At 39.5% G+C, this 72,089-nt stretch overlaps 1 protein-coding gene and 1 pseudogene across 2 annotated transcripts; both read left to right on the plus strand.

Annotated features, from left to right (window-relative positions):
* Positions 1-8,579: 8,579 nt before the first annotated feature.
* LOC143847878 (uncharacterized) lies at positions 8,580-20,256 on the plus strand. Its single transcript, XM_077356671.1, has 6 exons — positions 8,580-9,259; positions 9,302-11,661; positions 11,758-11,966; positions 13,587-13,752; positions 13,846-14,408; positions 20,245-20,256. The coding sequence occupies exons 1-6, from the start codon at positions 8,580-8,582 to the stop codon at positions 20,254-20,256; spliced, it is 3,990 nt and encodes a 1,329-aa protein (XP_077212786.1).
* An 8,064-nt stretch (positions 20,257-28,320) lies between these two features.
* LOC143847880 (purine permease 3 pseudogene) lies at positions 28,321-36,735 on the plus strand (annotated as a pseudogene). The gene is made up of 2 exons (XR_013235253.1): positions 28,321-29,190; positions 36,313-36,735. The product of XR_013235253.1 is annotated as a purine permease 3 pseudogene (transcript).
* The last annotated feature ends 35,354 nt before the right edge of the window (positions 36,736-72,089 follow it).

The following is a 72,089-nucleotide window of genomic DNA, read 5'->3' on the forward strand; positions in this document are numbered from 1 at the left end:
AATCCGGTCATTTCTCTGGTCAGCCATACTCTTTCTTCTTCCCTTCACCTAAACCTCCATCTCTGTCATCTTTTTTCCCCTATTTTTCTCCTCAAACCCTAACTCACCTTCCTCTTCTCCGGTAATATCCGATCTGAAACTAGCCAATTTTCAGCCGGAATAATCATCATTCATTTCGGATTGCCTGCTACATTCTTACCTCAATGTTATTTCAATGATTTTCTATACATCTCTTGTTCAAACCCTATTTTCTAACACTAAAACCCTAACTCCGATCATTCTCCGATCTAATCCAAATACCGACGACTGCATCCATGGCCGACGAATTGGAGCTCCGGTTAGAGCCATTACCTCATAGATCTGTGTTTAAACTGTTTCAAACCCTAAACCCTAGATCCTCACTCTAAAAAAATTCTAGATCTACCTTCTGAAATCCTAGAAAAATCCTAACTCTTCTTTGTTTGGTGGCTTATCGGAATCCGGTCATTTTCCGATCATCTTTGGTTTTGTCTTCTATTTTCGGCCATCACAAGTTCAGCCACCTCCATTGCATTATTTTTATTTTTTATGGTTGTATAACATAGCAGAGAAAGGGGAAATTTGCAGAGATCAATTGCTTCAGCTCCCCTTGAATCTGCCCATTTCTATATTCTCCGGTGGCCCATCTGAATCCGGTGGATTGTCTTAGATTCCAGGCGTTTCTTCAAACTTCAGCCGGTGGAAATCTCAGTCTAATCATTTCAAGCGAGCTATAAGGTTATTCTCGATTTATTTTTTCTTAAAATAAAAAAAGGGGAATTAAATTTTTTTTTTTTTTTTTTTTTTTCTTTCTTCTTCTCTTTCTTCTTCTTAAATATTGTTTGATTATGTTAATTTGTGATGATCTGTTCCAGATGTTCATTTGATAGAGTACTGATGTGGTTTTGTTTAAAATCAATAGAAATTTTAAATGACTTGAGATAGTTTTTGTTTTGATTGTTATTTGACAGTGTAGAGCTCCATTTCTGCTTAAAATCTGTCATAATCTTGCTAAGATCTGTAGTTGCTTGACTATTTGATTATCATTTGAAAGCATAACAGTTGTGTTTTAGTAGATTTTTTTTTTATAGCTTGGAGTGATTTTTATTAGAAGTAATTCAAAGCTTTCACAAGGATTTTGTTAAGAGGGTTAAAATGAGAGTGTACAGGTGCGAATTTTAATGGGAGAATACAGGAAATACATGTTAACACTCTCATTCTTGGTGAGCACATTTCTAGTATGATTGTCATGTGTGTCTTGTTGATTGGTTCAAATGAGTTTTTATCATTTAAAAAATACTGAGCATACACCTCAGATGACGATTATCATTGCTTTATTTTTCTTTTTGATTCTCTTGATGTTTATGTAGCCGTATGCCATTAATTATACTAATCCAATGTATTTCTTTAAATCACATGTTTGTTCATGTCTAAACCGTGATTGCTATGTGACTCTGTTCAATTTGTTTACATATTAATTGGGTAGCTAAGAGAGTCATTTGAAGATCATGAAAATTTTAGTGAGTTTCTATTCATAGGTTACGTTGGTTAAAACAATATCTTAAAATTCTCTGTGTTGCAATAAGACTGGCAGTGATATATTTCTTCTTATGGACTATACTTTTAAGTTTAGATTTGAAGTGGAGTATGTCAAAAGGGGTATAAATTTTAGATGTTAAGTGAAAATATTATAACCTTGGGTAATGATCACATCTCCTGGTGATTATTGGTAGTAGATTTACCCGTTTTGACGATTGTACTTCTAAACCTTTTCTTTCATTGTTTATTATTATTATTATTATTATTATTTTTTGCTTCATGTATGATTTATATTTTATTTTTGTTATATGATAAGTAGTCAATAGTTCTTATATTTTGGAGCTTTCTGTATGTTTATTATGAAAGGCATACATGTAAATAGCAGGGCATAGAAGCATATTATATTTTGTATATCTTAAGTAGACAAGAGGCCAGCCAAGTTAAAGTATTTATAAGGTGTTGGATGTTGCTTTTTTTTTTTACTCTTAGGAGACTTATCTCAATCTCATTAAAAGTTTTTTATTCCTTATCTTTAAAAGGCTTGCTAAGTTTTATTAGATGTCCCACTTTATCCACCTTCTAAGCTAAAAGACTAACTTCATCTATTGGATGTCTTGTATCTTATCATCGCAAGGGCGATGAAAGAGTTATCTAGAGCCTTCTTTTAGGAGACAAGCTGTGTCTCAGAAAAATCAAACCCCTTTTGGAGATAGGCTTTGTCTCATCGGCCCCGCTATTTGCACAAATCTGCTTATATTTTACTCTCACAGTTTTTACATTTGAATCTGCACAAGTTGATGCCCTGTTATGTATTAAAATTTATACAAATTGAAAATATCATTTAATGTGTTTCTATAATCTGTTGGAAATTTAATACTTATCTTTCATACTAAGCTTTGAGTTAGGAATTTGAAGATGGTGATAAATGAATTGTTCAGGTGAGATTATCTTGAAAGCTTATTATACTTGTCTCCTATTTATTTAAATAAATTGTTAATAGGAAGAAGGAGATCAAATGACTACTCTGTTCGATATTATCGACATGAGTACTGTCTGATCTCAAGGCGGGATTAGAAATATTATCATGTGTATTTGATATCAGATGATTACTTTAGCATCATCTGATTTCATTGGAGTCCCCGTATTGGGGTTTGTGGTTGGTTTTGAAGTGTTTGATATTGTTTTTACTTTATTAGGCTATCCAGCGGCTGGTCTGGACTAATTAATGTTGTTTATCATTTTATAATTGTTTTAGATCGTGTATTGTTTTATTGAGAATTCTTCTTTGCTTAGCACTTGATTTATTTTTATAAGAATAGAATGGAATTTGTGATTATCTGGTAGACTTTTCTTCTCTCTTTGATAGACTAACACAGTCTTTTAGATTTTTGTTAAATTCTTTAGATACTAGAATCCCCTTTCATTGCAAGGGCGATGAAGGCGCTAGCCCAAGCCCATCTCTAGGGGACTTGCACAGTCCGAATAGCATTCTATTTTCTCAAAAGACTTGCCTAGTCTTTTAGATCCAAATCTTTGAAGACAGGCGTTGTCTCATTAATGAATCAACTTGAGTTAACCTCTAGAAGACTACCTCTAGTCTCACAGGTCTTAAACCCTCCTTTTGTGCGTCGTTTGGTTTTGGGAGAACACCCTACCCGGCTTGGCAACATACCCCTTACCCTTATGGGTATTGGGTTGCACATTTGTTGCACCCTAGGGCTAGGTAGCTGTCCGGCCCGGCTGGGTGTTTTACCTTTGCCAAATATGCACAAGGTCTCTTTTTCCTTGTTAGTATTCTTCTCTATCCTACCTCTGTGTCTAATAGACTTACCTAGTCTCATTTTCTTGCTAAACCTCCTCTTTGTGCATCATTTGGTTTTGGGAGAACATCCTACTCGGCTTGGCATCATACCCCTTACCCTTATGGGTATTGGGTTGCACATTTGTTGCACCCTAGGGCTAGGTAGCTGTCCGGCCCGGCTGGATGTTTTACCTTTGCCAAATATGCACAAGGTCTTTCCTTATTACTTGTTGAGCTTTATCTTAGTTTGATTAGTCCACTAGCACAGGAATCCGTCCTTAGTCTAGAGAGTCAATCCTCTTGTTCAGGAATCAAATTCTATCATCATAGGGGTTAGGATTCTATTCTACCTCTCATCGTATCATGTTTTTATCCACTCTTGCAAGGTATAGGATGCTGTCCAACCCTTGCAGAGCTGTGTTTCTGTTCTTTTTCCCCGCAAAGCATAGGATGCTGTCCAACCTTTGCGGGATATCAGGAGTCTGTTCTCCCCTTATGATGATAGGATTTGTTCCCCTTGAGTCAAAAATACTTAAAAAACAACAAAAACATCTAAAAAAACCAAAAAAAATCTCAAAAATCTTGAGTCATTAGGAGTAGTTAGGAAATCTGTTTCGAACTACGTTGGCTTGATCCCTTTCAACAGGGTACGTAGTGCAGCTTGGGATCCATATCCCAAGTCCAGCCAAATCTTTAAAAATAAGCATTTTAAATCTTTCAAAATTACAAAAATCTTTCAAAATATTGTTTTCTTCGAAAGGATCTTCCTCTAGAGTTAGGAGCTTGTCCTAGTTAGAGAGTTTTTGAGTCGGGAGTTGCTCCCTCGTTCATCTGTTTGTTTGTTGTGTGTTTTATTTGTTTGTGTTAGAGTTAGGAGTGAGTCCTACCTAGGAGTTCTACGCCTCCGTCCGGTCAGTTGGCGATCCACATCGCCAATTGATGACTAGGTCTAAGATGCGATAGATCCTACTGTTTTCTTCAGGATATACAGCCTAGCTACACATAGATTATAGGAACCACCTGCATTAGCTTAGGGCTAACCTGCATTTAGTTAGGGCATATAGGGTGTCCTAAAATCTACAATCCATTGGAATTTAAATAATCACACAAGAAGCTTTAAGAATTAGTCCGGTCTTTTAGATCGAGTCTAGGATAGAGGTCTAGATGTCTTAGGCATCATAGCTTAGAATAGGTGCGAAGAACTACGTTGCCTTGATTCTCGTGGAGGCGGGGATACGTAGGCTTCTTTGGATGAACATCAGATCATCTAAAGACTCGGGCCTAGGTATAGATTAGAGTCTTAGGGTTGTTTGGTATCGAGTCATTTTCTATGTTTTGCAATGTTTTCTTACTTTATTGCGCAGACCTTATACTTTTTTTTGGTGTGTCATGCATGTGTTTGTTCACCAGAACTTAGACACCCATTAGGCATGTCACTTATAACCTAGTTTTGCTTAGGCGACACTTATTTCATTTCTTTTTATGTGTGATTATAATTCATCTCCGAGACATGCATGATTAGATAGACGTCTTCTCGGAGATATTGATTCTCATTTCATATGACTTTTGCTCAAAACTCTTCAAAATCATTAAATAAATGGCATAAGAGACCAGGTGTTTACACTTGGGCGGATGAGGTGCTCTTTAGACCTTCCAAATTCGTAACCAGGCACGAACCCTCTTTTTATAATCTCTGGTTATCCGTTGCAACAGAGCATAGTATGGGATCCAGGGCCCATTTGCCTTTTTCCTTGGATGGCGACTCTTCTTTGTTTAAGGTACGCCTCGAATCTGGGCTAGTCCCCGAATCGAGAGGTATCTCACCTTTTATATCGCCACTCATACTGTGAGAGGCATTTCTTCTTTCGAGAGTTCCTTGGTAGAGCTCTCCATTCACGTGGATGATCCATAGAGACCAGTGTGGGGCCCGTCCCCCGCCCCTCTCTCGGATCGGGGTCCACAGGCTGGCGACTCTGCTGGGGAGTTCTTGGAACATTGCCTAACTCTGTTAAAATGCCATTTGTTATTAATTTTGAAGAATTTTGAGCTAAAATCATTATAAATTGGAATTCAATCGCTTAGAATCCAGGGGCACCAAATAGGTGTTTAAAACAAGGGATTCACACACTGCACAGCATACATCATTTTGTTCTTTATTTTCTTTTATTGATTTTATTATAATTGGCTCCACGGGATAGAAACAATGCGTGCCACATGGGATGTCATTACCCTGTTGGTGCTGTTGTATCTATTTCCAAGCTATGCGCTCGTGCTGCACCCGTAAACACTCGGTGCACTTGTGTTTACAGCAGCCGATGAGCAATGAAGCATACTATGTATAGCACACGGTGCACTTGTGTTATACATACTAAGTATGGATCATATGCATAGTACCTGATTGAGTCCGGAGCTCTACTTTCCTTTTACATATATTATGTACATGAGTATATTTGCTACCCTAGTAAAAACCCAATTAGGACTTGCTTGTACCTATATATGTATTTTGTTCATATAGGAGCGAACATGTGTTACTTACACATGTTGGAACCTAGATTTATGAACCTTGTCCTGTGTATAGATTATTGTAACTCACCTTATGTGGTTACAATGCGGTCATAGTACACTCACATGTCTGTCTTGAGTCAAGTATCTTGACTCTGTTTGGATATATTTAGGGCTGGTGCCCCTGGTTAGGATATATATGTGTATCTATATATATGTATATTTTGATTGTTAGATTAGGGTTCTCCTCTCTCCCTTTAGTTAGGGATCCTTATTCATTTCAGTGGGTTATCTCCACTTATTATCCAGTCTCAGATCTAGTCTATGACTCTTATTTGTCCATTATCATCGTCATGATCTGTTATTTGATCTTTCGGTTATTGGATTAAACCCCGTGTCACATCGTTTTTAGCTATGGTCGAGTTTTCACCATGTTATCTTTTTCTAGTGACACTGTCATTTTGAGGTGTTGGTATTCTTTTCAAGAGTGCTGCACTACTGTTTCTTTTTACCCATATACCCTTTGTAGCACCGTTATGCTGTCAAATTTTACCTAGAACCTTTTGTGGATAGAGTTAGATAACCATGAGCTTATCTTATCATTGCCTCATGAGTTTACTTTACCCTGACCTCCCGGTATAGCCGTTATGCTGCCGGATTTTATCCAAATCATTTTGAGCATGACTGCTAGTCCTTAGAGTCGGTTTGCATTGTTTCGATTCCCATTTTCAGTATCAGTTAGCTTAAAAGTTCACTCTTAATGGGAATCTCTGATTTGATCAATTGCGTTCGCGTTCTTTCGTCAGTGACCCATACATGTCATTGTTGGTCATAATCTATTTTATTATCCTTTTTTGGAGGATAACCATTCTTGTGTTGTATCATAGATTCAATTTGTGCATATATTTGTTGTCTACTTGTTTCGTTTTGAGATCTGGCCGATGGCTTCTTTGTTATCCTCATGACCATGATCTATCATCTTGATCTCCTTGATCGTAAAGTTAATATTCATCGCCAGATTTAGATCCAGCCTATGACCTACTTCTGTCATTCCATGACTGTGTTCTATTTTCTGATCTGTTGATCATTCTGATCATAGATGAAAAATCCATTGTCACCAATCGTATCCTTCCTATATAAATGATTGTCAAATTATTCTTATCATTTGCAAGGTCCTTCTTATTCCTTCATAATCTCTATCTTATCTGAATGTCAGGTTCAATCATGTCGAATAATATGTTGAAGATTTGGATAAGTGAAGTCATCAGAACCCTTCCGCGTGAGCATGAGCGAAGCATGATCGATCGGTTCATAAGCACGTTCAATTACTTGAGCGTATCTGGTATAAATTGGAAATTTCTTCAGGCAGTTGCAAAGCTTTGGGATCCCATTCTTCATGTGTTTCGATTCGGTTCCTTTGAACTTTGCCCAATCTTTGAAGATTGGTGCGCCTTGCTAGAGATCACATCTGAGGGACTCTGGATTCAACCTGCAAACATAAACTTTTCTAATTCCCTTTTTGCGGGTTATTCAAAAATGATATCGTTGATGCCTTACCTTGCTTCAAAGGCACGCATGTAGAGGTCCATATCCTTATTGAAATTTTTTCTAAAAACACTGACCCTACTAACTCCCGTTTCCAAAGCTGTCGGCGTAGTGCCTTAATCTTTGGAGTTTTTGCTCGCCATATCATTCGTGGCGACCCCCGTGTTGCCCCATTGGCTTTGCTGGGCATAGTAGACCAGATTAACAAAGGAAGAAATCCTATTCCTACTATGTTAGCAGAAACTATCTTAGGATTAGATCGTATTGATCCTTCAAAAGTCCAAAATAGTTTCTATGGGTGTGCTAAACTGCTTTATTTGTGGCTTTGTGAAAAGCTTACTATTCTTAAGCCACAAAACTCCATTAAGTATACCCTTAGGGATCATTCGTCATGGCAATCAATGGCCAACCAACCCCAATCCATTGACGAATGGCACCATTGGTTGCAGCATGTAGACCATGACCAACTTCACATGGTGAGTCATTCATGCCTTCAGGTCATTACTAGTACTTACCCATATTCCTTTGTATATCTTATGGGTTTGGAAAAATCAACCTTCTACGCACCCATGCGTTTGCTTTACCAGATTACGGGAAAGCCATATCCTCCCAGAATCGTAACTCCTCCTCTTTGCGAGAAACTTACTCCTGATCTCATCCAGTCTATTGTAACTGCCTGGAGAAACAAAGTCATCAGTCAGAGATTTGCTCTATCGTCTAAGATCGAGCGGAATGATTTTTCAGAAGAACCTGAGGGAAAGAGAGCCCGTATCGAAAGACCTTGAAGACCCTATCATATTTTTTGTCGTATTGATTTCTTCAATTACCATTTGTTTATCTAATTGAAATCAAAGACTGATGTTTTCATCAATTGTAATCCCAAATTTCTTATCAATGAAAGTGTGTTTTCTGTTTCTCTTGTCATTATTTGGTGAGAATAGTTTATCTCAATTATCAAATTTTTAATCTAGTGTTCATATTTCTTCTCAGGATTCTTGACTGAGCAACCATTGCTCCAAAGAAAATTACCTTTCCAAAACCAACCTGGTCCCGTCAGTCTTCTGATTCCAGGCTGAGTAGACAATCTTTGTCGCCTGTTTCATTTACTTCTCCAGCATTACCTGTGTCTCATTTTCAAGAAATACTCTCGCCCATCCAACCCACCCCAGTCTCAATGGCAGATCCCGCTAATCCTATGATAGCTATCCAAGAGATGTTAATAGGCCTTACTCGTGACATGGCAAGTATGAAGGAAGAAATGACTCACATGAAGACCCAGATTAGTGATAAGGCTTCTGCTTCAACAGGAGGACCAACGTTTCATCAACCTCCTCGTGTTGCATCTCCAGAGTTGAATAGACCCACTATCTCGCCATTAGAAGTTGATATGGATGATGGACAATACGCTGAAGAGTATTGTATCCCTAGGATCAATAAGGAGAAAGAAATGTATGAGAAATTTGAGAGAGAGATGTCTAAGAAGTTCGGGAAGTTGGCTCAAGAGATGGAGCACATGAAAGTCCAGGGACCGAAAAAATTTGACGTCTCCGAATTGATGATGTCCTCTGCAGTGGTTTTACCACATAATTTCAAAGTCCCAGATTACGATAAGTATGACGGGACTGGATGTCCTCGGAACCATGTAAGGTGGTTTATTATCCTCTCACAGCAATATGGCCTGAATCATGAACAGATGGCCCAGCTATTTCCTATTTCTCTGATAGGGATAGCAAAGAAATGGTTCCTAAGACTGAAACCAGATGAGGTCAGGACCATGGAAGATATCTCTGACCAGCTTATTGAACAATTTTCAATGGAGGAGGGGATAGAGGTCACAAAGAGGGACCTCAAACAGTTGAAGCAAGGTCCTCAAGAGACCTTTACCTCATTTATCAGGCGCTGGAGGCGCAAATCTGCTCAGTTAAATCAAAGGTTATCAGAAAAGGATCAGATAAAGTTGGTGGTCAAGAGTCTGTCCACTCAATATTTCCATTTCATGGCGCCCCAGCATTATCCTAATTTCGATCATTTGATTCAGACGGGAACCCAAACTGAGGATGCCATCGGCAAAGGTCTAAGGGCTAGACCATCGTCATCCGAAGTCAGAGAGGGCAAGCGGCCAATGGTTATACAGAAAGAGGTGAATAGTGTGAACTATGTCAGACCAGTGGCAAGAGCAGTAACTGAGGTGTCAAGACCGGCAGAGAGACAGGCGCCTAAGCAATTTGATCCGCTTCCTTATCCCTACCCTGTTATTTTGAAGAAACTAATTAGGGATAAGAAGATAAAGCTTCCTGATATCAGGCCCGTACCAGATCCATTGCCTAAATATTGGAGATTAGATCAATACTGTGAATATCATCGGAATTCGGGTCATTTGACAGAAAGATGCCTGGCTTTGAAGTATGCTATTCAAAAAATGATAGATAATAAAGATTTGGAAGTGGAGCGACCAAGTACTACTCAAAACCCCCTCCCAAATCATCGTGCTATTCCTCCGCCTGTCGTCAATGCTATTTTTGTCAATGAACCTCTTCTTGACCCTTCAAATCTCATTTGTGCTATAACATCCGATAAACCCTATGTGCTGAGGTTGGATGATGAGGAGATCGAAGAATTGGCGAGGGAAAAGCCTTATGTCCTTTCCCTGGCTGATGATGATTTTGCAGAGTCTTCTTCTAGATCTTATATACTTCATTGTGAAGATGTTGAAGAAGAGCAGAGGAACAAAACACCATATGTACTGAGAATCGAGGATGATGATTTGTTGTTCCTTGATGACCAATGTGATGAGCTTCAGCACGTCACAAGGGGTGGTCGTGTATTCAAGCCTCCAGAGTTGAGTGCAGAGAATCCAGCAGAAATAGCAAGGGCTGCAGGAAATCCGAGGTTGAATAGGCCCGTTACAGAAGAGGAGGATGATAATCTGTTAAAACAGTTGAGGAAGACCCAAGCGAATATTTCCATATGGGGCCTACTTATGTCTTCTTCCAAGCACAGGAAAGTAATACTCAAGGAGTTAAATGCTGCACAAGTATCTATTGATGTTACACCTGATGAGTTGGTGAGCCTGGTCACTCCAGCCAGAACATCTAAGGTTTTATCCTTCACAGATGAAGACCTTCCCCCTGAGGGTAAAGACCATACTAAACCTCTCAAAATCACTTTAATTTGTAATAAGAAGAAAGTTCCTGAGGTATTAGTAGACAATGGGTCTGCTCTGAATGTTTGCCCATTGAGCACGGCAACTACCCTTGGATTCGGACCGGAGAATTTTGTCCCCTCTGAGCAAGGCATTCTAGCATACGATGGAACCCGTCGTGATGTCATCGGGACTTTGGTCACCGAAATCCAAATAGGCGGTGAGGAATTTGAAATAGAATTCCAAGTCCTTGATATCAAAGCATCCTTCTTGTTGCTGCTTGGTCGCCCATGGTTGCACAGGGTTGGGGTCATACCATCCACGCTGCATCAGAAGTTGAAATTTGTTCGAAATAACAGGGTGGTTACTGTGAAAGGCGACCCTGATTTGGAAATAGGCCAAATTTCCCAGGAGTTGGTTGTTGGCAAAGCAGATGATATAAGTTTAACTGGCTTTTCTCTGGAAGTGACTGCTATCACTATGGAAGAGGCGATGAATGAAGAGATCTTCTTCCTAAGTAGTACCAATTCCAAAGTTGTCAAGATAATTCGCAAGCAAGGATATATGCCTGGTGCCGGGTTGGGCAAATATCATCAAGGTATTATTGAGTTCCCAATGCTCAAGACCTTCAATGGCTTGTTTGGGTTAGGATACGAACCCACCAAGAAGGAGATCATAGAGATGAAGCGCTACATGTTGAAGTGGGCCGAGTGTCGTCGCCGTGGCTTAGACTTGCCTATGGGACCTCTGAATTTGACAATGAATGGTCATTTTCGCAAGGAGGGAGCATATGTTCCATTCTGTGGTTTCGCTGAGGCTTGGGTTGATGAGTCGACTGGGCAAAGGTTGCCAGGGTTTGAAATTTTCTTTGACCTCGAGTTACCAAAAAATGAGTTAGTAAGTGTACAGATCGCAGAGATAGAGTCAGAGACAGATTGGGCTGACTGTATGGTGCCAGAATTTCTGAACTCACTTTTTGAAGACGGGTCACAGATGGTAGCTGTTATTGACAAGAGCACAGTAATTCTGAACCCAGCACATCTTATCACCTCGGCGGAGGGACCTTTGACTAACTGGACCTCTCAGGTCCTACCTCAGGTTATCTTTCAGTATGGTCATACTTCTTCGAAAGAGTTAGTAAGGTCTAAGTATGAGTCTGTTTCCGAGTCAGATACAGAGTCTGTCATTTCTAACTCTTCTTTTGATGCAGGTACTGTAGAGGTCAAGTCAACCCTTGGAGTCGATGATGTGTCTCTTGCTAGTGAGGTCGAGTTTGAAGATATTTTTACTGATGTACTTGATGCTTCTCATGTACATATTTCTGAGTATGTTGACACTGATGTCAACATGTCTGTTTCTAAGTTTGTAAATACAATTCCAGAGTCTGTAAAGCCTGATGTGGGCTATTCATCATCTGATGTATTCAATTCATCTTTCAATGAAATAAAGGACTCTTCATTGTACTTTCCTGTTTCAATTTCTTCTACTGAATCTGCTTTAAAACCTGATAATAATAATAATAATCAAGACTCCCCCTCTGATGAGGATGCCTACGAACCTCCCCTTGAAATCAAACATCTGATTCAACAGGAGGGGAGTCGCCGAGCAAAACCACTCGAAGAGGAAGTTGAAACCGTGAATATAGGTGATGAAACTTTGATTCGAGAAATAAAGATTGGCAAAACTTTATCTCCTGAAGAGCGCGAAGAATTAATCGCCTTACTTAAAGAGTTCAAGGAGGTTTTCGCTTGGTCTTACGATGACATGCCGGGATTGAATGAGGAGATTGTTCAGCATCGATTACCATTAATCCCTGGCATCAAGCCAAAGAAGCAGAAACTCCGAAAACTCAAGACAGAATGGGAGTTGAAAGTTTATGAAGAAGTCAAGAAACTTCTGGAGGTGAAATTCATCCAAGTGGTTGAATACCCCGAATGGCTCGCTAATGTAGTACCAGTACCCAAAAAGGATGGGAAAGTTCGAATGTGCGTTGATTTTCGGGACCTGAACAAAGCAAGTCCAAAAGATGATTTCCCATTGCCAAACATTGATCTCTTGGTAGATAATACTGCTGGACATGCTCTCTTATCCTTTATGGATGGGTTCTCGGGATATAACCAGATCAAGATGGCACCTGAGGACATGATGAAAACAGCATTCATTACTCAGTGGGGTACATACTGCTACAGAGTAATGCCGTTTGGTTTAAAGAATGCTGGTGCCACTTACCAGAGAGCTGCAACTACTCTTCTTCATGATATGATTCACAAAGAAGTCGAAGTCTATGTAGATGACATGATCGTTAAAGCAAAGACTAGACCAGAGCATACAGTTGCCTTGAGAAAATTCTTTGAGAGAATCAGGAAATATCAGCTTCGCCTGAATCCAAACAAGTGTGTATTTGGAGTTACATCAGGAAAACTCCTTGGATTTATGGTCAGTGAAAGGGAAATTGAGGTGGATCCTCAAAAGATCAAGGCAATCCAGGAAATGGAACCGCCTAAGACAGAAAAGCAGATCAGAGGTTTTCTTGGGAAAGTTCAATACTTGAGAAGGTTCATATCTCATTTGACTATGACATGTGAACCAATTTTCAAGCTTTTGAAGAAGAATTCTTCGAAGAAGTGGAATGATGAATGTCAGGAAGCGTTTGAAAAGGTTAAGCAATGTTTATCTTTGCCTCCTGTTCTATCACCCGTCATTCAGGGTCAACCCTTGTTGATGTATTTGTCGATTACAAACACTGCAATGGGTTGTATGCTTGCTCAGAAAGATCCAGAGTCTAAGCGAGAAAAGCCTATCTATTATATCAGTAAGAAGATGTTGGAATATGAGATAAAGTACTCTGTTTTGGAGAAAACTTGTCTAGCATTGGTTTGGGCTACTCAAAGGCTTAGACACTATTTGTTGTCAAACAAGGTTCTTTTACTTTCACGGATGGATCCGTTGAAGTACTTGTTTGAGAAACCCGCCCTTACTGGAAGAACCGCAAGGTGGTTGTTATTGTTATCTGAGTTTGACATCATTTATGTCACTCAGAAGTCCATCAAAGGACGGGTTATAGCTGAGCAGCTGGCTGATTCTCCTACAGAGGAGAATGTTTTCCTGAAAACTGAGTTTCCTGATGAAGAAATAATGGATATTGAAGAAGAAACTCCAAGTACCAAATGGTTGATGTATTTTGACGGAGCAGTCAATAACCAAGGTCGAGGAGTGGGTGCAGTGTTGATATCTCCAAAGAAAGAGTATATCCCTTTATCCATTAAGTTGCAGTTTGAGTGCACGAACAACATGGCAGAATATGAAGCTTGTATAGCAGGACTCGAGGCAGCTTTAGCTCTTCAAGTTCAAGATATAGATGTGTTTGGGGACTCAATGCTCATTATTTGTCAAACCAATGGGCAATGGAAGACTCGGGAGGATAAATTGATCCCTTATAACGCATATTTGGAATCTCTGGTTAAAAAATTCAAGAATATCACTTTTACTCACTTGTCTAGAACCAGGAACCATTTTGCTGATGCTTTAGCAACTTTGGCTTCGATGCTAGACATCTCTGCAACTATGGAGGTTCAGCCGTTAGCTGTCAGATTGCAGTGGGCTCCTGCGCATGTGAATGCGATAGAAATATTGGCAAGATGTCCGGATGGGAAACCCTGGTATACGGATATCAAGAACTTCATTTCTGGCAAGGGTCACCCTCCTGACGCTTCAAGCAAAGAGAGGAAAACTCTTCAGAGGCTAGCTACCAATTTCATCATTTGTGGTGAAGAGCTGTATAGGCGATCTTTTGACGGAATCCAACTCTTATGTGTTGATGAAGACAAAGCTGTGGAGCTTATTGAACAGACTCATGAGGGAGTTTGTGGACCGCATATGAATGGCAAGATGTTATCTAGAAAAATTTTAAGACTTGGATTTTATTGGCTCACAATGGAAGCAGATTGCTTTGCCTTTGTGAAGAAATGCCATAAGTGCCAAGTTTATGCAAATCTTATTCATGTTCCTCCGTCAGAATTGCATTCTTTGACTTCGCCGTGGCCATTTTCAGTATGGGGGATTGATATCATTGGAAAAGTTTATCCGAGGTCTTCAAGCGGGCATGAGTACATTTTAGTCGCGATTGACTATTTTACGAAATGGATTGAAGCTGCTTCGTACGCTTCCATCACTTCGAATACAGTTGCGAAGTTTATCCGCACCAACATTATTTGCAGATACGGAATACCTCATGAGTTGATTTCAGATAATGGGTCGCAATTCAAGAAAGAGGTGTTACACCTGTGTGAAGAATTCAAGATAAGACACCACAAGTCATCTCCTTACAGACCTCAAACAAATGGTGCTGTAGAGGCAGCGAACAAGAATATCAAAGTCATTATCAGTAAGATGACTGAGACTTATAAAGACTGGTCGAATAAACTCCCTTATGCCTTGTGGGCTTATCGGACATCGATCAGATCCTCTACAGGTGTAACTCCATATTCTCTAGTGTATGGAATGGAAGCAGTCCTCCCTGTTGAAGTGAGAATCCCGTCCCTAAGAGTTATGATGGAAGCGAATCTGTCAGAGTCTGAGTGGGCAAGAGCTAGACATCAGGAATTGCAGATGATTGACGAAAAGAGGTTGAGAGCCTTGTATCACATCCAAGGGTATCAAAGGAGAATCGAAAGAGCCTTTAACAAGAAGGTCAAGGTTCGAGATTTGAAGCCAGGAGATATCGTCTTAAAGTCCTATAGGGCACCAGTATTTGATCCTCGAGGGAAATTCAGGCCAAATTGGTCTGGTCCTTACATCGTCGATGAGGTCCTGCCTGGAAAAGCCGTAAGACTCCTCGATGAAAGTGGAGAAAAATTAAATGAACCTACGAACCTGGATCAATTAAAGAAGTATTATGCTTAATTACACCAGAAAGCCATCTTTGATCGATTTGAGCTTTGAGCCAACAACCTATATGTTTAAAACCATTTGCAAACCCTTTGGGCCAATAAAAAATAATACTCCATTTCTTTGACAAACTCAAACCAGGGGCATTTTTTATGACTTGCGTCATAAAAGATATTGAACTTGAACTACATTATGACCTGATCCCTTTTTAAGGGTATATAGGTAGCCTGATTAATTCAGGATCGGTCATATCTTTCGTAACATTTTGAAAATAAAAATTTTTGAAACCCCAAATGGGCGAACTACGCAAACCTGATTCCCATTTCTTCAGGGATACGTAGGCAGTCTGGAAGGTCCAGATTCGGTTTAAAATACATGCAATCAAACCAAGGTTTATCCTGCTTGAATCTAAGCCTACCTTAAAGTCTTTCTGGTGTATTTTAGGCCCAGGATTGTAGAGAAACAGAAAGAAAGAAAAATGATGGAGTCTTAGACCCGCTAGACTGAAAACCCGCAAGGGCGGTCTAGGCAAAAGTTAGGGTCATTCACCCGCTGAGCTGGAAACCCGAAAGGGCGGCTTAGGCAAAAATCAGGGTGCTGAGCCTGCTGGATGGAAAATCTGCAAGGGCAGACAGTCCAGGCAAAATATAAGGCATACGGTCCGCCAAATCGAAAACCTAGAAAGGCGATTTGGTCATGGCAGTGACTTCATGCAGAGAGGACAGAGCTTTGAAGAGCCAGTTAGACTTTCATTTTCTTTGGCATCATTCTAATGTTTGAGTAAGCACCAGCAAAGCTTCCTTTGGTACTTTATGAGTTAAGGAGATTGAAACTAAGCAATCTAAAGGGATAATAACCATAACAGAAATACCGAAAAAGGAATGAAACACCTTTAAACACGGTAACCAAAAGAATCTAAGAGTGGTAGACTTTTACCATCTTGAAATATTTTATCAGGCTAAGAAGCAGATTCGGTCTCTCTTAGTGTTCATGTCTTGTGTTTTTGTCAAAATCCTCGTTTGTCGTTTGTCAAAGTCTTTATTTTGTCGAGTTGAGGTCAAATTTTGAGGTCTTGTTTAGTCAATGTCCTCCCAAAGCCGGGGTGGTAAAAGGGAGGGAAAGAAGAGAATCCGTGCCTCTTGTTTATAATGTAAAGCAAAGCAGAATTCAGAATGTGGCAGGCTCTTAAAACCCGTCTGAAGTATCAGTGGTTGGCAGAAATGAAGAAAGTTTCTGAGCAAAACCAGTTTCTTGTACATGAGAAAATTTTGTAAATCCAAGTGTTCATGAGAAAAACTTTGTAATCCCAAGAGTTTATTAATGAAAGCTTTCTGTTTATCCTTTTGATCCCTTTATTGTTGCTCTCCAATGAATTTTGTCATGGAAATAATCATACTAGGGGCATCTTTTATGACTTGCGTCATAAAAGATATCAATCAAACAATGATATTTGAGATGGCAATTCTCATCAAATAAAGAATAGAGGAACTTGAATACATTCTTCTGGTTCAAGCTCTTCAATCAAATTGTTTTCTTTCTGAGTCAAGTTTTCAGAAAATCTTTACTCCCAGCGGAGTCTAGAATTCATTCCTGCAATTTTCAAAATTCCAGCAGACTTCTTTTCCATTATTTTAATGATCAATACTCGAAAATTTCTTCATCCTTGCTTGAGTTTTCTCTTCAGCACAGATCGTGCATTTTCAATCATTCTCAGGCAGAAATGATTTATTCATCTGGTGAAATCGATCAAAGTTGGTCGTTTCTTCAATCATTTCAATGAATTTTATTTTTGCCAATGGCTCCGTGATTTGGAGTTTGGCATTTTTTCTTTTATCATCTTATAAATGTTTGCCAATGGCTCCGTAATTTAGAGATTGGACTTTTCTTTTATCATTTGAAAGATTTAAAAATGTGTTTTCGTCAATGGCTCCGTGATTTGGAGTTTGGCATTTTCTTATATCATTTTGTAAATGTTTTCGCCAATGGCTCCGTGATTTGGAGATTGGTCTTTTCTTTCACCATTTGAAAGGTTTTAAAAAAAAAAATGTGTCTTTGCCAATGGCTCCGTGATTTGGAGATTGGTAGTTTCTTTCACTATTTGAAAGGTTTAAAAAAAAATATTTTTGCCAATGGCTCCGTGATTTGGAGTTTGGCATTTTCTTATATCATTTTGTAAATGTTTTCGCCAATGGCTCCGTGATTTGGAGATTGGTCTTTTCTTTCACCATTTGAAAGGTTTAAAAAAAAAAATGTGTCTTTGCCAATGGCTCCGTGATTTGGAGATTGGTAGTTTCTTTCACTATTTGAAAGGTTTAAAAAAAAATATTTTTGCCAATGGCTCCGTGATTTGGAGTTTGGTTCTTTTCTCTCACCATTTGAAAATGATTTCTTCTTAAAGGAATTTCCAGTGAAGCAGCTCCGTATGTTTGGAGTCTGGGATTTTCTTTACTCATGAAGAGTTTTTAGAAGTAAGAAACTACCAGTGAAATTGAGCTCCGTATATTTGGAGTCTGGTCTTTTCTTCTTCGCCCGTGACATTTAGCAGTGAAATGCCAAATTTTGGCCTGTCTAATTGTCACTTCGCAATGTACCGCTACCTAACGAGTTAGGAGTCAGGTATATCTGCGTGGATTTATATGGAACCCTTTTCGCCGGACCATATCAATCTTGGATGACCCGCTACCTTGAAAGAGAGGAGTCAGGATTATCTGGATGGCTAAACAGACGAATTTTCAGCAATGGTCTGTGTAGTTATCGCCCTTCTGTTTTGAGCTAGTTTTGACAACTGACCAAGCAATATTTGGTCTGGTCGTTAAGACTTGCTCATTTCTTTTTAATGATACCATTTTGGCAATTGACTGAGCGATATTTGGTCTGATTGTCAGCAAAAATCTTTATTCATCGATACAAGTATGTGTTCGCAGTACAATTCTATTGTTTGAATGATTCGTTTTGTGTTTTACCAAAATTTTAGTTTAAAAAAAGAAAAGAAAAGAAAAGAGAGAAGTGTTTTGTGCTCATTTGTTCTCAAAAGGGTCTTTGTTGACCGATATGGTTTATCGAGTTCAGGATTGGAGAACGACTATCTCATTTTTTTTAGAAGTCGAGAGTCGGTGAGAGACTATCTCCCAATGTTTGAAGATTTTGAGCCTTGTTGCAAGATCATTTTGTTGTTTTAACTTTCTGAATATCATTTTAAAATAAAAACCCAAAAATTTGCTTTACTTTGCTTTCGGGTCGGCCAAAATGTGTTGTCTGTTCAGCTTTGGCAATCGCGCGACAAGCACGCTCTGCCAAAGAGGGGCATCTGTAGACACCCCATTTTGACCGTGCCCTAAGCCCTTCAATTTTGAGCAGAACCCGACCAAATCAAACCAATAGGGTCCCAAGCTTCACCCTAGTCTGGATTAGGGTCTCTCCTAACCCCCTGCAAAATTTCATTAAGATCGGAGCTCATTTGCCTAGCAAAAAGGCTGAGAGAGTGTGTATAGTGCAATGAAGGGTGGCCCACTAAATTTTCATTTTCCCTTAAAATCCTTGTATTTTAAGAAAAATCCAAGTTAAATCAAGCCCCTAAATACCCATGAATACATATTTAGAAGCCTCGAGACTTCAGAAAAGCCCCTGCAAAATCTCATAAAAATCCGATGAAAAATTTCAAAAAAAGACAAGCGGAGTTTGTGCTGTTATCAAAAAGTATAGGGGGTGAATTAGCCTGGTAAAATCGCGCATGTGTGCGCATATCAAATGAGTGCCAATATCATTTTAAAAAAAAAAAAAACTATAAATACCAGTGTAAACCTTCATTTTCGAGATCTGGAAATTTTCCTGAAATTTTTAGTGAGAGAGACGCTGAGGAGAGAAGAAGCAGATCTCGTCCAAACCTTTTCCGATCGTTCTCCGGTCTAACTCCGGCCAAAATCCGGTCATTTCTCTGGTCAGCCATACTCTTTCTTCTTCCCTTCACCTAAACCTCCATCTCTGTCATCTTTTTTCCCCTATTTTTCTCCTCAAACCCTAACTCACCTTCCTCTTCTCCGGTAATATCCGATCTGAAACTAGCCAATTTTCAGCCGGAATAATCATCATTCATTTCGGATTGCCTGCTACATTCTTACCTCAATGTTATTTCAATGATTTTCTATACATCTCTTGTTCAAACCCTATTTTCTAACACTAAAACCCTAACTCCGATCATTCTCCGATCTAATCCAAATACCGACGACTGCATCCATGGCCGACGAATTGGAGCTCCGGTTAGAGCCATTACCTCATAGATCTGTGTTTAAACTGTTTCAAACCCTAAACCCTAGATCCTCACTCTAAAAAAATTCTAGATCTACCTTCTGAAATCCTAGAAAAATCCTAACTCTTCTTTGTTTGGTGGCTTATCGGAATCCGGTCATTTTCCGATCATCTTTGGTTTTGTCTTCTATTTTCGGCCATCACAAGTTCAGCCACCTCCATTGCATTATTTTTATTTTTTATGGTTGTATAACATAGCAGAGAAAGGGGAAATTTGCAGAGATCAATTGCTTCAGCTCCCCTTGAATCTGCCCATTTCTATATTCTCCGGTGGCCCATCTGAATCCGGTGGATTGTCTTAGATTCCAGGCGTTTCTTCAAACTTCAGCCGGTGGAAATCTCAGTCTAATCATTTCAAGCGAGCTATAAGGTTATTCTCGATTTATTTTTTCTTAAAATAAAAAAAGGGGAATTAATTTTTTTTTTTTTTTTTTTTTTCTTTCTTCCTCTCTTTCTTCTTCTTAAATATTGTTTGATTATGTTAATTTGTGATGATCTGTTCCAGATGTTCATTTGATAGAGTAGTGATGTGGTTTTGTTTAAAATCAATAGAAATTTTAAATGACTTGAGATAGTTTTTGTTTTGATTGTTATTTGACAGTGTAGAGCTCCATTTCTGCTTAAAATCTGTCATAATCTTGCTAAGATCTGTAGTTGCTTGACTATTTGATTATCATTTGAAAGCATAACAGTTGTGTTTTAGTAGATTTTTTTTTTATAGCTTGGAGTGATTTTTATTAGAAGTAATTCAAAGCTTTCACAAGGATTTTGTTAAGAGGGTTAAAATGAGAGTGTACAGGTGCTAATTTTAATGGGAGAATACAGGAAATACATGTTAACACTCTCATTCTTGGTGAGCACATTTCTAGTATGATTGTCATGTGTGTCTTGTTGATTGGTTCAAATGAGTTTTTATCATTTAAAAAATACTGAGCATACACCTCAGATGACGATTATCATTGCTTTATTTTTCTTTTTGATTCTCTTGATGTTTATGTAGCCGTATGCCATTAATTATACTAATCCAATGTATTTCTTTAAATCACATGTTTGTTCATGTCTAAACCGTGATTGCTATGTGACTCTGTTCAATTTGTTTACATATTAATTGGGTAGCTAAGAGAGTCATTTGAAGATCATGAAAATTTTAGTGAGTTTCTATTCATAGGTTACGTTGGTTAAAACAATATCTTAAAATTCTCTGTGTTGCAATAAGACTGGCAGTGATATATTTCTTCTTATGGACTATACTTTTAAGTTTAGATTTGAAGTGGAGTATGTCAAAAGGGGTATAAATTTTAGATGTTAAGTGAAAATATTATAACCTTGGGTAATGATCACATCTCCTGGTGATTATTGGTAGTAGATTTACCCGTTTTGACGATTGTACTTCTAAACCTTTTCTTTCATTGTTTATTATTATTATTATTATTATTTTTTGCTTCATGTATGATTTATATTTTATTTTTGTTATATGATAAGTAGTCAATAGTTCTTATATTTTGGAGCTTTCTGTATGTTTATTATGAAAGGCATACATGTAAATAGCAGGGCATAGAAGCATATTATATTTTGTATATCTTAAGTAGACAAGAGGCCAGCCAAGTTAAAGTATTTATAAGGTGTTGGATGTTGCTTTTTTTTTTTACTCTTAGGAGACTTATCTCAATCTCATTAAAAGTTTTTTATTCCTTATCTTTAAAAGGCTTGCTAAGTTTTATTAGATGTCCCACTTTATCCACCTTCTAAGCTAAAAGACTAACTTCATCTATTGGATGTCTTGTATCTTATCATCGCAAGGGCGATGAAAGAGTTATCTAGAGCCTTCTTTTAGGAGACAAGCTGTGTCTCAGAAAAATCAAACCCCTTTTGGAGATAGGCTTTGTCTCATCGGCCCCGCTATTTGCACAAATCTGCTTATATTTTACTCTCACAGTTTTTACATTTGAATCTGCACAAGTTGATGCCCTGTTATGTATTAAAATTTATACAAATTGAAAATATCATTTAATGTGTTTCTATAATCTGTTGGAAATTTAATACTTATCTTTCATACTAAGCTTTGAGTTAGGAATTTGAAGATGGTGATAAATGAATTGTTCAGGTGAGATTATCTTGAAAGCTTATTATACTTGTCTCCTATTTATTTAAATAAATTGTTAATAGGAAGAAGGAGATCAAATGACTACTCTGTTCGATATTATCGACATGAGTACTGTCTGATCTCAAGGCGGGATTAGAAATATTATCATGTGTATTTGATATCAGATGATTACTTTAGCATCATCTGATTTCATTGGAGTCCCCGTATTGGGGTTTGTGGTTGGTTTTGAAGTGTTTGATATTGTTTTTACTTTATTAGGCTATCCAGCGGCTGGTCTGGACTAATTAATGTTGTTTATCATTTTATAATTGTTTTAGATCGTGTATTGTTTTATTGAGAATTCTTCTTTGCTTAGCACTTGATTTATTTTTATAAGAATAGAATGGAATTTGTGATTATCTGGTAGACTTTTCTTCTCTCTTTGATAGACTAACACAGTCTTTTAGATTTTTGTTAAATTCTTTAGATACTAGAATCCCCTTTCATTGCAAGGGCGATGAAGGCGCTAGCCCAAGCCCATCTCTAGGGGACTTGCACAGTCCGAATAGCATTCTATTTTCTCAAAAGACTTGCCTAGTCTTTTAGATCCAAATCTTTGAAGACAGGCGTTGTCTCATTAATGAATCAACTTGAGTTAACCTCTAGAAGACTACCTCTAGTCTCACAGGTCTTAAACCCTCCTTTTGTGCGTCGTTTGGTTTTGGGAGAACACCCTACCCGGCTTGGCAACATACCCCTTACCCTTATGGGTATTGGGTTGCACATTTGTTGCACCCTAGGGCTAGGTAGCTGTCCGGCCCGGCTGGGTGTTTTACCTTTGCCAAATATGCACAAGGTCTCTTTTTCCTTGTTAGTATTCTTCTCTATCCTACCTCTGTGTCTAATAGACTTACCTAGTCTCATTTTCTTGCTAAACCTCCTCTTTGTGCATCATTTGGTTTTGGGAGAACATCCTACTCGGCTTGGCATCATACCCCTTACCCTTATGGGTATTGGGTTGCACATTTGTTGCACCCTAGGGCTAGGTAGCTGTCCGGCCCGGCTGGATGTTTTACCTTTGCCAAATATGCACAAGGTCTTTCCTTATTACTTGTTGAGCTTTATCTTAGTTTGATTAGTCCACTAGCACAGGAATCCGTCCTTAGTCTAGAGAGTCAATCCTCTTGTTCAGGAATCAAATTCTATCATCATAGGGGTTAGGATTCTATTCTACCTCTCATCGTATCATGTTTTTATCCACTCTTGCAAGGTATAGGATGCTGTCCAACCCTTGCAGAGCTGTGTTTCTGTTCTTTTTCCCCGCAAAGCATAGGATGCTGTCCAACCTTTGCGGGATATCAGGAGTCTGTTCTCCCCTTATGATGATAGGATTTGTTCCCCTTGAGTCAAAAATACTTAAAAAACAACAAAAACATCTAAAAAAACCAAAAAAAATCTCAAAAATCTTGAGTCATTAGGAGTAGTTAGGAAATCTGTTTCGAACTACGTTGGCTTGATCCCTTTCAACAGGGTACGTAGTGCAGCTTGGGATCCATATCCCAAGTCCAGCCAAATCTTTAAAAATAAGCATTTTAAATCTTTCAAAATTACAAAAATCTTTCAAAATATTGTTTTCTTCGAAAGGATCTTCCTCTAGAGTTAGGAGCTTGTCCTAGTTAGAGAGTTTTTGAGTCGGGAGTTGCTCCCTCGTTCATCTGTTTGTTTGTTGTGTGTTTTATTTGTTTGTGTTAGAGTTAGGAGTGAGTCCTACCTAGGAGTTCTACGCCTCCGTCCGGTCAGTTGGCGATCCACATCGCCAATTGATGACTAGGTCTAAGATGCGATAGATCCTACTGTTTTCTTCAGGATATACAGCCTAGCTACACATAGATTATAGGAACCACCTGCATTAGCTTAGGGCTAACCTGCATTTAGTTAGGGCATATAGGGTGTCCTAAAATCTACAATCCATTGGAATTTAAATAATCACACAAGAAGCTTTAAGAATTAGTCCGGTCTTTTAGATCGAGTCTAGGATAGAGGTCTAGATGTCTTAGGCATCATAGCTTAGAATAGGTGCGAAGAACTACGTTGCCTTGATTCTCGTGGAGGCGGGGATACGTAGGCTTCTTTGGATGAACATCAGATCATCTAAAGACTCGGGCCTAGGTATAGATTAGAGTCTTAGGGTTGTTTGGTATCGAGTCATTTTCTATGTTTTGCAATGTTTTCTTACTTTATTGCGCAGACCTTATACTTTTTTTTGGTGTGTCATGCATGTGTTTGTTCACCAGAACTTAGACACCCATTAGGCATGTCACTTATAACCTAGTTTTGCTTAGGCGACACTTATTTCATTTCTTTTTATGTGTGATTATAATTCATCTCCGAGACATGCATGATTAGATAGACGTCTTCTCGGAGATATTGATTCTCATTTCATATGACTTTTGCTCAAAACTCTTCAAAATCATTAAATAAATGGCATAAGAGACCAGGTGTTTACACTTGGGCGGATGAGGTGCTCTTTAGACCTTCCAAATTCGTAACCAGGCACGAACCCTCTTTTTATAATCTCTGGTTATCCGTTGCAACAGAGCATAGTATGGGATCCAGGGCCCATTTGCCTTTTTCCTTGGATGGCGACTCTTCTTTGTTTAAGGTACGCCTCGAATCTGGGCTAGTCCCCGAATCGAGAGGTATCTCACCTTTTATATCGCCACTCATACTGTGAGAGGCATTTCTTCTTTCGAGAGTTCCTTGGTAGAGCTCTCCATTCACGTGGATGATCCATAGAGACCAGTGTGGGGCCCGTCCCCCGCCCCTCTCTCGGATCGAGGTCCACATGCTGGCCCATTTTTTAATCTCTTTTTTGGATCTCTAAATGCTAGAATTATGGAAAGTGGTAGACTACAAAGTTGTAGGTCTCTTTGAGATCCTTCCAACAAGTATTTGTTCTTGAAAATTGGACAATAGGGTAGAAAGTTATGGCAGTTTTTGAAACGGTCAAAGTTAGTGAGTTCTTATACAATTAATATTATGTTAGTCCCTAAGCTAGCTAGTGGAGGAGCTTGAACGAGTTTGCTTTGGTTTTCTTTTATTTAAAGAGTTACAAACTATCTTAAGAGGGGATTTTGGATGTTGATTAACTTATGTAATTGATGGAATATCAATTAGGTTGAGCTTTGCTCCCATTTTCTTCTTCTTCTCTAAGTTGTGTTCTTGATATCTAATTTCTCTTTTTCTTCCCTCTTAAGCACCCGCATTATTCTCCCAAGAACATTGTAAGGACCATGGAGAGTTTGAAACTGAATTAAGATAAAATGGACCATTCTAACTCAATACAAGACTGACCCAAAATACATGTACACTCAGCTATAGGATTTTAGACTATATTTTTATTTTCTTATTTTTATTTGTTATTATAGGGCATTATACGACACAAATCCCTTTTAAGACTTGCATTGTTTTAAGGGTACAGTTGTCAATATTAGGAGGGCTGTTAAGGACAACATTGACATTAAACATAATTGAGTCCAATTAACTTAAGTCGGGTCAGGTTGAGCTTTTGCTAAAAAATAATTGGAATCAAGCAGAACCCGCCCTATTAAATGGTATAAACTTAATCCAAATTCTCAAAAATTGACCCGAGTTGCACTTCTACAATTATCAGTTTTGGACTCACAATCGGTTCTCAAAATTGAAAACGCCGATCCCTAGTTCTTTACAATGGATGGGTCATGACTAAAACTCTCCTGCATTAGACAATCCTGTCCCTGCAACTGTGAAGATTTTTGTATCATTGTTCTGTTGGAAAAGTAATTCAAAGTGGGCCCACTCTAGCCTACATGTTCTTCATAACTTTCTGATGGAAAAGACTTCCAGGGCCCAGCCTATCTATGTTGGGGACCAATAAATTAGTGAATGGTCCCAACGTTTACTCTTCCCCAAGAACCACATAATTTTATAATCTATGATTGTAAAATCCATGTATCCAAACGGCCCCTTATTGTATGTTTGGACGGGAGTTGAAGTGTTACGAGAGAACCCATGTCAGACCAGTTACCGTGTCCATATCAATGCAACAATGGTGGGTGCTGGCTCGCTACAGAGGACAATGCATAGCAGAACTAATCCAAAGAAGTTCAAAGAGCCACGGTATCAATCCACCACTGACTCAGAATATGCTCCTGAATAACTTCATTCTGTATAAAATCTTGAATGGTACAAACATGGCCACCCACAGATTCACATGCAATTTCTGTCCAGAAAGCTACATACATGTATAAATTTTAAAGACACATAATTGGTCTTCCTTCTTGGATTGTTTCCGGTTGCTATTTGCATTGTACCGATACAGAGATGGCTCAAGTCCCAAAAAAAATGTTTACTATAACAACAAAATGGCTGAATTAACCTCAAATTAAACATGTAACTCTATTATTTCAATATGAATGAACAAGTACTATACATAAGTTTTGATCCACCTTTCAAACAAGGATCAGTTCTTTCTGAGGTGAGATCATAGCCAATGAATGAGGAAGTAAAGACTGATTGTTTAAGTAGCTTATTACCTCCCAATGATGAGCTGGATGGGAGTTTTGATGCTCAGAGAAACCATTAACAGACCACCAACAATGTAGACCTCAACCCATACTTCTGTTGAGCAACAGGAGGATCAAAATGAAGAATGGAAATTGAAGCATAGCAGGACCCGTCAATCGATCAATGATTTGCTGCCACCTGTAAGTTCAACCAGTAGATAGCTGCTGATAAAGCCTGTTATTCATATAAAGATCTCTATTACAGTTAGAAAGAGATACAAAGTTAGTTACATCTAACAAAGACACCACACACACAGACACACACAAATGGGACCGGCATTTCAACTCATAAATTAGATACTTCTACTCGGATTGTTGGCCATGTCTTGACTACGACAGTGTGGGAAGTTATGACTTATGAAACATATATTATTATATAAGCATGTGATTAGGGCTGTAAAGCTTTATGAAAATAAGTTAAATAACACAACAATGCCCCTACAAATTTTGGGGGTTCTCTCTTCTTTTCTCTACAAATTTCAACTCCTCCCACTTATAAAAGATTGCAAGAGCTTTCACATAAGCAGCAATTCCGGCATATATAGATGGCTCTCTACTCCCCCAAGAAGTCTGTAAGTTGTGGAAGAGTGACCCGATGAGAAGTGGAGGAGGCCTAAGGATCATATGACACTATACGGTGTTTCATGTAAAAATTACTTTGACTCAAGTCTCTTAAATGTTAAAGAACTAAATGTGATATATTTGAATAGAAAAATTCTGCAAACGCTTGACGTTTCCTAAGAGTTGTAATTGTGATTAGTGTCTAAAGTTTGTCCTCAGTTATCAAATTAATATTAAATTAACATGTAACTACTTAGTTACTATAAATTTGATAAGTTATTTTCATGCAAAAGAAGGGTGTTCAAACTTCAAAGATCCAAAAATGTGTAAAATGATTGTAAAATATCATTTTCAATGCACCTTGACCTTAAGGAGTCCCCTGTGCACCCTAAAGAATGCCCTAGCAAAATCCTTATTTGGAAGTTGCAATAGGTAGAGACGTAGAGTCCATCCTCTTCTTTACGTGCGCCAATCATCCCATCCTCCTCAAATACCTGTCCGTGATCACAAAAGAATTTGAACTAAAAACGTGTGAGCAGTTTGAATGTCGTGTGAGTTTACTAAATGTAAGGTTGAAGTTTCAAGACGGAACGCAAAGAAAAACATGAACCGGGTTGGGTTACTTTCAGTCCTTCCGACTTGTTGACTGGTCAAATCATTTTTTTTTTTATAAGACTTGAGTTTCGAGTTATTCGACACTATAAGGGAAATAATATATTCGCCCCTTTTTCTTTCTTGGGCCACCCGTTTGTAGTGTAAAAGGGTAGTCATAAATACAGTATAGGGTGATGGACAAGGGAAAAAAGAGGGGACGAATATATCAGTTGCCATTAATTAATTACTATAATTGCAATGGGTCCCACGGAAAATTGCCAATGGACGATATCAAAATGAGAGAATTGCCAAGGGGGGACACTTTTGAAAAATTGTTAGAGAGGGACGAAATGTGGGTTATCAAGTCTCTAAAAAGGGGCTTATCAACCCTCTAAATGGGGTTATCAAACTCTCAAAAAGGGATTATCAACCCTCTTTAATAATTTTTCACAAGTGTGTCCCCGGATGGCAATTCTCGTTTTTTGATGTCCCCCATTGGCAATTTTTCCTTCAGAAAATTGAAGCAAAGAGGACACGAAATCAGTGCCCTCAGGCCCCTCACACGAATCAATCTTACGAAGATATCTTTATAATTTTGTCGCAATTGTAGACTGGCCAAAGCTAGCTTCAATGGCAGTACTAATTTAAGAAAAGACTTAGAATCCAAACACAAGAAACACGAGAAAACCCAACAGAACTACCATTCAGTTTCTTCTGCACTCCCCAACTGAACTACCATTCAAGTCAAAACTCAGTCTCATTAACTTTCTCAGTCCACCAAAAAACCCCTTCTCTCTAAATTTGTTTGCCTCTCTCCATGTCTAACACCAACCAAATCTCACCTCCTCCCATCCCTCTAGACATAGAGAAAGATATGGAAACATCCCAAACCCAAGAACCCAACAAAGAGGGCTTCACCAAAGCCACAAAAACAGCCTTTCTAGTGATAAATTCTATCATTTTTTCCATAGGTAACATTGGTGGCCCCTTACTCCTCCGTCTATACTTCTTACGTGGTGGAAAAAGAAAATGGCTATCAAGCTGGCTCGAAACAGGTGGATGGCCAATTATGCTTATCCCTCTCTTAATCTGTTATCACAACCGTCGATTAAAAGATGGTAACGCCGCAAAGATCTTCTTCATTACACCTCGTCTCTTCGTAGCCTGCTTTGTGTTAGGAATTCTCACTGGTATGGATGATTACTTATACGCCTTTGGTGTTTCTTATCTTCCTGTTTCTACATCAGCTCTTCTCATCTCAAGCCACTTAGCCTTTACTGCGGTTTTCGCTTTGGTTATTGTTAAGCACAAATTCAGTCCTTATTCGATAAATTCGGTTGTTTTATTAACCGTTGGAGCGATTATTCTTGGATTACATACGAATGGGGATAGACCTAAAAATGAAACGAATTTTAAGTATTGGTGTGGGTTTTTTATGACTATTGGTGCAGCTGCTTTGTATGGTCTAGTGTTTCCTTTGGTGGAGCTTACGTATATTAAAGCAAAGCAGGAAATAACGTATAGTTTGGTTATGGAGATGCAGATGGTGTTGTCTTTCTTTGCTACAGCTTTTTGCACTTTGGGGATGTTGGTAGATAACGATTTTCAGGTATGAATCTCTCTCTCTCTCTCTCTCTCTCTAGAAAGGACAAGAACAGCTAGATTGGGCACATGGAACTAATCATCCCATTGGTTAAAGGGCCACTACCATCTGCAATGTGACAAAAAAATATCTCTCAAATTTCTCATTTCGATAGTACATCAATGGAGATTTTATATGGTGTAAGCTGGTATGGTCAAGTATTTTTGAAAAAAAACTGTACGGCTTACACCATAGGATGATCCAAACCGTCCATTTGATGGGCCACAGCGTAAGTAAGTTGTGCCACAAAAATTATTTCCATAGGATGATCGATGATCCTAGCCATACGATCTATTCAAGGAACTGCATATGATGGAAACCTCTATAGATCTAAGGGTTTGAATCATTCTATGGAAATGATTTTTGGGACGCAAGGTGTGTATGTTGTGGTCCATCAAATTGATGGTTTGGATCATCCTATGGTGTACGGGGTACAGTACTTTTGGAAAAATATTGTACTATATGGGCTTGCACCATATCACTCAGATTTTTTGGGGAGTATTTGATTGATGAGATTTGCCTTATTTTTTTCAAGTTCTATGAAGGGTTCCACTTCGTATGATGATGCAAATCGTTCATTAGTTTGCCTACAACATAAATAGGCTGTACCATGTCAATCATCTCCATAGGCTGTACCATGTAAATCATTCCCTGCCCTCTTCTTACTTAGGTCTTCCCTTGGGGGTTGGTAGACCACATAAATCTTTATGGGATCCTATAATACAAAGAATTGAGAGAAGACTGGAAACTTGGAAAAGAAATTTAGTATCTAAAGGAAGAAGGTTGACTTTGGTTAAGGCAGTGTTGGCTAATATTCCTGTATATTTTCTTTCTTTGTTTAAATGTCTTGTGAGTGTGGCGTTGAGAATTGAGCAAATCCAACGTAGGTTTCTTTGGGGAGGCTCTGATAAAAAGAAAGGCATCCCTCTGGTGAAGTGCGAATCGGTTTGTCTTCCGATCAAGTGTGGAGGTTTGGGTATTAGAAGAGTAAAAAAATTTAATCATGCTCTCTTAGGTAAATGGCTTTGGCGTTTTGGAGTGGAGCAATCTTCTTTGTGGGTTAAGGTGGTTGGGAGCAAGTATGGTTTTCTGAATGGGAACTGGCAATCTGCCTGTGTTTTGAAAAATAAAAAGTTGACAATTTGGAGAGATATTCAAAGGTTGAGTCATGAGTTTGAGAAAGGTATTCGGTTTAAAGTTTATTTGGGTGATCGTATCAGATTTTGGTTGGACCCGTGGTGCTCGGTTGAGCCGCTTAAGGAGCTCTTTCCAGGTCTATTTCTGGTTGCTTCTCAAAAGAATGCGTTGGTTGCCGATTGTTTTGATCGGTCTGAGCTTGGGGTGATCTGGAATCCGAGTTTCAGAAGAAATTTCTTTGTTAGAGAGTTGGCTTCTATTGCTCAATTGCGAAAGTTGATTGAAGGGTGTTATATCAAGAGGTTTGGGTCTGATAGAAGAATCTGAATCTGGAATCCATCGGGTTTCTTTTCAGTTAAATCTTTTTACTTTCAACTCGTGCCATGTGGTTTACCTTCTATTTCAGCCAAGGTATGGTCATTTCAGTGCCCTCCTAGGGTTTCCTTTTTTGGTTGGGCAGTGAGTCGTGGTCACATTCAAACTATGGATTTTCTTAGAAAAAGAGGGATGTGGTTAGTGGACCATTGTCCCTTATGTTTGGAAGATGGAGAGTCTATAGATCATCTTTTTATCCACTGCAGGGTAACTAGAGAGGTTTGGGGCCTTATTCTATTGCGGTTTGGAATATGCTGGGTTTTTTTGAAATCTATCCCCGAGGTGATTAAGAGTTGGGAGTCGAACCCTTGGAAGAAGAAAGGGAAGGTTTTATGGAAGATTTGTCTTTTGGCCTCTTGGTGGGTTATGTGGAAAGAAAGGAATTCTAGGGTGTTTGATGGGGTGGCTAAATCTCCGTATAGACTTTACATCAAAATTATTGCGGTCTCCATATTGTGGGCTAGAAGTACTCCTTTGTTTAGATTTGTATCGGCTTTTGATCTCTGGGAGGGTTGGCGGATAGTGTGCAATGATAGGAAGAGAAGATCCATGATTGTTCAAAAGTGGGAAGCCCCTCCTAATGATTTTATTAAACTAAATTTTGATGGTTCTTGTTTAGGCAATCCGGGTCCTTCAGGTGTTGGGGGTCTATGCAGAGGTTCTTCTGGTTTGGTCATGTGGGCCTATTCTGGTCCTATTGGAATATGTGATTCTAGTGAAGCGGAGGTTAGGGCGGCTTTCCATGGCATCAAGCATCTGAATAAAGAGTCCTATAATAAGGTGGTTGTAGAAGGGGATTCCTTAAATGTGATCAGTTGGCTTTCGGGAAAGGTTGACCCTCCTTGGAGGTTTCTCTCCTTCTTTGATGAGATCTCAGACTTAACCTTCGGATCTTCTATAGCTTTTAATAATGTAAGGAGATCTGCTAATGGTGAAGCAGATGCTCTAGCTAGATCGGGTGTGCCTAGGTTGGGTCTGGAATGGTTCGACTATTTTCCGCCTTGAGTCATTTTATTTTGGTGTTTTATCTTTTAATGTAATCATTGAGAACCATCTCGGTTTCTCTTCCTTCAATATATAATTTTACCATTTCAAAAAAAAAAAAAAGAGACCGCATATTACAGATACTTTTAGAGATCGAAGGCTTATGATCGTTGTGTGAAGATGATTTAGTGGGTTCAGCTTATTTACATTGTGACACAGCAAATGAACGGTACGGATCATCCTATGATGTGGGCCCACTGTACTTATTCAAAAATGCTAAACTTGAAGCTCACGCAGCATATAAAGTGTCATTGATTAGTCTGATTAAAAGATTTGGGATTTTGAGTCATAGAGTAAAAAAAAAGGGGGATGATAAATTCGCATCCCCTGTAGATAATTCGCACACATTTAAAGGAGAGTATGTGGCAGACTTTTAGGCCACGTTTGGATACCAACAAGATTTAAATTTGGATTTAGTTGATATTTTGAACTGGATCAGATACTTAGATTTCCAAATCAGCTACAACAGTGCAAAAAATTTCGATTTTCAAATATGTTCTGCGAGACATTATTTGGAGATCATTTTTTGTGGCAACTTCCTTCACCATCGCTGCTCCTCGACGTTGCTCCGGCAGCAGCGAGACATCCCTCCCTCCCTCCCTCCTCTCTCTTTCTCTCTCTCTTAAAACATGATCATGAAGATGATTGATATGTTTTGTATCCAAAACTCAAATCCAAATCAAAATACAAATGCATGAGGTATCCAAACGGGCCCTTACGGCTTTTAACGTCAATTCACATTTAAGGGTGCGATTTTATCAATACCCAAAAAAAATTGAACTATCATTGTTTTCCTTATCGTAATAGGCCCACAGACCTACTTTCATCTTTGCATGTATCCTCTATTCGATTGGAGCAACATCCAGTACTTTGGGTTGTGATGATCTAGAACTTTGTCTCTATCAGGAAATTAGTACACTCACGGCGTGGAAGAGTTTGACGACTATTTTTTAGGCGATGATTTTTTCGCCCCCTGTAGGATAATACACCTCCTTAAAGTCTGCTACTATTCACATTAAAAGGGCGCATTATCCTACCGGAGTCGAAAAAATTATCTCCCTGTTTTTTTCATGATAAATTTAGTTTCACAAGTTGTGAGAAAGACGTAGGGCACGGAATAATACATGCTATTATGGAGGAGTGATTTGAGGGGGAATAAATTAATAGAGGTCTCCACTCAACATGTGAGTGAAGTTTTAACTTTTTAGCCGCTTCTTCATCTAGTCATTCCTGCACTTACAAATCTCTCTCCTTCTCTAAACCGCTCCAGCCCTCTCTCACCACTTGAGAAATTAAATTTTTCATGGTTGTCAAACATGGCCTAAGTGTTATGACTTTACGGCTCAAAACAGCCCTCTGCGGTGACCCGTTAACAATCCAAATATGGAAGCGTCTTTCTGATTTTGTACGCACAAACCTAGTAGTAATTTAGAGCACAATATCCCAAAGGTAAATGATATATTTGCCACTTTTTTTTTACTTGGGACAGCCCCCTGTGGTGTAAGAATTGTCATAAATACACGAGAGGGGCTCTCCCAAGTTATAAAAAAAAAAAGGGTGAATATATCACTTCCCTATGCCAAAATCAGCAAATTATGATTAGTCATGAAAGATGTCCAGGTAGACACCCAATTTGGACTTACAATTTCCAGCTTCTCTATAGCTTCTAACTGTCCACTTTGAGGGTACTTCTCACTTCTCATGGATTTAGACATTTAATAAGGCATTTCCAGGTCGACACCCAATTTGGACTTCCAACTCACATGCAAAAGCCAGCTGCAAAATGTCTTTCTCCGAAGTTGCCTAGCAAGTCCCTAAATATAGTAAAAGATCACAAGTCACACAAGGATGATCCGAGTTTTACGACCAGGTTGCCTACATTTACGGAGAGGTCATCTTTAGCTATAAGCAACAGAGCACAAGAGTACGATGGGATATTCTCTTCTCTTTTCCACACTAAAACCTCATTTCTTTTACTCTCTTTCAATTTCTTTATCTCCTCTACTAACAAAGAAACTTAAAAACAAATCCCTTGATTTTAGAAACCAACCAAAGCAATTATCTCTCTTTCTTAATCCCATTAGAAAATTAAATTGCATGAAAGTATAAAAGATAAATAACGCCTTTCTCCAAAAGGGAGAAGTTGGTTAGTTAACATGGTATCAAAGCCAAAGGTCTCGAGTTCAAACCCTCCCGGATAGCAAAAATCCACATGCGATGATCAACCCAAAGTGGGACCACATGTGCCACGTGTTTGCCAAGTGGGCCACACGTGCGGGGCAGTGTTAAAGTATAAGAAATAAATAACGCCTTTCTCCAAAAGCTTAAGAAGTTGGTTAGTTAACAAATTCCAATAATTTCCACCATGGCTTGTTTCTTAGCCACTCTAAATAGTTTTTGTTGGCTTCTTCACCCTTTTGCGAGCACTGCAAATATCCATCGACCGTATATCATCACCAGCTATACAAATTAATGTCGGTCTTGATTCCAACAAACTCATTCAACGGCGTACATCTGTAGCTTGTTCGGAGTAACTCTCGGCTCGTCTTCCCTACTACTAGAAATTGTCACCACCTTACCATCATCTGCACTCAGATTACTCGTCTTTGCATAAGAAACCTTGTGTGTGCCCACGTTTCTCTATTTTCAATAATCGACTGTAGTTCTCACCAAACGATACAATATATATATATATATCCACACGTGATTTTTATAAATGTACTTCCAGCTAAATACTTACAACCGATGGAGTCTAACCGGGCAAGAGACACTAGATTCTTTGTGACATACATTGTACAACTCAAATTGTGTACCCCTTCATTGAATATTATGATCTTCATATTTCCAAATTCCTTTACGTCAAAAGTAGATTAGTCACCCAAGAACATAAAACATATCCTTCTCTCTTGGAATATATCAAATATTTTTTTTGGAGCATGCATGAACAGAGTAACCAATATGTAAGATCAAATCATCTACATCAGTAATTTTACCTGCAGAGGTCATTATCTTCAATCATCTCATTATGCTCATTCATTAACGTTGCCAGCGTATTTCAACACCATTATCTGAATTGTCAGCTGGTTTCAAATAATTCTACTTGATCTAACCATAAATAAGTAATGATAGTGTAGGGAATCAAAACGGGTAGAACTCACCCCTAAAAGGTAGCTTTTAGAGCGAGGGTGCCCATTCCCTTATAACCCACCCCATCCTCATCACTTTACCGATGTGGGACTATTTGCTTTTGCGTGGAACCCCAACAGATAGCACTGCACACTTTTTTTTGCAAATCATGGACCTCGAACTATCATTTCTAGATCTCTTATAAGATTACCTTTTTTTTTTTTTTTTTTTTTTAACCCGGAAAGGAATGCGACCCCGGGGCGGGGCCTCTGCATATTATTTATTGAAGGCACAATACAAGAGGAGGGCAAACAACCAGCCCTCTAGACCACGACAAACAAAGGGGTACCAAAGACCCTACACAACACCACCTGCTTCGATCATTTGCTTGGGCGAATATTTGGAAAACCATTAGTGTCGCATCTTGCAGCCCCCCGGGCTATGCGAGGCATTTCTGACCATCCATGGAAAATTTGATGAGATCTAGATTTACAAGCTTCATTTGCAAGAGCATCTGCCACTTGGTTACCTTCTCTAAACTGGTGCTGATGATGAGGGCCCAAGAAGTCCATGAGGTCTATGATTTCGGGCCAGAAGAAAGAGATGGACCAAGGGTGGCTTCCTTTCTTAGAGATGAAATCCATGAGAACTTTGCTGTCTGACTCTACTACGAAATTCTTGAACCCAAAGGCTTTGCATAGCCTAAGGCCGTCCAATAGAGCTCTCGCTTCAGCCACCATGTTGGTAGATGTCCCGTAGAAGAACGCAAAAGCAAATATAACTTTTGCTTTGGCATCTCGCATAACTCCACCGCCTCCCGACTCTCCTGGGTTTCCCTTGGCTGCTCCATCAATGTTCAATTTGAGCGAACCAATCATCGGACGTTCCCACCAAATCCAATTATCCCTGCTGATCTTTTGCCTCTGCGGTTCAATCTGGATTTGCTCCAAAGCTAAACACTCCACCATATTGTTTTCTTTGGTGAATTTTTGGCTAGAGCTCACAGTTTTTAACTTATTCAATATTTGCTGAATCACCCAATTTGTACTTCTCTCTTTACCTTCCATTCTTCTATTACAACGTTCTCTTATAAGATTACCTTATTCTTTGATTCTTACTATGAACAACCAATTTATGATCTTGACCATCGTTTCGATTTGGCCTTCTCCTAATCTAGTTTGACAAATAGCATCACTGTGACTTCTTCTTTTGGCTTCACCGTATCCTTCTCAAAAAGTGGCATAGTTAATAGATTTTCATACAAAGCAGGAAGAGAAGTGTTTAAAGCAATAAGCAATATCTACTTCATCTTTGCATCAACCTTGTGGAGCTAATCCTAGGAAAGAAACTCTCTCTCTCTCTCTCTCTCTCTCTCTCTCTCATGGGTTTATAACATATATGTTACAGATTATTCCAAGAGAAGAAAGAGAATTTGAGCTTGGCGAGGTGAAATATTACGCGCTTCTCGCCGTGATTGCAATTGTTTGGCAGTTCTGGTTCCTAGGAATGGTGGGTATTATCTCGTCTTCTTCATCTCTGCACGCGGGAGTTATCATTGCAGCTCTTATCCCTGTCACAGAGGTCTTAGCCGTCTTCATCTACAAAGAGAAATTCGGTGCTGAAAAGGGCGTTTCCCTTTCTCTTTCTCTTTGGGGATTTGCCTCCTACTCGTATGGAGAGATGAGGAAAATGAAGAAAGAAAAGCTTGCAGCTAGAGAGAAAGAAAAGCTTATGTTGAGAGTCATCGCCGACTCGTGTACAAAGGTGCCGGACGAAACGGACCGGCGCAGTGCGAATCAAGGCATGCAATCTGTAGACACCCCATTTTGACCAGACCCAAGTTTGCGTTGTCTGTGCGAGTCTCGTCAAATCAGTGAGTTGGGGTCCCAAATTGAACCCTGAAGCAGCTTATGGTCCCACCGAGGTCCCCGCTAAATTTCGATAAAATCCAATTTGATTTGGCAGATAGGACGAGCTGAGAGTGGGTGCGCAGTATAAATCCGAAAGGGCATAGCGTATTTCGTCTGGCATGGGCCCATTATTATGAAAAATAAAAATCTTAAGATGGCAGCCCATCAATTGGACAAGGTGGATCATTCTACGGAGATAATTTCAAGGGTACAACTAATCACATCGCAGCCCATTATTTGAATGATCAAGATCATCAATTGTCGCCCATCAAATGAACGGTTCGGATCAGCCAATGGGAGAGACTCAGGGGGCCCACATTATGAGTGATCCAAGCCTATCACTTGATAGCCAATTATTTGAATGCTTCAGATCATCCCATAGAAGAGATTTTCGAGGGTGTAACCAACTTACATTTCAGCCCATCAATTGTACAGATCAGATCAGCCCATTGAAATGATTTAGGAGGCCACAACCTACTTAGGTTGGGACCCATCAATTGGATGGTCTGGATCGTCATAGGGAAATGATTTAAGGGGGCGCAATCCATATAGACAGTGGCATATTGCTTGGACGGTTTGGATCATATGGCAAATGATTTAAGAGAAGAAAAGGGTTGCTTGTACAACACTTCATGGAGGGGTATTTTATTAAAGCTAAATATAAAAAAAATTGAAAGAGGCCACACGGTTTTTAACATGGGAAATGATGTGGTGTTGTTTAAAGTAGCAATTTAAAAAAAGAAAAGAAAGAAAAGAGAAGCATGTAACATTTTTCTTTGCATAGAGGCCACATGGTTTTGAACATGGGAAATGATGAGGTGTTGTTTAAAATAGCAAAAAAGAAAGAAAAGAGAAGCAAAAGGTAGTATTTTTCTTCTTCCCTTGCATGGAGCCACACGGGTTTTAATTTGAGAAATAGTGTAATGATGAGTGCATGCTTAAAATATCAATTTTAAAATGATTGCATCACATTTGCTAAAATAAATAAAAATTATATGCAAAACATTGATGGCATCTTCTATACACTATTTAGGGAATAAATAATATTTTATGGAAAGAAGGCATGGTGGGAATCTTGGCATGAGGCAACCCACGAAATTCCTTTTGGGAGAGGTGGCAACATAAGAAAAAAAAATTAAAAAAAAAAAGGAAGAGGAGGTGATGTACAAAGAGAGTTGCTGTGGGAGAGATGGAGTGGCCTTGGGGGGAGTTGGGGGACCGAACAACCCTCTCACCCTTTGGAGCTCTCACCCTTTCCCTCAAACAAGAGGTCTCACCTCTCTAGCCCATAGAAAAAAGAAAAAAGAAAAAGAAGAGCATCTCTCTCTCTCTCTTTCTCTCTCTCTCTCTCTCTCTCTCTCTCTCTCTCTCTCACTCACTCTCATGATCTCAAGCTCTCAATCTCACCCTCTCAACAGCAACCTCTCACCCTCTCAAGCTCTCATCTCACATCCCTCTCAATATCCATATCTACAGCTCTTTCTCTCTCAAGGGAGGATGGTTGGAAAAAAGAAAGTTTTTCCTCTTGACTAAAACATGGACAAATAACCTTCTGATCCCATCTTTGGAGCAGTCTCCTCATACCCTCTCTCAGGTGAGTACTAGTTTTTTTTTTTTTTCCTAGTTTCTTTCTTGACTTAGATACATGTTATTAAGAGTAAGTTTTTCTTATTAGATAATCTTGTTTTGTTCAAGTTTTGTTTTATGTTCATTAATTAACTCTTTGTGAGGGATCTTGAATCTTAGGCTCATGGGATTTTCGGTTCATTTTGGGCAAAATCAATAATCCGAAACCCACCCAATTTTGCAACCACAACACAGTCCAAAACTTAAATTAAAAACCCATTTTCGTAGCTCAAGGACCCAATTTCGTAACCAAGAACCCAATTTTGCAAAACCCATTCAATTTTAGAACCAACTTTTGTAACCCCCAACAGTCCACCAAATTCCACTTTTGATAAAGCCACACCCCTCCAATTCGAATACACATAAAATCCACTAACAAACCCTCTTTGGAAATTAAAATCCACCAATAAACAGTAAATTGAATTACAAATTTCATTCCCAAACAGCCCCTAGAATATATTTTCCATTCCCAAACAGCCCCTAAAACAAAAAAAAATCCAATTGCAACATTAGCCCATTCGAGCATCATTTGATAACAATACCCTTTCCTTTTCTAAATTGATAAACAAAACAACCCGTCTCAATTTGATAGTCACAACCCCTTTTCAGTTAAAAGGAGACACAACCTACTTTCCCAAAGGATAATCGCAGCCCATTATTCGACAAGAAATGATAAGACAAAAATATGGCGGTGCCAATATCATTCCCGCCATAGCGCTGGCTGCCCATCTTGTGACCCAATTTCGAACCTCTAAATCACAAATTCACAAACAATGCTGAACTACAAAGTTGTAGCCCTCTAAATGATCTTTCCAACGCATGTTCGTGCATTCAATTTAGCCAAGCGGTTAAAGAGTTATGACAGTTTTAGTGGGCTGCATTTGTTGGAACTTTTAATGGTCAATGTCGAATATGTGGAATTGTCAAAACATGGTTGTGTTAACGTCCTTTTCCAAACAAAAATCAAAAGGCACAAATCTAAAATACACCCAACCTAAAAGCCACAAACCCAAAATTCACCCATTAAAATTACCAATTTAAACCTATTAAAAGCCATCAACCAAAAGACCACTAAAAGTTGCAAGTGAAACTAAAGCCTTATAAACAAACAACCTAAAAGAAACCACACACATACTAAAAGCCTCAAGATAATTAAAAGCTTCAAGAAAATTCTAAAAATTTCTACAAACCCAAAAGAATTCGAGATTCCTAAAGAGCCTGTAGATTCAAAATTCCTTTAGGAACCTTTGGAGCCCATCTTTGTGTGTGTTTGGGAGACCCGCCCGGTCTCATTCTCTTGCTAGTTCTCCTCTTTGTGCGTTGTTTGGTTTTTGGGAGAACTCCCTACTCGGCTTGGCTTCATACTCCTACCCTTATGGGGTACTGGGCGCACATTTGTTGCACCCTAGGGCTAAGTAGCTGTCCGGCCCGGCTGGGTGTTTTACCTTTGCCAAATGTGCACAGGGTCTCTTATTCCCTTTTACATCATTTAAGTCTCGGAGACAAGCCTTGTCTCATATAAGAGAGTTTCCCCTTTAGGAGGCTTATCTAGCCTCATGTTAGAATAACCCTTCCTCCTGGCAAGTCTTTGACTCATTTTTACCCCTTTCTTGGTAGTGTTTTTAGTGAGTCTCTGACTCATTTGTGCTCCGTTCTTTAGTGTGTTAGTTAGTAGTTCGCCTTTAGATTTGTTGTCATTCATCTTTGTTTGAGACTAACTCAGTCATATAGAGCCTTCCCTGCTTGGGATCTTAGATTGTTTTCTCTGTTCTTGAGACACTTCTTTACGTGTTGTGGTTCGTCTCTTTGAGACGCTTGTTGTTTGTTCGGGGTTTTCCCTTTTGATTTAGGGCTTTGCCCTAGTTTGTGGTTATGCTTGCGTGTTCTCTTGAAGGGTGAAAACATTTAAGAATCTAAGAGCATTGGAAAAGCTTTAAAATCCAAAAACATTAGAAATTTAAAACTCAAAAACATTTGAAAAACTTTAAAAATATCAAAAACATTTGAAAATATAAAAAACCTTAAAAAATCTGAAGTGTGAGTGTTTCTTGTAGAAGCGTAGTTTGAGAGTTCGTTTCGAACTACGTTGGCTTGATCCTCTTTCACGAGGTACGTAGTGCAGCTTGGGATTTATATCCCAAGTCCAGCCAAACTTTGTAAATAAATGCTTTAACCCGTTTTCTTCAAAACCTTGTTTTCAACAAAATCTTCCTCTAGAGTTAGGAGTTTGTCCTAGATAGAGAGTTTTAGAGGTAGGAGTTCGTCTTTGATGTGTTGTGTGTTTGTTTGTGTTTGTTTTAGAGTTAGGGGTTTGTCCTAGAGTTATAGGAACGCCTCCGTCCGGTCAGTTGGCGATTCAGATTGCCGACTGATGACTAGGTCTAAGATGCGCTAGTGATCCCATTGTTTTCCTTAGGAAATACAGCCTAGTTACACAGGTTGTAGGAACCACCTGCATTAGCTTAGGGCTAACCTGCATTTAGTAAGGGCATATAGGGTATCCTAAAATCTACGATCCATTGGAATTTAAATAATCGCATAAGAAGCTTTAATAACTGGTCCGGTCTTTTAGATCGAGTCTAGGATAGAGGTCTAGGTGTCTTAGGCATCCTAGTTTAGAATAGGTGCGAAGAACTACGTTGCCTTGATTCTCGTGGAGGCGGGGATACGTAGGCTTCTTTGGATGAACATCAGACCATCCGAAGGCTCGGGCTAAATTGTTTTAGAGTCTTAGGATTTTTGTGGTGTTGTTATATTGTATATTTTGTTGTGTTTTCTTACTTTCTTGTGCAAACCTTATACCTGTAGCTGTAGCATGCATGTGTTTGTCCACCAGAACTTAGACACCAGTTAGGTATGTCACTCACAACCTAGCAATATTTAGGTGGCACCTCTTTCATTTGTTTTTTATGTGTTTATTATTTCTATTCTCAGGAAATGCATGTTTAGATAGACGACTCCTGAGGATCGTTCCCATTTCACATGATTTTTTGCCCAAAACTCTTCGAGGTTAATAATAAATGGCATAAGAGACCAAGTGTTCGCACTCGGGCGAATTGGGGGCGCTCTTCGGACCTTCTCCATTCGTCATCAGGCACGGACCTTCTGTATCTCTGGTTATCCATTGCAAACAGAGCATTTGTTTTGGTTCCATGGCGTGTCCATGGATGGCGACTCTGAGTTATATTTTCAGATATATCTTGGTTTCGAGCCCTGGCTCCGGATCAGGATGTATCTCTTTCTTTTTATGTCGCCACTCATGCTATGCTGTGAGGGTGGCATCCGTTTCGAGAGTTCCTTGGCAGAGCTCTCCTTCACGTTGTGGAGATCTTAGAGGATTGCAGGAGGGATCTCGCGTCCCTCGGCATCGTCCTCAGGATCGGGGTCCACAGGCTGGCGACTCTGCTGGGGAGTTCTTGAAACATTGCCTAACTCTATAAAAATGCTATTTTTACTAACTTCGGAGAAATTTGAGCTAAAATCATTTTAAATGGGAATTCTATCGTTAGAATCCAGGGGCACCAGATAGGTGCGTAATTAAAACAAGGGATTCACACACTGCACATCATATGTTATCATATTGTTTATTCTTTACTTATTTCATTGTTTTTCATTATTATTGGCTCCACGGGATAGATTGAATGCGTGCCCGACTGGGATGTCATTACACCCTGATGGTACTGTTGAATCTATTTCCAAGCTATGCGCCGGTGCTGCAGCCGTAAACACTGGGCGTACTTGTGTTTACAGCAGCCGATGAGCAATGAAGCATACTATGTATAACATTGGGCGTACTTTTGTTATACATATTAAGTATGTTTCATACGCATAGTACCCATTAGATTGAGTCCGGAGCCCTACTTTGTTTTATATATTATGTATATACGTATTGACTTAGTGAAATCCAACTAGGAAGTACCCGTGTTTATATAAGTATATTGCATTCATATGGGGTTGAACATGTGTTGCTCACACATGTGAAGCTTAGAGTTAGGAGCCTTGTCCCATTTGTAGACTAGGGTAGCTCACTTTATGTGGCTACAGCGCGGTTCTAGTACACTCACTGGTCTGTCGCGAGTCGAGACTTTCTCGACTCCGTTAGATAGATTAGGGCTGGTGCCCCTGGTTAGGGTGTATATATATGTATATATATGTATGTATATTGTATTATTCTTAGATTAGGGCTTATCCTTTCGAATAAGGTTTCTTTATCTATTTCAGTCATACCATTCTTTCAGACCCGGTCAATGACTCTTGCTCTTGCTTGGTCATCATCCAGATCGCTGTCTACCCTGTCATCTTTATCATATGATTATTCCTGTATCTCGGATTTATATCCGTTTTGTCGGCCGTCTGATCAGGGCCTACTTTCCACTGAGGTTTTCTGGTCTATTATCACCGATTAGAGTTTGTTCACTATTTCTTTCTTGGATCAGGCTGATGATTCTTGTTCACCACCTTTTATGGCCTGTGTTCATTTCTTGATTCTTTGTTATCCATTCTTCTTGCTAGCTGTTAGACCAGGGCCTGTCTATCAATGAAGTTTTCTGGTTTATCCATTAGCCACATTGTTTCATTCCCCAGCCTTCGGACATGGTCAGTAATTTTTCTCTATCATTATTCTGACCATGGTCTGCCTTTTGTCTCTCGAGTGTATAGTTGTGTCGTTCCTTTGTACATAACTTATTTGCTGAGTCGATTTCTAGTTACCTTCTTGTACCTACACCATTTGTTGAGTTGATTGTCTAGATTAGGACCCATTTTCAGTGGGTATTCCTGGTCTAATTCATCATATCTATATTCTCTTGATTTGGTTGGTGTCATTTCCCTTGCCATTGTTGAAACCATAATCTGTCATCTCGTCCTCAGATTGTACATATCTCTTGTGTGTATATGATTCTGTCGGTTGATTAGATTAGGACCCATTTCTAGTGGGGATTCCTGGTTTAATCAATTATATGTGCATTCTTTCGGATTCACCTGACGGGTGGCCCGTACTTGTCACTCTCATGGCCACATTCTACTTGCTGCCCTTTTGATTGTATATCCATTCTTTGTTGTGTCTTAGATCTGGTCGATGGCTTGTTCGGTGTCTCTATAGCCATGATATATCTTTTGGTCGCAAATCCAACCCATGACCAAGCGTCGTCATTAATGGTCAGTCCTTCATGTGATTACATCTCCGTGGTGACCATATTCTGCTTGCTGATTGTGTGCTTATCTTGCCATCATTATTTGAATGCAAGTATCCTTGCTGAGAGTCCTACATTACTGAGTTTCTATTCATTTACCCTTATGTTGAGTTGTGGGGATCACCCTATATAGCCGTCATGCTGCCGAATTTTGTATAAACACCTTGAGCGTGATCGCTATCTTTTCAGAGTTATCGATAAGCCATGACTTTACTCTACCACGATCCTTTTAGGGACGTCATGCTGCCGGATTTTACTCAACTCATTTTCAGTATGATCGCTATCCTTTAGGATTATTGATAAGTCATGTGCTTACCCTACCATGATCCTTCTTACAGTTCTGCTGTTAGTTTTATTCAAGGGAGAGATGTGTTTGTATTATCTCTTGTTTCAACTTGTGTATAACATTTCCATAAGATTGCCTCATACTAAAGTCAGTGTCTGTCAATTCCATGACATGAGTCTGACCTAATTGACCTCACCAATTTGTTGAACCAGTCTCCTTTAACTTCACCTAAGCAAGTCAACAGGACTTATACCAGGGTTGAACCCCAAGTCATTGACATCATGGAAGAAGGTGTACTACTCATATTTTCAGTGCCAGTTCATCTGTATCGAAAAAAAAAAAATGTCATGTGTTGTTAAGGTTTGTCTTTCATTAAGTTTGTACCAACTTTCTTCTCTTAGAGTTGGTAAGTCTTACTATGTTAATGTCAAAAAAATAAAAAAGTTTGTCATGTTTGTCAGTCGTGTTCATTCATAGTCTGTTGTTTCCATCCTTTGTCAAGTTCAATGTAAAGCCCATTGAGGCGTGTCGAAAAAAAAAAGAGTTACTGATGTACTTAAGAGTCTTCAATTCAATAAAGTTGTTGGTTTCGAATCTTTGATGTTCTATGATTCACTCTTAGATCTAATGTTTAAATAACTAAAGACACCCTCTTGGATGAGATTGCAGATGAAATTCCCCTCGAGATCTGAAATGGTCAAACGAGAGGAAGAGCGTCTAGCATAACCACTTGAAGAAGAAATCGAAGCTATCGATAGTGGTATCGAAATCCGAAACTCGAGAAAGATGGAGTGACAAAACTTTATCTCCCGAGGAGAGCAAAGAATTGATAAACCTGTTTAGGGGGGTTTAAGGTAGTCTTGCTTGATCCTATAAGGATAAACCAGGGGAATGCCCTGTCGTTGCTCAAAGCAAGATTTCATTGGCTTTAGACATCCAGTTGAAAAGTGAAGATTTTAAAAAGCGAAACATCAGACATCTTTTGGAGCTGATGAAATATTGAGAGAAGAGTTTCTGGCAAAGAAGTATGATAAATTTGAGTCCTAAAAAAAAAAAAGAAAAAAAAAAAAAGAAAAAAAGAGAGAGACAAGGAGTTGTGGAACCTTGAGCATAAATTTAAGATCTTCGAGATGAGAGTGGAGCGCAGTGGTTGTAGCTTTGCCTGACATGCCGTCAGACCCTTCGAAAAAATTTTCATAGTCTTTGACCCTTAAGCAAAAGAGCTTGTACATCAAATACGCCAGGAGGCCATCCTTGAACGTCTGAACTTTTATAGCCAAAATCCTAATGTTTTAAAATCCATTTGTAAACCCTTTGGGCCAAAAAGTCAAATCAAACCATATTTTTTCTAACCATATTATAAACCCGGGGCATTTATGCACCCGAACTACGTCGGACCTGATCCCCAACTCTTCAGGGGTACGTAGGCAACTTGATTTATTCAGGTTCGGTCAAACCTTGGGATAAAAATCCTTTTTAAAAAATTTTGAAGCTAAATGCTAAACCATTCTTTGAAAAACCCCAAAGCGAACTACGCGGATCTGATCCTCCATTTTTGGGGTACGTAGGTAGTCTGGCTAGACCAGATTCGGTCCAAATCGTTTGAACTTCAAATATCCCCTTTTTTTTATCCCAAGCCTTCCTAGAAAGTCCTTCTGGTAAAACAAGCAAAGGTTCAAGGCAAATGAAAGCAAAAACAGAAAAAAGAATGAAAGTCTGAAGACCCACTAGGTTGAAAACCCGAAAGGGCGGCCTAGAGAAAGGTGAAAGTTGTTTTCTTGCTAAGTCAATAACCAAAGAAGTTAGCTTATGCAAAGGTAAGGGTAGCGGTCTGCTGGATTGAAAATCTGAAGAGGTAATCTAGTCAGAGGCAAAGAATTCCCATGAAGAGAAAATGGATGAGATATCGAAGGAGTTCTTCAGTTATGCAGAATTTTCAAAGTTTGAGTTGTGACTTCTTTTGGAGAGAGAAATCAAGGAGACAGAGAATCATTCTCAAACAGGGCAGGATCCCAGAATCCGAGTAGTGTCGGCAAGACTTGCTTTGATACTTTTCTAAACTAGGGGCATTGAAACTGAGCAATCCGAAGGTGGTATAACCATGACGGAGATCCCGATGGAGGAAATTAGAACTTCTTGACATGGTTTTTCGAGATTACTCTAAGAGTGGCTAGCCTTAACATGAAAAAATAGCACATTTGATCTAAGGGTGAATCAGAATGTAGTCGAGTCTCTTGAATAATCTACACCTTCTTTGATGGAGTCCTTGGGAGTCTGTCCTTCATTTATATTTGTTTTCTTTCAAGGTCTAAGTTGTATGGCACTGGAAGGAAGGGGTGTATACCTTCCAAAATGAAAGATCCTGGTTTAGGTATCCTACTCTGACAGACTGAATATGTCAAGTTTCATGCAGTTGGTGTCGGAAAGAGCGAACCTCAAATAGTGGTCAATGAAAGGAGAAGTCTTTGAGCTTAGCCATTTTCCCATCTTTACTCCCAAGAAAGAACCTATGCAAATCCAAAAATTTCCTTATCTATCCTTGTTCTACTTTTCTTGAGACTCTTGTCATGGAAGTACAATACACTAGGGGCATCTTTTATGACTTGCGTCATAAAAGATATCAAGCATACAGGCAATCAGTGCCAATGTTTACAACAAGTTGAAGTAAGAGAGATGCGAGCACGTTTTGAGCCAAATCTCCGAGCTCTTTAAATGAGCCCTCTTTCTTAAAAGAGTCAATTCCCAAAGAAAATCAATTTCCCCAGCGGAATCTAGAATTTGCTCCCACAACCGTCAAACCTCAGCAGAATGCTTTTCACTTGTTAAAGAAGGGTAAATACCTGAAAGCCCCGTCAAGTACTTAAGTCTGATCCTCAGCAAGGAACTCATACTCCCAATTTTCTTGGCAAGAGAAAGCTAATTCCAGAAAAATCTAAAAAATCCAAAAATCAATTCTCCATTCAATAAATTAGTCCTCTATATTCATTCAAGGCTCTTTGTGGTCTACCATTTAGGAATATCATGGACCCTTGCTTCCCGAGTGGCTCTTCGTGATCTGACTTTCGAGTTATATCACGGACCCACTATCCATACTCATTCTATTCATCTCCATTGCTTGTCATTATCCTTGTTCATCCTTGGCTCTTCATGGTCTACCAGTCAGGTACACCATGAACCCTTGCTCCCTGAGTGGCTCTTCGTGATGTGTCCTCTCAGATATATCATGGACCCACTATTCATAGTCATTCCATTCATATCTTTTACATGTCATTGATCCTTTCCTTGATCCTTGCTTCCTTGGCTCTTCATGGCTTATTACCATGGACCCTTGATTCTTTCTTCCTTGGCTCTTCATGGCTTATTACCATGAACCCTTGACTCTTTCTTTCTTGGCTCTTCAAGGCTTATCACCGTGGACCCTTGATCCTTACTTCCTTGGCTCTTCATGGCTTATTACCATGGACCCTTGATTCTTTCTTTCTTGGCTCTTCACGGCTTATCACCGTGGACCCTTGATCCTTGCTTCCTTGGCTCTTCACGGCTTATCACCGTGGACCCTTGATCCTTGCTTCCTTGGCTCTTCATGGCTTATTACCATGGACCCTTGATTCTTTCTTTCTTGGCTCTTCATGGCTTATTACCATGGACCCTTGACTCTTTCTTTCTTGGCTCTTCACGGCTTATCACCGTGGACCCTTGATCCTTACTTCCTTGGCTCTTCATGGCTTATTACCATGGACCCTTGATTCTTTCTTCCTTGGCTCTTCACGGCTTATCACCGTGGACCCTTGATCCTTGCTTCCTTGGCTCTTCATGGCTTAATACCATGGACCCTTGATTCCTTCTTTCTTGGCTCTTCACGGCTTATCACCGTGGACCCTTGATCCTTGCTTCCTTGGCTCTTCACGGCTTATCACTGTAGACCCTTGATTCCTTCTTTCTTGGCTCTTCACGGCTTATTACCGTGGACCCTTGATTCCTTCTTTCTTGGCTCTTCACGGTTTCTCACCGTGGACCCTTGATTCCCGCTTTCAAGGCTCTTCGTGGCTTATCACCATGGACCCTTAATCAAATTTTTCATTCAACGGTTGTTCTTTCTTGTCTAGTTTGGTAAAAAGTTGGACCGCAACTCTATCTTGTTATTTTTGTTGTTCGTAATGAAAGCCTGGGTCATGTTTTACATGATTCGTTGTTCTGCAGTATACCGCCGCCACCCACGTGTGGATTTAGGTATGCCTGCGTTTGTTTCTTTGGTATGTTACTATGTTATGTCTGGTGAGAGTTTCTCTTATGTTTTGATTGCCGAGTTATGTGTCCCGCCTTTTACCAAATTACTCATAAGTCATGTTGAGTGTTGAATTTCAAAACCTAAATCCATTTTATCCTTGTAAGTATCGTTCTTAGAACCGAAAAATCCCAAAAAAAAAAATTTTTCTTTTGTTTTCGGGTCGATCAAAATGCGTTGTCTGTTCAGCTTTGCCATTCGCGTGTTACACACGCTCTGCCAAAGAGGGGCATCTGTAGACACCCCATTTTGACCAGACCCAAGTTTGCGTTGTCTGTGCGAGTCTCGTCAAATCAGTGAGTTGGGGTCCCAAATTGAACCCTGAAGCAGCTTATGGTCCCACCGAGGTCCCCGCTAAATTTCGATAAAATCCAATTTGATTTGGCAGATAGGACGAGCTGAGAGTGGGTGCGCAGTATAAATCCGAAAGGGCATAGCGTATTTCGTCTGGCATGGGCCCATTATTATGAAAAATAAAAATCTTAAGATGGCAGCCCATCAATTGGACAAGGTGGATCATTCTACGGAGATAATTTCAAGGGTACAACTAATCACATCGCAGCCCATTATTTGAATGATCAAGATCATCAATTGTCGCCCATCAAATGAACGGTTCGGATCAGCCAATGGGAGAGACTCAGGGGGCCCACATTATGAGTGATCCAAGCCTATCACTTGATAGCCAATTATTTGAATGCTTCAGATCATCCCATAGAAGAGATTTTCGAGGGTGTAACCAACTTACATTTCAGCCCATCAATTGTACAGATCAGATCAGCCCATTGAAATGATTTAGGAGGCCACAACCTACTTAGGTTGGGACCCATCAATTGGATGGTCTGGATCGTCATAGGGAAATGATTTAAGGGGGCGCAATCCATATAGACAGTGGCATATTGCTTGGACGGTTTGGATCATATGGCAAATGATTTAAGAGAAGAAAAGGGTTGCTTGTACAACACTTCATGGAGGGGTATTTTATTAAAGCTAAATATAAAAAAAATTGAAAGAGGCCACACGGTTTTTAACATGGGAAATGATGTGGTGTTGTTTAAAGTAGCAATTTAAAAAAAGAAAAGAAAGAAAAGAGAAGCATGTAACATTTTTCTTTGCATAGAGGCCACATGGTTTTGAACATGGGAAATGATGAGGTGTTGTTTAAAATAGCAAAAAAGAAAGAAAAGAGAAGCAAAAGGTAGTATTTTTCTTCTTCCCTTGCATGGAGCCACACGGGTTTTAATTTGAGAAATAGTGTAATGATGAGTGCATGCTTAAAATATCAATTTTAAAATGATTGCATCACATTTGCTAAAATAAATAAAAATTATATGCAAAACATTGATGGCATCTTCTATACACTATTTAGGGAATAAATAATATTTTATGGAAAGAAGGCATGGTGGGAATCTTGGCATGAGGCAACCCACGAAATTCCTTTTGGGAGAGGTGGCAACATAAGAAAAAAAAATTAAAAAAAAAAAAGGAAGAGGAGGTGATGTACAAAGAGAGTTGCTGTGGGAGAGATGGAGTGGCCTTGGGGGGAGTTGGGGGACCGAACAACCCTCTCACCCTTTGGAGCTCTCACCCTTTCCCTCAAACAAGAGGTCTCACCTCTCTAGCCCATAGAAAAAAGAAAAAAGAAAAAGAAGAGCATCTCTCTCTCTCTCTCTTTCTCTCTCTCTCTCTCTCTCTCTCTCTCTCTCTCTCTCTCTCTCTCACTCACTCTCATGATCTCAAGCTCTCAATCTCACCCTCTCAACAGCAACCTCTCACCCTCTCAAGCTCTCATCTCACATCCCTCTCAATATCCATATCTACAGCTCTTTCTCTCTCAAGGGAGGATGGTTGGAAAAAAGAAAGTTTTTCCTCTTGACTAAAACATGGACAAATAACCTTCTGATCCCATCTTTGGAGCAGTCTCCTCATACCCTCTCTCAGGTGAGTACTAGTTTTTTTTTTTTTCCTAGTTTCTTTCTTGACTTAGATACATGTTATTAAGAGTAAGTTTTTCTTATTAGATAATCTTGTTTTGTTCAAGTTTTGTTTTATGTTCATTAATTAACTCTTTGTGAGGGATCTTGAATCTTAGGCTCATGGGATTTTCGGTTCATTTTGGGCAAAATCAATAATCCGAAACCCACCCAATTTTGCAACCACAACACAGTCCAAAACTTAAATTAAAAACCCATTTTCGTAGCTCAAGGACCCAATTTCGTAACCAAGAACCCAATTTTGCAAAACCCATTCAATTTTAGAACCAACTTTTGTAACCCCCAACAGTCCACCAAATTCCACTTTTGATAAAGCCACACCCCTCCAATTCGAATACACATAAAATCCACTAACAAACCCTCTTTGGAAATTAAAATCCACCAATAAACAGTAAATTGAATTACAAATTTCATTCCCAAACAGCCCCTAGAATATATTTTCCATTCCCAAACAGCCCCTAAAACAAAAAAAAATCCAATTGCAACATTAGCCCATTCGAGCATCATTTGATAACAATACCCTTTCCTTTTCTAAATTGATAAACAAAACAACCCGTCTCAATTTGATAGTCACAACCCCTTTTCAGTTAAAAGGAGACACAACCTACTTTCCCAAAGGATAATCGCAGCCCATTATTCGACAAGAAATGATAAGACAAAAATATGGCGGTGCCAATATCATTCCCGCCATAGCGCTGGCTGCCCATCTTGTGACCCAATTTCGAACCTCTAAATCACAAATTCACAAACAATGCTGAACTACAAAGTTGTAGCCCTCTAAATGATCTTTCCAACGCATGTTCGTGCATTCAATTTAGCCAAGCGGTTAAAGAGTTATGACAGTTTTAGTGGGCTGCATTTGTTGGAACTTTTAATGGTCAATGTCGAATATGTGGAATTGTCAAAACATGGTTGTGTTAACGTCCTTTTCCAAACAAAAATCAAAAGGCACAAATCTAAAATACACCCAACCTAAAAGCCACAAACCCAAAATTCACCCATTAAAATTACCAATTTAAACCTATTAAAAGCCATCAACCAAAAGACCACTAAAAGTTGCAAGTGAAACTAAAGCCTTATAAACAAACAACCTAAAAGAAACCACACACATACTAAAAGCCTCAAGATAATTAAAAGCTTCAAGAAAATTCTAAAAATTTCTACAAACCCAAAAGAATTCGAGATTCCTAAAGAGCCTGTAGATTCAAAATTCCTTTAGGAACCTTTGGAGCCCATCTTTGTGTGTGTTTGGGAGACCCGCCCGGTCTCATTCTCTTGCTAGTTCTCCTCTTTGTGCGTTGTTTGGTTTTTGGGAGAACTCCCTACTCGGCTTGGCTTCATACTCCTACCCTTATGGGGTACTGGGCGCACATTTGTTGCACCCTAGGGCTAAGTAGCTGTCCGGCCCGGCTGGGTGTTTTACCTTTGCCAAATGTGCACAGGGTCTCTTATTCCCTTTTACATCATTTAAGTCTCGGAGACAAGCCTTGTCTCATATAAGAGAGTTTCCCCTTTAGGAGGCTTATCTAGCCTCATGTTAGAATAACCCTTCCTCCTGGCAAGTCTTTGACTCATTTTTACCCCTTTCTTGGTAGTGTTTTTAGTGAGTCTCTGACTCATTTGTGCTCCGTTCTTTAGTGTGTTAGTTAGTAGTTCGCCTTTAGATTTGTTGTCATTCATCTTTGTTTGAGACTAACTCAGTCATATAGAGCCTTCCCTGCTTGGGATCTTAGATTGTTTTCTCTGTTCTTGAGACACTTCTTTACGTGTTGTGGTTCGTCTCTTTGAGACGCTTGTTGTTTGTTCGGGGTTTTCCCTTTTGATTTAGGGCTTTGCCCTAGTTTGTGGTTATGCTTGCGTGTTCTCTTGAAGGGTGAAAACATTTAAGAATCTAAGAGCATTGGAAAAGCTTTAAAATCCAAAAACATTAGAAATTTAAAACTCAAAAACATTTGAAAAACTTTAAAAATATCAAAAACATTTGAAAATATAAAAAACCTTAAAAAATCTGAAGTGTGAGTGTTTCTTGTAGAAGCGTAGTTTGAGAGTTCGTTTCGAACTACGTTGGCTTGATCCTCTTTCACGAGGTACGTAGTGCAGCTTGGGATTTATATCCCAAGTCCAGCCAAACTTTGTAAATAAATGCTTTAACCCGTTTTCTTCAAAACCTTGTTTTCAACAAAATCTTCCTCTAGAGTTAGGAGTTTGTCCTAGATAGAGAGTTTTAGAGGTAGGAGTTCGTCTTTGATGTGTTGTGTGTTTGTTTGTGTTTGTTTTAGAGTTAGGGGTTTGTCCTAGAGTTATAGGAACGCCTCCGTCCGGTCAGTTGGCGATTCAGATTGCCGACTGATGACTAGGTCTAAGATGCGCTAGTGATCCCATTGTTTTCCTTAGGAAATACAGCCTAGTTACACAGGTTGTAGGAACCACCTGCATTAGCTTAGGGCTAACCTGCATTTAGTAAGGGCATATAGGGTATCCTAAAATCTACGATCCATTGGAATTTAAATAATCGCATAAGAAGCTTTAATAACTGGTCCGGTCTTTTAGATCGAGTCTAGGATAGAGGTCTAGGTGTCTTAGGCATCCTAGTTTAGAATAGGTGCGAAGAACTACGTTGCCTTGATTCTCGTGGAGGCGGGGATACGTAGGCTTCTTTGGATGAACATCAGACCATCCGAAGGCTCGGGCTAAATTGTTTTAGAGTCTTAGGATTTTTGTGGTGTTGTTATATTGTATATTTTGTTGTGTTTTCTTACTTTCTTGTGCAAACCTTATACCTGTAGCTGTAGCATGCATGTGTTTGTCCACCAGAACTTAGACACCAGTTAGGTATGTCACTCACAACCTAGCAATATTTAGGTGGCACCTCTTTCATTTGTTTTTTATGTGTTTATTATTTCTATTCTCAGGAAATGCATGTTTAGATAGACGACTCCTGAGGATCGTTCCCATTTCACATGATTTTTTGCCCAAAACTCTTCGAGGTTAATAATAAATGGCATAAGAGACCAAGTGTTCGCACTCGGGCGAATTGGGGGCGCTCTTCGGACCTTCTCCATTCGTCATCAGGCACGGACCTTCTGTATCTCTGGTTATCCATTGCAAACAGAGCATTTGTTTTGGTTCCATGGCGTGTCCATGGATGGCGACTCTGAGTTATATTTTCAGATATATCTTGGTTTCGAGCCCTGGCTCCGGATCAGGATGTATCTCTTTCTTTTTATGTCGCCACTCATGCTATGCTGTGAGGGTGGCATCCGTTTCGAGAGTTCCTTGGCAGAGCTCTCCTTCACGTTGTGGAGATCTTAGAGGATTGCAGGAGGGATCTCGCGTCCCTCGGCATCGTCCTCAGGATCGGGGTCCACACAATCCTAGTTAAACTAGGAGTTGGAATTATTTTAGGATTTGTGGGTTTCTAGAAATTAGAGTTTGAGCTGAAATAGGATGACATGTGGCTGTTTTGCGTGTAGTTAGTAGAGTTAGACTCCTACTAGGATTGCAATCTTTTGCTTTATAAAAAGGGCATGATGCCAATACGTTAATAGAGCGAGAGAATAAACGAGAAACGTGCATACACAGAGAGTAGTGAGAAGAGAATAATTACGTTACAGTAAGGTTGAAGTGGCGAGAAGTACTGTACGGTTTCAAGGTCTTGTGAATAAAATATCTAAATAAAATCTCTCTCTCTCTCTCTCTCTCCTCCTTTGTGGCTTTTTTTTGTGGGTGTTGCTTCTTGCTTGATCTTTGAGTGAGCAAGGGTATCAAAGCTTGGTTCTTTAATCTCTTGATTTTCTACAAGTGGTATCAAAGCCACCGGTCTGGGATCGGTGTACAGGCATTCGGTTCATCTATCGGGACGGTAAACGGTCATCGAAGAAGCCACTAGTCTGGGACTAGTGAAAGAAAGCCAAAGAAGAAGATCAAGCCTCGAGGGGCCAAATCCGACACGTCTGCGCTCAAGGATCAGACGTAGAAGTTGTAGATCCGGGATCTAACTTCAAGTTTGTCACTCGTCAAAAGCTTTGATCAAAGAGATGGATTTCGCCAATTCAGTCAACGGGGTTGAGAAGTTGAATAATACGAATTATTCATAGTGAAAATCTTGCATAGAGTCGTATCTCCAAGGGCAAGACTTATGAGAAATAGTGAACGGTACAGAAACCACTTCTCTTATTGGAGGTGCCGAAACATCAGACACTTAGAGAAAGTGGAGACGAGAAGTGCTTTCACGTTTTGGCACATAGAGCGAAACTTGAATCTGTAAGAGAGTATTATGCTTTTATTTAAAGCTTTAGAATAAAAGAAAAGTGTGTACGGTGGGGTTTGAATAGTATATTCAAAAGTAACTCTCTCCATCTCTTTTGTCGTTTGTGATTTGGGTTTTTATTGCTTCTTGCTGTGATTACTGTGTGAACAAATATCAAAGCTGGTTCTTTGATCCTTGTTTTTCTTGATTATATTGGAGATGCCAAGACTCCAAAGGAAGCGTGGGATGTCTTTGCCACTTTATTTCCAAAGATATGCTTGAGAACGAGATAGGCTCCGTATCTCAGGGGAATATGACGATTCTAGTATTTCATGAAGGTGAAGAAGATCTGTCATGAAATATTGCAACTCGATGAAGAGTCCAGAATTTCGGAGACACATATGCGGAGGATTATTATTCGATGATTGAAACCTGAGTACAGTGGTTTCATCACAGCAATCCAAGGATGAGCAACTCAACTAAGTCTAGTGGAATTGGAGTCTCTTGGCAAACTAAGAAAGTCTAGCCAAGTAGATGGCTGGATCTACGGTAAAGGAGAACGAGGAGGTTCTCTTCGCCGGGCGAGGAAGGAAGTTCCAGAATTTCAAGAATCATAAAGGTAAGCTGAAGGCCAAATTAGATCAAAGGGAAGGAAGTTCTGATCAAGGGGAAGCCTCAAGCGGTCGTAGTTCTGAGAAACAGCATCGGAACAAGGGACAAAGATGGACGTGCTACAATTGTGGTAAGCCGGACAACTTTGCCAGAAATTGCTATGCACCAAAGAAGCAAAATGAGGAAGCTAATTCTGCAACAACTGGAGATCTCCAAAAGGGTGATAGCGATGAGGAGTGGTGTTTCTCTTCTCTTCATCGCAAAAGAGAAAATCGATGTGTGTGAGGTTACTCTTACGACTACAGAGGTAGTGGATGTCGCTAGCTTGGTGGACATGAGCAATTGTGACGTGACAGTCGTTCCGTTCGACGATGACTTTAGCAGAGATGATGCCGAATCAACAGAACCTCAGGCGGAGATGATGTTCGGAGATGAAAGCTCGGAAAGTCCAAAGTCTACATATGTGGGGTGTGTAGCGACATCAGTTGAGGAAGTCAGTATTTCCGAACCAACGACTTTTGAAGAAGCCCAAGGTGTTCCTGAATGGGAAGAAGCAATGGAAGATGAGATCCTAGCCTTGAAGAAGAATGAAACGTGGGATCTAGTTCCACTACCAGCCGAAGTGCCACCTATTTCTTGTAAGTGGGGATACAAGGTAAAGACCAAAGCGGATGGGTCGGTTGAAAGGTTCAAGGCGAGACTTGTTGCTTGTGGATTCTCTCAGAAGTACGGGCTTGATTATGATGAGACGTTCAGTCCAATAGCCAAAATCACTACGGTACGTGTGCTCATTGCCCTTGCTACTTGTAAAGGGTGGAAGTTATGGCAGATGGGCATGAATAATGCATTCTTATATTGTGAAGTGGATCGAGAAATTTTCATGGAACAAGCCATGGGGTTTGAAAGTACTAAGAATCCAAATACGTGCGCAAATTGCAAAAGATGTTATATGGACCGAATCAAACTCCGAGAGCATGGTACAGTGAGATAGCGAAGTTTCATGATGCTTTTGAAGGGTTGAGCTACAAGAAGTTTGTAAAGTACAAAAGGTACTTTGCGTGACCGGTATGGAGTCGGCGTTGAGAGGAAGTGTTGAGAGTCATCGCCGATTCGTGTACAAAGGTGCCGGACAAAACGGGCCGGTGCAGTGCGAATCTAGGCATGCGAACCCACATGGTTCAATCCTAGTTAAACTAGGAGTAGGAATTATTTTAGGATTTGTGGTTTCTAGAAATTAGAGTTCGAGTTGAAATACGATGAATAGTTAGTAGAGTTAGACTCCTACTAGGATTGCAATGTTTTGCTTTATAAAAAGGGCATGATGCCAATACGTTAATAGATGAGAGAATAAACGAGAAACGTGCGTACACAGAGAGCAGTGAGAAGAAAAGAATTACGTTACAGAAAGGTTGAAGTGGCGACAAGTACTGTACGGTTTCAAGGTCTTATGAATAAAATATTTAAATAAAATCTCTCTCTCTCTCTCTCTCTCCTCTTCCTTTGTGGCTTGTTTTTTTGTGATCTTTGAGTTAGCAAGGGTATCAAAGCTTGGTTCTTTGGTATCTTGATTTTCTACAGCTTATAGCTGGAGAGAGCTTACCTCATTCATAATACCCAAATAGCATTTCTTTATGTAAGGATAATTGTATGAGTTTACGTTAGCATGGATTGATGATCTTGATGTGTATGACAGATTTGATTTGCCTTAAAGAATTGGTGTCCCAACTGTTCATCCGGTGGACCCCCAATGTGGATTGGGTTGGAGTCAATTTTTCATTAACTCTAATGATTTAAATGTGGTTCTGATTTAGTAGATCAAAACTCAATCTCGAACTCAACCAAGGTGAAACCGAGTCGATTTGGCCATCCAAGTGATTTTCAGTTGCTTGCGAAACGGGCTTGATCGATCCAGTTGACCGAACTGCATTTTTAAAATCTTCTATTTTTCTCATTTACCATGCCTAATTGATCATCATCATTTGGCTTCCTTGGTTGTGGAAGGCGACTCTTTAAATGTGATCCGATGGTTGAAAAGATCGAAAAATCCCCCTATTTTAATAAAATGTTTGATAAGATTGGTTCATTGCCACTACCATTTTTGCATGTGAATCGATCCGCGAATTCGGAGGCGGATGAATTAGCGAAGGAGGAAGTATCCAAAGACTCTTTAGCATTATATCATTCACTCCCTCCTTGATTTGTTATTTGTTGGAATGGTTGTTTTTCTTTATCTTCAATCTTTGTAATCTAACCATCTCGGTCTTCTCTTCTTTAATACAATCTTGGCTACCATTCAAAAAAAAGTAGGGAGAGAATGGTTGCTGATAGCAAACTAAAAATTAGCAACTCAAATCTTGTATGGATGGCTGGAACCAGTCGTCCATTAGGGCCACAGTAGACTAAAAACCTCACAAGACAAATACATATAGCCGTTAGATCACTGGCCTGCAAGTGGATGGTTCCACTAAAATAATAGTTCACATTCAACAAACGAAAGTGTAAAAAGAGGATACTTAGGATGATCACTTCTGCAAGAAACTTAGGAAATGGCAGGCCCACAAGATATGGGTTGTTCAAGGACTACCATGTCCTCCCAAGAACATGGTAAAGACCATGGAGTGTTTGAAAATGAATTAAGACAAAATAGACAATTCTAACTCAATACAAGACTATGACCCAAATATTGGGTTGTAGACTATATTTTTATTTTCTTATTTTTATTTGTTATTATTGGATAATATACAATGCAAATCCCTTTTAAGACTTGCACCGTTTTAAGGGTACAGTTGTCAATATTAGGACGGCTGTTAAAGACAACCTTGATATTAAACATAGAGTCCAATTAACTTGGGTCGGGTCGGGGTGAGCTTTCGCTTGAATATAATTAGAATAAACCCAAACCCGGCCTTATTTTATGGTAAAAATTTAATCCGAAATCCCAAAAATCAACCTGAGTCACTTCTACAATTATCAGTTTTGAACTCACAATCGGTTCTCAAAATAAAAAACACTGATCCCTACAATGGATGGGTCATGACTAAAACTCTCCTGCATTAGGCAATCCTATCCCTACAATTAGTGAAGATTTTTGTACCAATGTTCTTCATAACTTTCTGATGGAGAAGACTTATAGGGCCCAGCCTATATATGTTGGGGACCAAACCTTTACTCTTTTTCCCAAGCACCACATAATTTTATAATCTAGGATTGTAAAATCCTGGATTTGACAAGCTAAAACTTGATTTTTTATTTTTATTTTTTTTGAAAATTGACAACTTCATTAATACTATGAATATTACATTGGGGACCAGGGGTCCGTACTTGCATTACATAAAATCAATTAAGGGTGGCCAGGAGCATACTCCTAGGCCAGTAAAAAACCAAAAGAAGTGATCTTCTGGGTCAACTGCTACAGTGAGGTAAACACTCCATACGCTGCCACCATGCCGAATAACTATTTTTCTTTCCTTTCGAATTTTTCATCTACTACCGCAGCTGAGAGTGCCTTCACCATTCCCCCTTTCTTTCCTTTACACTACCCAATGTTCTCAATTGAAACGAATCCAACAAAAAGTTCCATATTTGTGGGTCCCATCAAGTCATATGTGTGACCTGCCACGTCACACTGACTTCTTCACCACTTTCTAGCTGGCGAATTCGATTTTCAAAAATCCCGCTCAAAGGCCTGAAGCTATTGTGCGCCCTTAACCGTGCACAATAGCCAACCAATCGAATCCAATCTTCGCGGCCTCCACCTTGCTCCACCGCCCGTCTCGGGGGATCCCCGTTAAACCACCAAGCCAAAAATCCTAGTCTAACCCTAGAGACTACCATTGTTTACCCTAACTTTTTCCTCATCATCTTCACCAGAACCTAAAACCCTAACCCTACCCCTCCTTCCTCCTAACCCTAGAGACCACCATTGTTCACCCTAACATTCTTCTTCTTTACTTCTACCAAACCCTAAATCTCTAACCCTACCATACCTTCCACCTAACCCTATTCTTACCTCCTTCCTGAACCACTACCTCTCCAGCCACCGCCTTCCACCACTCCAGCTAACTACTTGTAACCAACAGTCTTAGTACCGTCGTCCGCACCTCCATCATACTTTTTCTCCACCACCACCACCATCGCCTCCACATCCAACCTTCTCCTTTTTTTTCCCCGAATCTAGCTACCATTTTTCACACTCCTGCCACGTCCACCACTTTCGACAACTCACCAGCCCACTTTCTCCATCCACCCTACCCATTTTCGATCTGTTCCCCATTGAATCCGGTCCACTCGGACCCAGATCCGGCCATTCCGCACCTCCAACCACCATTGATGCATCCCCTGCGAGATCTGCCCAACTCCGAGCATCATCCGGCCACCAACACCTCCCTTGCCCATCAAGGGAGAGAGAGGCAGAGATCAGAAAGTAGGAGAGATAGAACTAAGAGAAAGAGAAACCAAAGAGATAGAAAGAGAGGGGATCAGAAAAAGCAGAAAGAGAGAGATCAGGAAAATGAAAGAAAATGAGTAGCTATATCAATCTACCACTGACTCAGAAGATGCTCCACAAACATAATTTTAAAGAAAACTATATCAATCTGTATAATCTTGAATGGTACAAACATGGCCACCCAAAGATTCACATGCAATTTCTGCCCAGAAAACTACATACATGTTTAAATTTTAAAGATTCATAATTGGTCTTCTTTCTTGGATAGTTTCTAGTTGCTATTTGCATTGTACCGATACAAAGATAGCCCAACTCCCAAAAAAAAATGTTTACTATAACAACAAAGCGTCTGAATTACGCTCAAATTAAACATGTAACTCTATTATTTCACTATGAATGAACAAGTACTATATATAAGATTTGATCCACCTTTCAAACAAGGATCAGTTCTTCTGAGGTGAGATCATAGCCAATGAGTAAGGAAGTAAAGACTGATTGTTTAAGTAGCTTATTACCTCCCAATGATGAGCTGGATGGGAGTTTTGATGCTCAGAGAAACCATTAGCACGCCGCCCACATCGTAGACCTCAGCTCATACTTCTGTTGAGCAACAGGAGGATCAAAATGAAGAATGAAAATTGAAGCATAGCAGGACCCGTCAATCGATCAATGATTTGCTGCCACCTGTAAGTTCAACCAGTAGATAGCTGCTGATAAAGCCTGTTATTCATATAGAGATCTCTATTACAGTCGGAAAGAGATACAAAGTCAGCTACATCTAACAAAGACACCACACAAAGACAGACACGCAAATGGGGCCAGCATTTCAACTCATAAATTAGCTATTTCTACTCGGATTGTTGACCATGTCTTGACTACGACAGTGTGGGAAACATATATCATTATGAAACATATATCATTATATAAGCATGCGATTAGGGCTGTAAATCATTATGAAAATAAGTTAAATTACACAATACTGCCCCTACAAATTTTGCGGGTTCTCTCTTCTTTTCTCTACAAATTTCATCTCCTCTCACTTATAAAAGATTGCAAGAGCTTTCACATAAGCAGCAATTTCGGCATATATAGATGGCTCTCTACTCCCCCAAAAAGTCTGTAAGTTGTGGAAGAGTGACCTGATGAGAAGTGGAGTAGGCCTAAGGATCATATGACACCATACGGTGTTTCATGTAAGAGTTACTTTGACTCCAGTCTTATAAATGTTTAGAGACATCACCATTCAAAAAAAATGTTTAGAGACATCAGAGAAATCCCAATATCTGCGCAACCCGGAACTAAATGTGATATATTTGAATAGAAAAATCCTGCAAACGCTTGACCTTTCCTAAGAGTTGTAATTGTGATTAGTGTCTAAACTCTAAAGTTGGTCCTCAGTTATCAAATTAATATTAAATTAACATGTAACTACTTAGTCACCATAAATTTGATAATTTATTTTCATGCAAAAGAAGATCCAGACCTACAACACCACATGGAAATATATTGTTTCTATTTGCGTTTGTGTTTCCTCTTCCTTTTTCTTCTTGTGTTTTGATTGGATTCTTTTTCTTCTATTCTCTTCTTGAACTTTTCATTATTGGATTTTTATATTTTATCTTAAAGAGTGTAATCAGCCATATAATAAAGCATTTTATACCGTCCTTATAGCATTCATCAGATCTAACAGTACATGAGACTAATTTAATTATCTTATAACGAAATTGTAGTTCCTTTTGTTATTTTGGGAGTGTTGTATTGGTATTGTATTATCTAAATTCATTTGATCCATTATCAAACTATTATTTGATATAACATACACTATAGAAAACAAAGATGAAAACAGTACATGAGACTAATTTAATTATCTTATGACGAAATTGTAGTTCCTTTTATTATTTTGGGAGTGTTGTATTGGTATTGTATTATCTAAATTCATTTGATCCATTATCAAAATATTATTTGATAAAACATACACTATAGACAACAAAGATGCATTTCAGAATCAGTAAAATAGAGAAATCAGGTAACTACTAATATGCAAAAACATTCACATTTTGATATAACATACACTATAGACAACAAAGATGCATTTCAGAATCACTAAATTAGAAAAATCAGGTAACTACTAATATGAAAAAACACGCCCACACACACAGAATGAGCCAGAGTTCCCACATCGACCATAATAATAACGGTTGTATTGAATTTATCATCACAAATATATGCTATTACACTGGAAAACACTAGGTATGAAATACATGGAATCAAATAATCCTAGACAGTTGAAAGAATTCAAGGAATAGAATTCCCCACAATCAAGCAAAGTGGAGTTCTGCAAAATCCATAAATTTCGAAGACAAAATTTGTACGATAAACTTGCTCACCAGTTTCCTTCTGCAGACTTGCTATTTTCATGTATCAATTCCTCCGTGGCAAATTCTTCTAACAGAGCCCGTTGACGTTCATTGACGGTTCTAAAAGAAAATGGAAAATATAAGTTCCATTTTCTTGTTCAGCTGTAGCAAGATAGTGTGGACCCCGATCCTGAGAGGACGGTGAGGAAACGAGTCCCTACATCCTCTAGATCTCCACAACGAAAGAGGAGAGCTCTGCCAAGGAACTCTCGAAACGGTGCCACCCTCACAGCATAGCATGAGTGGCGATATAAAAAGAAAGAGATACATCCTGATCCAAGGATAAATCTTCGAACCAAGATGTACCTAAAATAAACTCAGAGTCGCCATCCATGGATACGCCATGGAACCAAAACAAATGCTCTGTCTGCAACGGATAACCAGAGATACAAAAGGTCCGTGCTTGATGACGAATGGAGAAGATCCGGAGAGCACCCCCAATTCGCCCGAGTGCGAACACATTGTCTCTTATGCCATTTTCATTAACTCCAAAGAAGTTTGTGTAAAAATCATGTGAAATGAGAACAAATATCCCCGAGTGAACGTCTACCTAATCATGCATGACTCGGGGATGAAATAATAAGCGCACATAAAGTAAGATAAAAGATGTGTCCCCTAATGACAACTTGGTTGTAAGTGACATGCCTAACTGGTGTCTAAGTTCTGATGGACATACTCATGCAAGCTACAGCTAAAGGTATAGGATCAGTACAAAAAAAGTAAGAAAACACATCAAAACATACAATAACAATACAACAAATCCTAAGACTCTAAACCGTTTAGCCCGAGTCCTTGGATGGTCTGATGTTCATCCAAAGAAGCCTACGTATCCCCGCCTCCACGAGAATCAAGGCAACGTAGTTCTTCGCACCTATTCTAAACTATGATACCTAAGACACCTAGACATCTATCTTAGACTCGATCTAAAAAACCGAACTACTTCTTAAAGCTTTTTGTACGATTATTTAAATTTTAATGGATTGTAGATTTTAGGACACCCTATATGCCCTAACTAAATGCAGATTAGCCCTAAGCTAATGCAGGTGGTTCCTACAACCTATGTGTAACTAGGCTGTGTGCCCTAAGGAAAACAATAGGATTGCTAACGTATCCAAGACCTAGTCATCAGTCGGCGATGTGAATCGCCAACTGACCGGACGGAGACGCTCCTATAACTCTAGGACAAACCCCTGACTCTAAAACAAACACACACAAGCACACAACAAATCAAAGACAAACCCAACTCTAAAAGAAACTCTCTATCTAGGAGAAACTCCTAACTCTAGAGGAAGAGCTTTTTTGAAAATACGGTTTTTAAAAGATTTTTCATTTTTAAAAGGTTTAAAGATTTATTTACAAAGTTTGGCTGGACTTGGAATAAAGATCCCAAGCTGCACTACGTACCTCGTGGAAGAGGATCAAGCCAACGTAGTTCGAAAGCAAACCTTCCTAACTACTCACAAAATGTTTTAAATTTTCAAGTGTTGTTAATGTTTTTGGAGTTTTTTTTAAAGAAGAAGAGTTAACACCCTTTCAGCTAAAGGGGATCCGATAGAAGAGCCTCTATACCCACCATATCGCGGTAGAGTATTACAGAGGGAAACGGGATCCCTAAAGCCTAAGAGGGAAAAAATCAAAACGGAGAAACTAAAAGTCCCAAGGAAAAGAACAATCTCGAAGAGACGAAAACAAAATTAACGAACCCTAATCAATCTCCAAAGGAAATGATATCTAACCCGCGAGGGAAAACCCTAAACAAACGAGAGATGAAAAACTTCTAACCCTAAGGGTAAACTTCTAGACAAAAGGGACAGACAAAAACCCTATAAGAAGAATTACTAAACAATCAGTCACTGAGGAAGGTTCCTAACTAGTTAAACACTCTAAGAAGAGGGAATCCCTTAACCTGCGAAAACTCTAAGGCAGGAAGGAAAGAGATTGGCTCAAGAAATGTTCCATCGTTGCCTGGAGAATGATTTGCCAAAATGTCCTCAATAAGTAGTAGCGGGACGATAAAAAAAAAAAAATATATCAAATGGGAATATGAGAACCATCATAACAACAACATATAAGATTACTGGTTGTGATGCAACCAAAGATACCTCTTCATGAGAGTACAGAAAAAGGTAAGCAGTCATACTACTTGGAACAATGATTGTCATCCAAGTGGCAGACTCTCATATTTCTCTATGTATAAGATGATTGTGATCAAGATCAAATATTTTTGCATAGTTCACAGAGGATTGGGCAAATACCCACAGATTCACTCCCCAAAACCAAACCATCATAGTCACAAGAAGAAGAGGGCTATATTACAAAAAAAATGCTTCGCAAAGAAATAAATCTCGTAAATCTGCACTCATTCTCATGACCGAGTTCCAGCTAATCTTGCAACAACTAAAACCCCAGATGAGAAATAGTAGCACCATGAATTTCCACAAAATAAAATAAAATAAAATAAAATAAAAAAATTGGTGATGGCATTATTGCAACACCATTCGATTGTGAATTGCCAGTCTTCATCTCATTTGCTTCCGATGAGAACAAGAAACTACCAAATAAATTGCAAATATTAATGGGCTCCAATGCTGCAGACCTTCAAAGGGAACTTAGAGTCTAGAATGTGCTTAGGCCACAAATTCATTAACTAAGGGTCATGAAAGAAAAATCATGTGATAAGAGACCGAACTAGAACATACAGGACATTAAGTAGAACACAAACAAATCACAGATAATGAATAGATAATGAATGGATAACCCTGAATAAGAACAAAGATGACTGAAATCATGTTGAAATTAAGGAAGAGATAAGCATTACCTGAAACCAATGTAGGGTGCAGATATCTCTCCTCTCCGGAGCAAGAATCTGCCGGAGAAAAGATCCGCCGGAGTAAGGATCTGCCGGAGCGAGAATATTCGGCCGGGAAGAGATGAGATCTAGATTGAATCTAATGGCTGCAGGTTTGCTGGAGTTTGGGTGAAAGAAATGGTGATGAACGGATCTTATCCCCTCCCTGCGAATTGTAAACCCAAGAAAATCCTCTTTTCTCTTTGATTTCTTCCCCCCTCTTCCTTAGATCTCATTCAGCTCTCTATGCAACTCTCTGATTTTTTGCAAATCCAAAGGGGTAGAGGTCGGTGGCTGCGGTGATTGGGATTTGGGTTGGCTTCTCGGGGAAGATGGAATATGGGTTTGGGGGAAAATCCGTGTGGGCTTCAAGCAATGGCTGACAACAATGGGGTTCTTGGGAAATCGAGGAATGGGTTAGGCATAATGGGATTCGGAAATGGGTTTTGATGGCTGTGAAGAAGATGAAGATGGGTTTTACCTGGAATAAAGTGAGATGGGTTTGAGTAGGTAGCAAAGGTAGGAGGGAAGAAGGAAAAATGATGGAAGGTGGGCAGCCATGGCGGAGGTGGGGAGCCGGCACCGGCGAGATTGCCGGAGAAGAGAACCTCCAAAACCCCTCTTTCTCTCTCTGTTTCTCTCTCTCTCTCTGTTTTTTCTTTTTTTTTTTGAAAATGGGGATAGTGGTGGTGGAGGAGATTGTATCAATGGCAAAGGAAATGAGGGCTGGAGTGGTGATTTCTCACTGAAGAAGACAAGGATCAAAGGTGGTGGATGGGTAAAATGGGTTTAAATTTGAAGAAGAGGGTTCTTCTGTATAGAAGATGATGGAGGTGGAGGTGGGTCTTGAGGTTGAAGGTGGCGGTGATAGGTGGAGCTCGGAATCGGTGGTGAAGAAAAAAGAAGAAAAGGGTCTTTAATGGAGGTGGGTTTGGGGAAAAAGTGCTTGATAGGGGCGGCCGGCCGGTGGAGATGAAGGGTTGAAGGAAGATGATAATGGTGGAGATGGTGTCGGCGGCGAGGTGTAGCCGTGGCGGAGAAAATGGTGGCCAGCCGCCAAAAACCCTCATCCCTCCTCTCTCTGTGTAAAAATGATGAAATGAGACTCCTCCCTCCCCCTCAAACCCTAATTCGTTGTCTTATTTAAGGAAATGATAAATTCGCACCCCCTCATCCGCCATGGACAACCCCTCTTCTAATGGATTTCAATAATTTTTCATACAAGCAGGGGGGGGTCAAACAGAAAACAGGAGGCAAATATTTTCTTTTTCTCCACAAATCCTAGGCCTTCATTTTACCTCTTGCATTGGATGGCTAGGATCAAAACCCTAAAAATATCTGCCTTTTAACTAATCCTAGCCCCTAACCCCTTAGTAATCTAGATTATGGCCTAATGGTAACTTGAAGGGGAAGAAAAGCATCTTTACTATTTACAAAATTACCCCGGCCTCGGATAATGCACCCCTCAATTATACTGTACACTAATCTGTGTACCCAGATATCCTCCTGGACAGCCCAAAATGGCAATTTTGAACTGGTTTTTTAGATTCCAACACAACCCCTTTTCTGGCTAAATCGCCACCCTTCTGAACTTGTACCACGACATTTTCTGAGGTTTGCTCGCTGGGCAAATTAGCTCGGATTTCGACGAAACTTTGCAGGGACCTCGGTGGGACTCTAAGCTAACCTAGGGCACAATTTGGGACCTCAAAACACTAGTTTAATAGGGTAATTATTTAAAACAAGACGTAAAAGGGTTCAGTCGAAATGGGGTGTCTACAGATAGCATTGAAGGTACAGTGCTATTCATTTTCTTAAAAAAAAAAAAAAAAAAAAAAAAAACCTGGTCAAATGAATGTCCAAATTAAAACTTACATCTGGTAGTGAAATAGTATAATAGACCTCAAATTAGTTGCAAATTTTTTGAATAAAATGAAATTTTTTTATTTCTTCCAAAAATTTCAATTAGGTATCATCAAAACCTAACATAATGGTAATTGAACCCAGAACTTCTATAAATTTCTCGAGTATTTTGCCTTGACAAATTATTCCCAGATCTGAACCTGGTTACAATGGGAGCATGCCTATAGCACTTTTTCAACAAACTCAAAGATAATATAAATAAGTTGGCTTATGATAGTTGTGACTTAACCCTATAAACAAATCAATAGATAAGGAAGAAGAGAAAAGGAGAGGAGAGGGAGAGAGTTCGTGGATTTCAAAGTCAAACCCTATGGTCCCTTGTGTTTATTATATGTATGGACAAACATTACAAATGCAGATTATATTTTCACTATTCACTTGACTAGTAACACACCAGATGTGATGGTCCCTGTATAATGTGTAATATACCAAATCTTCCCCTTAAACTAAGCATGGATGTTGACATGTCGAACTTGCACAAGATAGACTAACTTGGGCTTGACAACCCCTTTAGTTAAGGCATCTACAAGTACATTTGTCTTCACAAATGGCAAACAAATCTCTTTAGGAGCAACTCACTCTCTCGTACAAAGGACCTGTCAACCACTATGCGTAGAACGATCTTGCTAAACCGAATTAAGAGTAATATTAATAGCAGATTTATTGTCATATGAAAACTCCATGGGCCTTTCCACCTTCACTCTGGGGTTATATAGGAGAATCCTTAGCTAAAGCAACTCGGCAATCCCATTGACCATAGCCCCATACTCAGCCTAAACGCTATGTGACAACAACTATTTCTTGCTCTTGCAAGAAACTAAATTACCTCTAGCAAAGGTACAAGAGAAGTTCTAATTTATGTTTCCCACTTAAATAGGAAACAAGGCAACTTTCCCAACATCAATGATAGTGCATATACTTATCACGCATGATTAAATACTTCATTAGATATATACGACACACCCAAAATTTTATGCTTACGAAGATTGGATCTAGAAAATAATTATCTTCAAAGAATTTCCCAGATGGTGAATGGAATAAATATAGTTTTGTTTTCCATGATGTGGAACTGCCGAGCATGATCATGAGATGAGTCTTTTGGTCGAATATCTTAAAGTCCACCCCCTTGCTATTTTCGGCTACATAAAAACTTGAGGTGGTAAGATTTCTTTGCCTTCAGACATTCTTTAGAAACAAGGTGGGTCTAAATAACACGGCAACCTGCTAAATTGCTTATGCCATTGCCTTGAGTACAACTCATCAATAACACAAAACAGTTTTTGGTTCTCTTGGTGGTTCTTGATCTACTTAGAAACATGCCGGTGATTCCATTGATCTGAGCATAAAGGCTTGGATAAGTCTGGAAACTACTTCAGATCCTATTTATCGTGCTTGTGTTTGTCAGAGCATCTTCAACGGTTGGATTATGTGCATCGTCAGTGGATTCCATATGATCATCATGGCTGGAGATACAATCCGATTTCTGCAAAAACAAGTATTCTAACACAAAGGCCTCCTACTACACACTCAATACTCACCTCCCCTCGACACTAATCTGAATTGAATGCACCGCCCTCTTTGCTGTAAATTCCATCCTCAGGCATTTGTCACTCCTCCAAAGTTCAAAACTGTTGACAGCAACATCCATTTCCTCCTCCCTCCAATTGGCTAGAGGAATTCTCATCTTTATAAAGAAGGTATTAGGCGTGTTGAATGTTGTGATAATAATGGCATCACCGACGATTGCTCTCTGTTATACACGCATGGATATAGCCATGCGCAGGGTTAACTATGTTTAGAAATCCTCTCTTGATTTCTATGCCACTATATATTTTATTGCAGTTGCTGACTTACTGTTGTCCCTTAGCCTTTTTTTTTTTTTTTTTAGTGGCAATGAATTCATTAAAAAATGAGATTTTATACGGTGATCGGGCACCAACAAGGGCGGGGCATCCACCCTTCGTATTTGATCCAACTGCAGCGCAGTTTTTCACCTTTTTAAGAGACTGATGTTGAATCAAGTATCAAGGATGGATGTCCCGCCCTTGTTTGTGCCCGATATGGCACCATATAATTTCTCGTAAAAAAGAACTGAAAGAGGGGAAAAACCAAACAGAGAGCCCAAAACAATCAAGGAGGAAGTCGAAAACTTCCAACTCCACCTTCAAGGAGTCGCCCTCTACTTAGGTTAAAGCAATAAATTTACCTATTCCAGCTCTCCCTCTGCTTAGATTAAAGCAATAAATTTAAGCGATAAATTTTGGGTGATGATATTTTCACCCCCTGCCGTACTTGCATACACCCTTTATGATGTGATTTGACATAAAGTTACCCACTTTTCACGTCAAATCAGGTTATAAGGGGGGTGTGCACTTAATGTGGGGGGCAAAAATATCATCTCCCTAAATTTTACCTATTCCTAAATTTTACCTATTCCAGCAAAATTGTAAATCCTTTTGTTTTAGGTATGACTAACTCCACACCATGAAGGTTAGACGACCTCTACAATTAATTTAAGGGCGTTAATGAACCCAGATGGTCCGATATTTCCAAATAATCCGAACGTTAAATGACGGGACTATGGCACAACACCTTTATATGATCCCTGTGCCTATTGGATACATATCCCAAGGCCCAAAAATTATTTCGGATCATGACCTAGACGTACGACGCTTCATGACAAAATCCTAATCGAGCAGCCTAGATCTGACTGGAGGACGTCAGTGTACAATAATACCCTCGTATTTTCTTTCATTGATGTCGATTCATGAGGGGTATTTTTGTAACTTTAAAAAGTCATTTTCCCAAACCAACAAACAATATTTTATTTATTTGCTCCTCCTTGTGACGATGATTGTCCTTAATGTCTAATCAGGTGTCCTTTACATTGGATCAAGTATTTCCATCGAGAGATTACTATGGCATAAGTGGGCAAGACGTGGTACTTGATTCGATCGGAAATCAAGCTCTCGATGAACTCTTCAATCCTGAGTAGCTGGGGTAGAATGTTTTCTTCACTATGCTCGATATGAAGGATGTTTTTATGGAAGTGAGGTGAATCTCCATATGCCATCTTTGACTCATGTGCTTCAATTGAAAATTTCATAATGATGCTCTGTTAAGTGATTCGGGCTCTCCAGGAGCTTCAAATGACGTTGGCAGCATACTTGGTATACAAGAAATTTACTCGGGCAATTTTTTATCTCCACTGTCACTCCCCGACCCCACTGTGTAGATATTGTCTGGTTCTGGGTCATCGACCCTCCCCGGTTTTGTTTTCCAGTAGCACTAACTGTGCCCGACCCACTCCGTGGGACCCGCCTCTTGGAGATGCTGAAAACACGTCTACACGGGGAGAGGGAAAATTCACATATATATAGCCCAACAACTTTTCCTCACTTTCTGATGTGGGATCTAAGAATCCACCCCCCTTAGGGCCCAGCGTCCTCACTGGCACACCATACTAGATGGTACCGAGAAGATCCCTTTAGGACTGACGACCCAAATCTTGCTATCCAGTATCCACGGTTCTACATACTATAGTGGTGTTAGGCAACAGTAAACATGCTTGCCATATTCATGCATGTGACACCAAGTCCAATTAACATGGATCTCATTATTATGTAACCAATCAACGCATGGGCCAGTTCACACACACATATACACATGCCAATGAAATGAAAATGTTAATAGCTTTGTATATTCTACCTAATTTCATTTGCCGGCAGTACAGATGGTAGGCAAAAACATAAATTATTAGCTGAGCTACCCAAGCTTTTAGTCATGCTGATGGCTTGTTTATGTGGCATAGCTTTTTATACCTATAAAAATTTGGTTAGGTCCCATCTAAGAATGACCTGCAGGATTAATACAGATTTCTGTCCCTGGTATAAATAATCATCTCACTTACAATTTTATTGGTTGAGAAAAGTACGGAAAGCTGGCTCATGTTTTGAGAAATTACGGATTTCGGGCACCTTCTAAAACAAGAATGAAACACGGGCTAATTTTCAAAATCGGGCCCTGATACCCTTTTGACATCGACAGAGTCCTCCTTTTTCATTACTGCCTATTAAATTGGCGCACTTCACGAGGCTTCTTTTGGTTCTTTTGAATGTGTATTTGAACCGATAGAACCTTGGGTTCGTTTCTATCTTGGCCGTTGGAAATAATTAGAGACGGATGGATGCTTGACACATGTTGGAAAACTTTTTGAAACGCTGACGTTATATATTGAATACTTTTTGGAACGCTGACGTTATCTTTTCCCACTTCTCTTTTGGCTTAGAACGGTAACGTTATTGAATACGTTTCTTTTGGCTTAGAATCTTTTTCCTTCTCTTTTGGTCCTCATTATTTACGCCAGCATACCCATTATTTCCGCCGGCGTACACCCTATTTTCGCTTACACCCTATTTCCGCCGGCATACCCCATTATTTACACTGGCGTACCCATTATTTTCGCCAGCGTACCCATGAATTCCGCCAGCGTACACCCTATTTCCGCTTACACCCTGTTTACGCCGGCGTACCCCATTATTTACGCAGGCGTACCCATTATTTCGGCAGGCGTACCAATGAATTCCGCTGGCGTACACCTTATTTCCGTCAGTGTATCCCTTTATTTACGCCCGCGTACACCCTATTTCCGCTTACACCCTATTTCCGCCGGCGTACCCCATTATTTACACTGGCGTACCCATGAATTCCGCCAGCGTACACCCTATTTCCGCTTACACCCTGTTTACGCCGGCGTACCCCATTATTTACGCAGGGGTACCTATTATTTCGACTGGCGTACACCCTATTTCCGCTTGCACCTTATTTCCGTCAATGTATCCCTTTATTTACGCCCGCATACACCCTATTTCCGCTTACACCATATTTCCGCCGGCGTACCCCTTAATATGCCAGCGGCGTACTATAGAATCCGGTGATATTCTCAGCCAAAAGGGATGTGAGAAATAATAAAATATTCAATAACGTCGGTGTTCTAAGCCAAAAGAGACGTATTCAATAACGTTACCGTTATAGGCCAAAAGAGAAGTGAGAAAAGATAATGACTTTGGGTTGTCAGCGTTCCAAAAAGTTTTCCAACACGTGTCAAGCATCCATATGTCTCTAGTTACTTCTGACGGCCAAGATAGAAACGAACCCAAGGTTTTGTCGGTTCAAATACACATTCAAACGAACCAAAAGAAGCCTCGTAAAGCACACCAATTTAAGAGGCAGTAATGAAAAAGGAAGACTGTCGATGTCAAAAGGGTATCAAGGTCTTTTGACCACCCGACTTTGAAGATTAGCCCGTGTTTCATTCTTGTTTTAAAAGGTGCCCGTAATCCGTAATTCCTCGAAACATGAGCCTCCATTCCGTACTTTTCTCTTATTAGTTTTTGAC

The sequence above is a fragment of the Tasmannia lanceolata genome, unplaced genomic scaffold, assembly GCF_043159265.1.
Source record: "Tasmannia lanceolata isolate RefF3 unplaced genomic scaffold, GAP_Taslan_0.1 ptg000016l, whole genome shotgun sequence".
NCBI classification, from domain to species: domain Eukaryota; kingdom Viridiplantae; phylum Streptophyta; class Magnoliopsida; order Canellales; family Winteraceae; genus Tasmannia; species Tasmannia lanceolata.

What these genes read in the sequence shown, in the direction of transcription:
- LOC143847878 (XM_077356671.1), top strand. Translation starts at nt 8,580, where the DNA reads ATGGCAGATCCCGCTAATCCTATGATAGCTATCCAAGAGATGTTAATA. An exon ending in TCAGGTTATCTTTCAGTATG is followed by an intron (nt 11,662 to 11,757) that starts GTCATACTTCTT and finishes CTTTTGATGCAG; the next exon opens with GTACTGTAGAGGTCAAGTCA. An exon ending in TGGGCTATTCATCATCTGAT is followed by an intron (nt 11,967 to 13,586) that starts GTATTCAATTCA and finishes TATGTCACTCAG; the next exon opens with AAGTCCATCAAAGGACGGGT.